General features: G+C 45.9%; 1 long non-coding RNA gene across 1 annotated transcript; it reads right to left on the reverse strand.

Annotated features, from left to right (window-relative positions):
• Nucleotides 1-23,687: 23,687 nt before the first annotated feature.
• On the reverse strand, nucleotides 23,688-47,876 carry LOC309539683. The gene is made up of 3 exons (XR_014222949.1): nucleotides 47,814-47,876; nucleotides 27,673-27,758; nucleotides 23,688-23,722 (listed from the first exon to the last, which is right to left on the reverse strand). It is a non-coding gene; the product is annotated as an uncharacterized lncRNA (long non-coding RNA).
• Between the last annotated feature and the right edge of the window lie 24,213 nt (nucleotides 47,877-72,089).

Here is a 72,089-nt window from a genome sequence, read left to right on the forward strand (position 1 = left end):
ATGTAATGAGTTTGCCTAGACTGAAGATAAATGGTTAGGCAAACATGAAAAGGCCAAAGCAGATGAACTTTCGGGGTTGCACATAGTTTGTTACTACATTCTATTTTATTTTTATTCAAATATTTATAAACCACACTTTCAAAGAAAATATAGCAAGGCAGAATACAACATGAAAGCACAACACTACACGCAATAATAAAAATATCAATGGCATATGAATTTTTTAAAAATGCTTAATTATAACAAAAAATGGCATTTGAAAGGCCTGCCTGAACAATACACTTCTTAAAGAAGATGGTGGAAAGAAAATAGGGATAACTCCTGCCAAACCTCTAGTGGCAAGGAGTTCCACAGGGCATACTAACAGCTCAGTCTAAAGTAAATGTCTGCCAAACCTTAGGGGTGTGGGGAGGGCTACCAGAATTGCCACCTCATAAGATCTCAATAATTGAAGTGGGGCATAAGGAATCAAGGTAGTTTGAGCTCAAGTTGTTTAGGGTTTTGTGAATTAACACAATACCCCGAATCTGGCCCAGTAGCAAGTTGGCAGCCTCTGAAGCTCTCTCAGCAAAGGAGTAACACGTTGCCGGTAACCTGCTCCTGTGATCAGTGTGGCCACCTGCACAAACTGCAGCTTCCGGACCAGGTACAAGGGCAGCCCACCCGAATGGTTGCAGCTGGCACAATGCTATAAGGCAGCTTCCCTATGTTCCCCATTTCCATACATTTTGTTAGCTGCGTTAGAGGTGCAGGATCTACACCCTTGTCGAAATTAATTGAAACAAAGCAGGTTTTCTATCTTACTCGTATTCCTGTACTCAAAACAAACACGAAAAGTCAGTTGATCATTATGGTGTCGGAAGCCTGCAGCCAATAGAAGGAATAATGCGCTCGTCGCAATATACTGAGGTTCTACGAAAGAGAGTTATTCCAGAGCTGGAAAAGAGGTATCCTGACGGTACTGGGATATTGCAGCAGGACCTAGCCCCCTGTCACATATCGAAAGTGATGAAGAAATTCATGACAGAGCAGCAAATACAGGTACTTGATTGGCCAGGGAATTCCCCCGACATAAATCCCACTGAGAATTTGTGGGCTATATGCAAGAGTCTCCTCAATCCTGTAGACTGTAAAACTATGGAGAAGCTCATTCAGGCACTGATTCAAGTGTGGTACAGGGATCCAAAAATCAACAGTGACTGTTCGAAACTGGTAGACTCCATGCCAAACCGTGTTCAAATGCTGCTTAAAAATGGTGGAGGTCATATCTGTTACTAATGTACATATATGTGAGTTTTGTACATGTATATGTGAGTTTTGTACAATAAACTACTAAATTCATTGTTTGTTTCAATTAATTTATACAAGGGTGTACATGCCCTCCAACATTTCTCTGATGAAAATAGGGATGTCCTATATAGCAACAACAACAACTACAACTCTGGGTGGCTTCCAGCATATATAAAACACATAATAAAGCATGGGCTGCCTTCAGATGTCTTCTAAACATTGTACTTATCTCCTTGGCTCAGGGGTCACATAACTCTGTACCCGCTGACATTTTTCTGATGAAAATAGGGACATCCTAAGGAAAAACAAGACATTTTGGCATCAAATCAGAAACCAGGACAGCTTCTGTAAATCTGGGACTATCACTGGAAAATAGAGACACTTGGAGGGTCTGGGTCTAAGCTATACCAGGGTATAGGTATGCAATCTACTGACTAAGGCATGGGAAACTGAACTGCATGATCAAATCCTTTATGTGGATTTTCGCAGATGACTAAACAACACACTGAGAGATGCCATGCAGAGAGCATGGTTGTCCTATTAAAAATTGATCCAGGAGTCATTGTGACGCTGCATGGCTTCTGCCTTATGAAGCGGTAGGCTGGCTTTTTGTTCTGGGAGGCATGGTGTGTCTCCGCGAAGTTCTATAGAGTTGTGAGTTGTGTATTCTGGATTCCCATGGAGCTGGAGCATGGCTGCTTTGTGGAATGTGATCAGCATGTACTCTGCCTGGCTATGTTCACAGCAATAGGGATTTCGTTTCAACAAACCCTCAAAAGCATCCGACTCCCCTTCTCTTACCCCTGGGAAAGGAGGTCAAGTGACGAAGGAGGAATAGATGCCTTTGTTTTCACAAGGGGTGTCTAATGCAAAACCCTCCAGGTGTTGATGGATTACAACTGCCAACCTCCTTGACCAGAGCTGAATGGAGAGATTTGGAGTCCAACCACAACTGGAGGCCAACCAGGTGTCCACCACTGGCAAAAAGCTCAGTCTGGATATTCAAAACAGTGAAGACCCCTTCAGGTATTATAAATGTCTCATGAATTGGCTCCTTCATCCATGACCTTCTAAAATTCAGCAGGAAGATCTACAAGGCAGCTGTAAGTGATTTCAGTTGAGTATTCCTGTAAGCCTCTCTGAAATTGGGATCCCTCTGGGATCAAGATCCCTGATGATGGGAAGGCTTATAAAGGCAATCAGTTAGGATAGGGTTGGGGAACTGCCTGAGGACCAGGTTTACTACAGGGTGAATTCCCGGGGTCCATGAACAAGTAGTGGGAGGGGCCAAAGGCAAAAATGGGTAGAACAATGAATGCAGAATTTACGTTTCTGCAGCAGCATAGTTTCTCCGCACATGTATCCATCCTCCCATCTAGGCAAGCAGGATTAATGAAAAAGGACACACTGTACCACTGTACAGCCCTTCATCCGAAGATCTCAGGGTTGTTCACGAGATAAAATTACAGGATAAGTAAGCATAAATAAACAGAACAAAAGCAAAGCAAGAACTTCCCCTTCCCACAAACACATTTAAGAGAACGCAGAGTATTAATTTAGAATACCCGGAGAAGGTATGACTATAATGGTGGTGGAAGAAGAAGAGTTTGGATTTGATATCCCGCTTTATCACTACCCTAAGGAGTCTCAAAGCGGCTAACATTCTCCTTTCCCTTCCTCCCCCACAACAAACACTCTGTGAGGTGAGTGAGGCTGAGAGACTTCAGAGAAGTGTAGCTAATCCAAGGTCACCCAGCAGCTGCATGTGGAGGAGCGGGGAAGCGAACCCAGTTCACCAGATTACGAGTCTTCCGCTCTTAACCACTACACCACACTGGCAGTGGAGTGTTCTGCAGTGGAGGTTCTGCAGTGACAGTTGTCAAAAAAAGAAGACGAAGGGGGCGTTCCAGGAGTGTAGCGTGGCAGAACCAGTGCCGGATTTACGTATAAGCTAAACAAGTTATAGCTTAGAGGCCCACTCTCTTGGCGGGGCCCCCAAAAAAAGATTAAAGAAAAAAACACTTGGGTGTACATTTCCAAAATAGAAGATAAAAAACAAATAAAATAAAACCTACATACAGCAACAGTGTTTTGTGTTGTGTAGGCTCCTATGATGTAAGTAATGGGCCCCTCCTGCTAGCCTGCTCCCTAAAACAGTGTTTCCCAACCTTTTTTGGGCAAAGGCACACTTGTTTGATGAAAAAAATCTCAAGGCACATCACCATTACAGCCCCGTGACGTCAGCGCGCAGCGTCGCGCCGGGAGGGACGCACGAAAGTGTAAGTTTCAATTATTTTCCCTCCCCTCCTGTGTAAAGGGGAATGCACTCTGCTAAGTAAAGGCACTTGCCACAGCAGCGTCAACGTCACAGCACCCACCGGCACCCAAGAGAGAAGGGGTCTCAGCAGCCCTTTTGCCAGGAAGAGGAGCAAGAACGAGAGGAGGAGGAGGAAGAGGAAGAGAGTCCCCCCCCAAAAAAAACATTCTCCTTTTGATCTTCCTTATTTGCAATTCCTCATTGCAAAACAGCGGTTGATATACAGCTGATTTTTTTGTTATTACAGTCCCCACCCCCTCACCTAGAAAAACACCACCTGTCAATTTTATTTTTATTTTTATTATTATTATTATTATTATTATTATTATTATTATTATTATTATTATTATTCCCCGCCACTCTGGGAGGCTGAAGCCCTTTAAGGCTTCCTTCTGTCCACTCTCTGTGAATTACCTGCCCGGAGCGGGTTTCGGGGGGGGGGCACTGCTGCCGGTGTCCTCCCCGTCGACACCGGCAGCATTTAACAACTTTAAAGATGTGCCCCCCCCCCGTAATTTCCATAACAGTTGGAAGGTCAAAAATATAACCTCCTATGACAACTCCTGCAACCCATGAGCTTTCAGACAAAGATCATGCATGGACAAATGTAAAGATCTTTGGAAAGTATTGGTCGAAACCACAGTAACAAACGAATCAATGTATCTTCAAGGGAAAGAATAAGTAGATCCATTTGCATATATAGCTCTGTAGGCTTAATTATATTCCATTGCTATTTTGTTATTGCTCTTTTCCTCTGCTTCTATTTATTTTTAATGCATGTAACCTTTTTATTCCCCCCCCGCCAATTTAACTCCTTGTAATACTCTCAATAAAATATAAAGAAACAAGAAAGGAGATTCCCACAAAACATTAGGAAGGCCTTTCTGGTGGTGAGAGCAGTCAGACAGGGGAAGGGGCTTTTAGGGAGAGGTGGGGGGGGCATCTGCCAAGGACGCTTTAGCTGTGAGTCCTGAATTGCTGGGGGTTGGACTGGATGACCTTTGGGTTCCTTCCACCTCTATGATTCCATGACCTTTAAGGGAAGTCACCTCCATCTTCCTCTCAGAGCAGATGCCCACAAGCCCTGGGCGGGAAGAGCCAGAGAGAGAGAGAGAGAGAGAGAAAGAGAGGAGGACATTCCTAAGAACAGGCAGCTCAGCTCTCGCCTCCCTCCAGGAACCAGAAAAGCCAGTTTAGGGCTCAGATCTTTCCCACAGGCCTTTCTGAGTTCTCCGGGGACACCCCAGGATGGCCAGAGCGTCACAAGAACCGCACCAGACATTCACCAGACCCCAAATCTTTCCCCCTTCCTGGCCTGAGAGGCTGCAAATTCTACCTGCCTTCCCCCCTCCAATTGATCAACACACAGAGATGCAGGTGGCCAGGGACCCACCTGTGCACACCTGAGCCTGCAAGGGGCAGCCAAGCCCCCTTCACCGCCTGCCCCCCCCGCCAGCCCCCTCTCCCCTCCTCCCTAGGCGGCAGCTCCGCCATGACCACAAACGGCGGCGGCAGCAGCAGCCGCGCGCAGCCCGGGCTCCCCTCGCCGGCCGTGGGAGCCAAGGCGCGCGATAATTTTCTTATCAGCGGCGCCCGGCAGAGCAGCCCTCTCGGCCACGGCAGCCCGGCTCTCCCAGCCCCCGGGGGCCGCCCTCCTCCCTCGCGCACCCGCAGCGTTCCCGCCCGGAGAGGCGGCGGCGGCGGCAGCCGCCGCGCGCAGCCTGGGCTCCCCTCGCCGGCCGCGGGAGCCAAGGCGCGCGATAATTTTCTTAAATTGTCAGTGGCGCCCGGCAGAGCAGCCCTCTCGGCCACGGCAGCCCGGCTCTCCCAGCCCCCGGGTGCCGCCCTCCTCCCTCGCGCACCCGCAGCGTTCCCGCCCGGAGAGGCGGCGGCGGCGGGAGCCGCCGCGCGCAGCCCGGGCTCCCCTCGCCGGCCGCGGGAGCCAAGGCGCGCGATAATTTTCTTAAATTGTCAGTGGCGCCCGGCAGAGCAGCCCTCTCGGCCACGGCAGCCCGGCTCTCCCAGCCCCCGGGGGCCGCCCTCCTCCCTCGCGCACCCGCAGCGTTCCCGCCCGGAGAGGCGGCGGCGGCAGCAGCAGCCGCGCGCGGCCCGGGCTCCCCTCGCCGGCCGCAGGAGCCAAGGCGCGCGACGAGGGAGAGCCGTGAGGCGGGCGCTGTGGACGGAAGCGCTGCCCGCCGAGCTCGCAGGCAGCCAGGCAGGCAGACGGCAAGAGCCCCGCGCTGGGCGGCCTCTCCTCGCCGCCGCCGCCCCGCCTCTCACCGCCCGACTCGCCCGCCTCCACGGAACACAAGGCAAAGTTCCACGGCACACTAGTGTGCCGCGGAACACCGGTTGGGAAACACTGCCCTAAAATATCACTGTTTGCTCATTTCTGTATATAGGGTGCCTACATTCTGCATGGACTGGTTGCACAGCAAGATGTGCAAATGGCTTTAGATACCTATTGGGTCCATAAATTACCATATAGCATATATTCAACACAAAAAACAGTGACAATTTGTTATTGACAAAGGACAGCTGGACATATAAAGGGCCCCATTGCCTTCAGTAGCTTAGGACCTCATCAAAGCTAAATCTGGCCCTGGGCAGAACCAGAGAGGGAGATTTAGGCTGGACCCTAACTCAGTCAGCATTGTTGTGTGACCTGGAAACTCAGTGTAGAACACTATTTTGAAGGCTTGTTTTCCCTCTGCCAGGATTAGGCAGCAGCAGCAGTCCTGCTTCCGAATGGGTTTCGATCTGGTGTAACTTTATGCCAGCTTGATTTACACTGCTTCGTGCCAGCTTCTTGTGCATAGCATTGACCGCTAGTGTTCAGTTACTAAAATCATCATGGAGATGGTGGATGGGTACATCACCATCTCCATATTTTTAAAGAGATTAAACTGTATGGCCATTCTACAGCCCTAATTTACCTAGGTTGTTTAAAAGTTACCAGTTCAAAGCCAGATTCAATTCTTAGAAAGGAAACATTTCCCCTTATGCCCAAGAAGGTCCATTTTCTCAAAAAAGGAAAAACAAAGAGTTCAAACCATCATTTCATCTCTGTGATTTGAGATTCTCAGTGCCAATGCAGAACTTCCCCCTGAAATATTTGCAATGTTTGTTTTGGCAACAACAATGTTGACACACGGCAAAAGTGGCAAGAACAATGGAATTAAGACATCAATAAAGCCATATAGAGTGAAAACATCTCTCCATAGCAACAGACCACATGACTTTCAGTGTAATTGCATCTTGTTTCCTCCTCTGGATGTTATAGGAAATTCACGCTTGTCTCGTGTGTTACATCTTCAACAGCAATGCACAATTTCACATTATTGGATTCAACTTTTTCTCATGCAGAAGATTGATCGGTTGACAAACTGGGATTGCTTAGATGGTAGAATAGGAGACTCTTGATCTCAAGGTTGTAAGTTCAAGCCCCCATATTGGTCAAAATATTCCTGCATTGCAGACGGCTGGACTAGATGACCCCCATGTTCGCTTCCAACTCTACAACTCTACATTTCAATTATTCTGTTCCAGGTTGGGCTAGGAGAGAGCCTGGTGTGAAATCCTGGAGAGCCACTGTGGGTCAATGTGGACCTCTGTTCCTCGAGTAGTGGGCTAGGACCCAACAGTGAGTCTTGGGTCACTTTCATGTGCCACGTCCATGCCACAGTCTGGCCAAGTGACTTTCCATTTGCATAACAAACTCTGGACTGAATAGGAGGGAAAGCTGTTATGGAAGGGAAAGCTGTTTTAGGAGGAAGAAATGAATGTAAAAGGACCAGAAAGGATGGATGGATGGATGGATGAATGCTGGCAATTTAGGTAAGAGAGGATAAGGTATGAGTTGACAGTTAAAGGAGAAAGGGAGAAGAAATTATAGGGGAAAAGTAATAATACTCTGGGGACACATGTAGGAACAGGAAGAGGAAGATATATATTTAAAAAGGACCTTCTTGACTTAGAACCTCTGACATCAGTGAATTCCACCTAAAATGGGGAGGCTGAGTTCACTAATGCCAGAGCACTTAACCTTAAGGAAAGGTGAGCTATTCTCCCTGCTCACTGTTATTGTCTTTGCTTGCACACAGTGATGAGTTTTCCGCATATACAAATTATGGTAATTTGTACAGCGTAATTTGCAATGGAAATGTCTCAGTTTGCATTAGAAAAAGAAATTCTGATGCTTTAGTTAGACAGTGATCCAATTTCGCAACTTTGTTGCACTTGCATTTAGCAAACAAAGCTGGAAACTCTGAAACTGCCAAGCTTGCCTTCTGCTGGCATCCATTCATTGTTAGCAGTGAAGTGGAAAATTTCCCATGGAAAAACAAAGCACAGAGAAATTTCCTGCCCCACATAAATGCCTGGTAGAGAAGGTGTCTGGCAGGGCTTTGGGGTGTGGGGTGAGCTGATAGACATGATGGAAGGGAAGCCAAGAACCTGTTTCTGTCCAGCCCAGGTATTGACTCAAGCCAGAAAAAAATGCTTGATGGTGGGACTTGAAATACATCCTGAATGGAGCTATGAAGTTCTACCAGCAAGTATATTAGGAGCTCTTAAAACAGGCCTGTGGGGATGCCAAGCTACACTCACTTGCCCTAAACCTGGTGCTATATATGACATCAGGTGTGGGGAAAGTAAAAACCTGGTGTGGCAATCACACAGGGTCCCCGGACATTTCACCGTCTATTGATCCCTGTGCCACCACTTTATTTCTCGCTGCCACCACCAAGGCCCTACTTAGTACAATACTGAGTCCAGTCAGGGTTAAATTAAAACATAAACTTATGTTTATTTATTGCAGTTTAACAAGCGTGTGGTTTCATAAACGGTATCGGTCAATTACAATCATGGGGTGCCTATCCAGACCTATAACTTCCGCTACCTGCTCTCACTCACTAACCCACCTCTCAGATATTTCCTTGTCTTCCTAGCTCCTAACTGTTCCTGACTCAGCTTGTTTCGCTACACTAACTCAACCTACCCACAGACTCTACCCCAATTCACTCCCACTCCAGCCAACCAACCAACTCCCAACGAACTCCTCCCTTCACCCCTCCCAGAGCTGGTTTTATAGTCCCTCTGACTCCACCCCCTGGGTTCTGATTGGGTAACCTGTTTAACTATTTCACCTCCAGCACTCTCATATGTTAACGTCACACCTGGCTCAGCTGAAAATGAGTTTGCACGGCTGGGAAGTTAATTTCCTAGGCAGGGTTGGGCAAATGTCACCAGCATCTCTTCTATACATTCCCTAGTGCAGTAGGAGAGAGGCTACCCTGCTGAATCAGGTAAATAGTCTATTTAGTTCAGCATCTTGTTCTCATGGTGGCCACCCAGATCCCTGCAGCAAATCCTCAAGTAGGACCTGAAGGAGTATACCTGAAGGAGCATCTCCACCCCCATCATTCAGCCAGGACACTGAGGTCCAGCTCTGAGGGCCTTCTGGCACTTCCCTCACTGTAAGAAGCAATGTTACAGGGAACCAGGCAGTGGTGCCCTCCCTGTGGAACGCCCTCCCAACAGATGTCAAAGAAATAAACAATTATCTCACTTTTAGAAGACATCTGAAGGCAGCCCTGTTTAGGGAAGTTTTTAGTGTTTGATGTTTTATTATGTTTTTAATATTCTGTTGGGAGCTGCCCAGAGTGGCTGGGAAAACCCAGCCAGATGGGCAGGGTATAAGTAACAAATTATTATTATTATTATTATTATTATTATTATTATTATTATTAGCAATACCCTTCTCCCCTCCAGCTAGCATTCAGAAGCATTATTACCTCCAACAATGGAGGAAGAGCAAAGCCGTCATGCCTGGAGCCACTGATAAGCTCATTTGTTGTTGTTGTTGTTGTTGTTTAGTCGTGTTCGACTCTTCGTGACCCCATGGACCAGAGCACGCCAGGCACTCCTGTCTTCCACTGCCTCCCGCAGTTTGGTCAAACTTAAGCTGGTAGCTTCGAGAACACTGTCCAACCATCTCATCCTCTGTCATCCTCTTCTCCCTGTGTCTTCGATCTTTCCCAACATCAGGGTCTTTTCCAGGGAGTCGTGTCTTCTCATGAGGTGACCTCAGCTTCAGGATCTGTCCTTCCAGTGAGCACTCAAGACTGATTTCCTTAAGAATGGATAGGTTTGATCTTCATGCAGTCCATGGGACTCTCAAGAGTCTCCTCCAGCACCATAATTCAAAAGCATCAATTCTTCGGTAAGCTCATATCGCCATTAACATTCCCCCCACTCATTCTCTCCCTTTCCTCCCACCACCCACCCTTTCCTGCTGACCTGCTATGACAAGCTGGTATCAAGCTGGCATGAGAAAGGGAAAACTAGAGTTCCTAAGTGGTGAGTGGAGCTGTAATTGCCTTGGATGTCAAGGCACATGTCTGGGGAAGCTGTCCATTTGCATCCGTATCTGAAGCACTTCCTTCCCATTTCCGCCTACTTTCAGCCTTTGCTTTTTGTTGGAAGAGAGACAGGAAGGAAGGCATGCACAAGCCCTCTGCCTTACAAACAGTGGGGGCAAGCTTTTGGATTTAATCTCTGTTACCCATACCTCCCCTGTTTCTAATTCAGTTATATGCTTATTAGAAGGGCTGGGTAAGTAAATGGCAGCAGAATATCCTCTCTATGTAATTATATTTGAAAATCCAGAGCTGTAGCAGTTACTTTTATTAGCAATAACAATTATCGGGTCTTTTAGCTTGTAGGCTCAAGATAAAGTAATGGCTTGTAATGATCCCATAATGACAGACTTTACATCCATGTCATAGTGACATGAATAATACTATTTATTGCAGGGGACGCGATTAACTGTTCCTTGATAGGAATGCTAAATGCTGATAGAATGAAATATATATGGCCATTTTGAGTGGTCTTCTCCCTGAAGAGCAGGCATGGCCAAACTTGGTCCTCCTGCTGTTTTGGGACTACAATTCCCATCATCCCTAGTTAACAGGACCAGTGGTCAAGGATGATGGGAGTTGTAGTCCCAAAACAGCGGGAGGGCCAAGTTTGACCAAGACTGCTGTAGAGGAACAAGATCACACTTCTCTGCACTGACCACCAAACACCCACACCCGTGTTTGATGAGGAGATCATCATTGCCTGTAGACCTGAACAGCATGGCCAATATCCCAATGACTTGGGCCTAAGCATATTTTATTGGCTTGTAGATGTCAGCCCGTGCCATCCAAGAGGGAAACTGAGGATGAGGATAATCTATACAAGGCGAAAAAATGCCACAGGCACAGAGAGTCTCAAGCCCAGAGGCCAAATGTGGCTTTCAACATCTCTCTATCTGGGCCTTGAGACTTCCCCCAGGCCACACTGTCTCCCAGTTTATACATCTTCAACCTCTTTGCCACCATATTTTCACCTGCCTGGAAACAACAGTGAACGACTATCATACTCACTGGATTGACATTTCAGACATGGGACAAATAAACCAAAACCAAGAACTTAGAGAGCCAGTGTGGTGTAGTGGTTAAGAGCGGTAGACTCGTAATCTTGTGAACCAGGTTCGTGTCTCCGCTCCTCCACATGCAGCTGCTGGGTGACCTTGGGCTAGTCACACTTCTCTGAAGTCTCTCAGCCCCACTCACCTCACAGAGTGTTTGTTGTGGGGGAGGAAGGGAAAGGAGAATGTTAGCCGCTTTGAGACTCCTTAGGGTAGTGATAAAGTGGGATATCAAATTCAAACTCCTCCTCCTCCTCCTCTCCCATCTCCATCTGAATTCTCCAACATCGCTCAGGGGAGCTAAGGTGGTTCCTTCAAGATATTGTGGATTCTCACTCCATCATGCCAAGCCATGGACCATGTTTGCTGGTGCTGACTGATGTCCACAAGCTCTGGAGGATACCATATGGGGTACTGTTGGGCCTGGGGTCCAAATGAAGCTCTCCAATTCTCTAGGGCTTTTGGGATTCTTACTGGTCCTGCTCCAAAGCATGCTGGAATGTGTCCTCGAACTGTGACAATGCTGGGTGGAAGGTAGAGAGGAATGCGTGAATGTGAAGAAACATAAAATCTACATGTATTGCTCTGCTCTCTGTTGCCTCTGACCTTCCTCTCAACTGGCAAGTGATCCACAGCAATGTTCCCCAAAGACGAACGTTGTCTTCTGTTTGGGAAAAAATGTTCCCTATCTCTGATTTACAAGATGGTTGCATAAAAATGTCATATGTTTACTTCCATAATGGGAGGGTGGGCACACCTGATGAACAGGTTTCGTAAAATATCTCTGGCTATGGATGGTAATTAACCTCCCCCTTGTTGTTCAGCTCTGTTTCAGCAGATCCCACCCCTTCCTGATCTATCTGGCAGCCACAGAACTACTGATCCTCTGAAGCATCGTGCATCTCTGTGGAGATGGGTTCATCTTTGGTTTCCTGACGTGAGAGTTGTCACGACTAATGGCTCCTGAGCTATTATTGACATTGTACTTTGAAAAGAGACAAACTGGAAAAGAAAGTATGTGGCTGGGCTGGTTCAAAAGCCAGGTGAACATAGAATCAGATACAATTCTTCCTGGTGCAGATATTTGCCCTTCCCACAGGCAGTCTGTAAACTCTACCAGCTTTCCCCTGAGGAAATGTGGTCCTTGGGAATACAGAGCTGCCTCGATATACTGTAGAAACACGTAGCTTCTAACTTGGGATGTGTGAATCTGTCAGTGATTTTATATTGAAATGATTTTAGAATGTTGTATCATTTTACTGTTGTTAGCTGCTCTGAGCCCGGCTTCGGCTGGGGAGGGCAGGATATAAATAATTTGTTGTTGTTGTTATTGGTTTCTCAACATTTCTCATTGCCCTGATCCTAAATTCAGTTCTCCAGATTTCCACACAAGGTTGTTGTTGGTGTTTTAAAGGCCTCATGAAAAATCATTGGATTTTGTGTGTGTGAATCTTTCCTCATATACACATATTTTATTTTAATTTTTGCCTAATGGAACACATTTTTGTACATTAAAAAATTACACCTTTTATGTAATAGCATATGTATTTTTTAATACATTGTTTGTCTGAAAAACTGCATTGGAAAAATCTGGAAGAGCATGGATCCCAAAGAATGACTGCGTTGTGGTTTGCATAACGTTTTGTAAAGTGTGAATTATGTAAGTTGACCTTTAAATGTGAACTGAAATGAATTTCTCCCTTATCCCTACATTTGTTGCACACCTGTTCTAAAAGTGAACCTGGATATGTCACCTGATATATAATAGTCTAGCTGGGCAGGAAATATCAGATTATTCCATAAGTGCCTTTCCTTCTTTCTTAGGGTTGGTTCATCTTCAGGCATTTGAATCACTTCTGCCTGAATCAAGAGGGTTTGCATATGCATGAGCAAAACAGAAAAGAGAGGAAGCCACCAGACCAGAAAAGGAAAGCAGTACAGCGAGCTGGTATCCTTCTTGCCTTCCCTGAACCAAATGATTATTTATTGCAACAAAGAAAGATTCCCAGTTCCTTCTGATAAAAAAAGAAAAAGAAGACACCATAAAAACAAATCGTTCCTCATATGCACTGTTGAGCAAGAGCATATTTAAAAATTAGACATTAAGATAAATACAAAATAATGGAAACAATTTAATTCAGCAGCAATTCAGCTATGCTCCTCTTTCTTCCTTTCTTTTCAGTGGGGGACAAAAGAGAAAAGGGTATAGATTAAGAGAAGGAAGGAAGGAAGGAAGGAAGGAAGGAAGGAAGGAAGGAAGGAGTTTCACTAATACAATTATCTGTATGTTAAAGCGCCACCCAGTTGTACTCATAACAGGTCTATCTACCAATCTATGTTAAACAATATGGTCTGAAGCTCAACATCAAAAAAACGAAGATCATGGCCACTGGGCCCATCACCTCCGGGCAAATAGAAGGGGAAGAAATGGAGGCAGTGAGAGATTTAACTTTCTTGGGCTCCATAATCACTGCAGATGGTGACAGCAGTCACAAAATTAAAAGACGCCTGCTCCTTGGGAGAAAGGGGATGGCAAACCTAGACAGCATCTTAAAAAGCAGAGACATCACCTTACCAACAAAGGTCTGTATAGTTAAAGCCATGGTTTTCCCAGTAGTGATGTATGGAAGTGAGAGCTGGACCATAAAGAAGGCTGATCACCGAAGAATTGATACTTTTGAATTATGGTGCTGGAGGAGACTCTTGAGAGTCCCATGGACTGCAAGAAGATCAAGCCTATCCATTCTTAAGGAAATCAGCCCTGAGTGCTCACTGGAAGGACAGATCCTGAAGCTGAGGCTCCAATACTTTGGCCACCTCATAAGAAGAGAAGACTCCCTGGAAAAGACCCTGATGTTGGGAAAGATGGAGGGCACAAGGAGAAGGAGACGACAGAGGATGAGATGGTTGGACAGCGTTCTCGAAGCTACAAACATGAGTCTGACCAAACTGCGGGAGGCAGTGGAAGACAGGAATGCCTGCCGTGCTCTGGTCCATGGGGTCACGAAGAGTCGGTCAAGACTAAACGACTAAACAACAACATGTTAAACAATCTATTTCCTTTTTAAACATGTTTGGGGTTTGTTGTTGTTATATAGTTTGTGTTCTTTACTGTGTAAATTGCCCTGTGTTCTTCGGATGAAGGGTGTTATATAATTTTAATAAATAAAAATAAAAAAGAAGACTAAATGCTGTGATGGCCCCTCTGCTGTGGATACCTACCATAACTAAGCTGTTAATGTTATTCTGAAACCTTGACAGCAATAACCTTCACATTACAGAACATTCTTCCATTTCCCTTTGGGCTTGATGTCGCTCCTCTACGTTCAGCATCACCTTTGCTTCCCACCTGTTGGAACCTATAATATTTTCTTTGTGGGTCATCAGATGATATAAATGCCAACTGTTCATCAAACAAGCTTAATCTTTGGTTGCACTGCAGGAAGATTTGTCTCAATGCCACTCCTGCTTATAGAGCAGGAGCATGTTTTCCCCCCCACCCCCATATAAAACAAAGAAGACTCCATGGGCTGACCAGCTTGCTACACAGAACAAATGAAGGTATCGCGTGACCAAGCCGTGACAGCCCTAGCCCCCAGGGATCATGAGAAAGGAATAAAGGCTCTGACAACGTGGTATGGAATTAAAATTAGGCTACAACTTTATTAAACTTCCGAATGTAGGAAGACCTTGGCTTTGGCCTTGGGCGTGTTTCCCTCCCAGCCCCTCCAGTCAGGGGAACTGGGGCTCATTAGGGTAAATGGGATATAGGGGTGCCCTGCGAGATGCATGTGTATGCAGGCAGCCCAGTCCATATCCCTGCACGCAAGGTAGTTCACTGACAACTTTTCAGTGTATGGCCAGTGACACCCATATTACAACCCCTTTAAGAGGGGACCCTGGAATCGCCGTCACAGGGGGGGTGAATCACCACTTCATCCCCCCCTCCCCAATATAGGGAAGAAAAGACCAAAGGATTCCACCCAAGGCCATAAACTGTCAAAGTTGTGACAAATTGCTATGGGGAAGACAAGACCTGCCAATTCAGGGAATTTTTTTTTCCAGGTCCTTCAACAGCAACCAGTCAAAGGCCATAGCAGCGCCCGCTAAACAGGAAGAAAAAGTTAACCTGCAAACAAGAAAACATTAAACTAAGGGAGGGTGAATCTCCTGAGCTGACTGCCTGGCTGCTGTCAGCTCCAACCCCTATTTATAAATGGGACTGGCCCCACCTCCCAGCAAGAAACTTGATTAGTGAGGCTGGGCGTTCCAATGATAACACTGAGAGGCAGATCTGCCCCTGTTTGCATTAAGTTCCCTGGGAACTGTAGCACAGTGCGCAATCCCACAAAGGGCACCCACAATGTAAAGTGTGAGTGCTCATTGCACTGCTTCCCCATTTGTTAAAATAGGCTCCCTATCACCCAGCTTCTTCTACAAAGTGAAAAATTATTATTATTATTATTATTCCTCCTCCTCCTCCTCCTCCTCCTCCTCCTCCTCCTCCTCTTTCTTCGTGGATTTGTAATAATTGCTCAAAAACCTATTGCTATATTTGGGAAAGCCACAAGTACAAATATGAAATTCCTATCCACCTCCCCCAAAAACAAAACTCATGGATTTTCACTGCATCTCCATATCAGGCTGGAATGACCAACTGTTCATGACAGCAATGACAACATGCATTTTTCTTTGACAGAAATCAATCTCCCCGAACAGGGGCGAAAGCTAGGAGGAATCCTTTTGGGGGGATATCCAGATACCTTGGGAAATCTCCACCCTGGTTTTGAATCTATGGGTAGCTAGCTAGCTAGATAACAGATAGATAATATAGATATAGATAGATAATAGTTATCTTCCTATATACATAAAAATGTAAGGCAGCATCAAGCTCTCCAGTTTGCATGGCCACCAATAGGCAGCTATGCCTGTGCAGGATGACGAGAGGCTGGCAGGCCCGGGTGAGCTGTTTAATGGGGTGGGGGCACTGTGAAACACATTTCCAGTGAAGCTGAAAAAAAGCAGGGCAGGACCTTCACACAGTAGTTTATCAGGTATGGGGAAAGGGCAAAGTGGTAGGCTGGGTTGGTGAATGAAGTGAGCAGGGGCACAACTGTAGAGTTGTATGAGACACTGAAGGTCATCTAATCCAAGCCCCTGCAGTGCAGGAATATAACTATACAGAAATAAATATCTGTATAGATATTCCCTCCAACAGATGTCCATGCAGATTGCTTCCTTGTTGGCTAGGTGCTGCTTAAATTCACCTGTTTGGTTCCCTGCAGTGCTCCACCTGTGATATACACATCTACTTTTTCCTTGAGTAGTGTCAGCCGGAACACTGCCATGCCCTGGTGTGCATGTGAGATTCTTTTTTAGCCCTTTGTTGCAGCTGTTTTTTACTGACCTCTTGAAATCTCTTCATGTAAGGCTGGCCAAGTCCCTCCATCAGTTTCACATGAACAGCTCCGAAGACTTCTGCATATTGAACGGGTCCCCAGTGGCTGGTCGTTCACGTTCCCTTCTGCTGTCATTTATTTTGCATTCCCAGATCTCAGGAGATTGTATTTCCCTCCCTCCAAAGCTTTCCCTTTTTATGAATGCTTCTGGAAACCTCCCTCTTTTGCTGCCCAGGTGTCTCTCCACTTTCCAAAGCACTGACAGTGTTTTCATTAAGTTCTGTCATGCTGCAGGCATCTTCAAAGAAGGAAAGAGATACATATACACGATTGTATGGAACTCTATTCCCCCCCATTTTGCCGGCCACTCTCTTCATTGTAACGGCTTTGGGATTGATTAGCAAAGCAATTTGAAAGAGAAGATGAGGAGAAGTTTTGGCGAATATGACAGCCATTCAGCTCAGTGCAGTTTAAAATTGCTGCAGAACATTAAACTCTGCCAACGTTAAGACGTGTCTTCCATTTCCATCATTCCATGGGATTTGGAGATCAGTTTTCTAAAGAAGATCAGCCTACCACATTTCCTCATGAATATTGCTCAGAATCACAAGAATTGGGAGAATTATTTCCATCGTATACCGAGGGTTGATTTGATATCACTTGGTAATGCAAAACTAATATGAGGAAGAGATGCTATTTTTTAAATGTGGTGTTTGTGGAGGGGGAGAAATGGAGAAGCTGTAATCCATGAACAATTTGTATGGTATTTCTCCTTGAGCTGTGCCACCAGGGATGGGGTATTTGATAGTACTTAGTCGTGCAGAGTTCCATAGCTCAGTGATTAACCATAGGCTTTGCATGCAGAAGGTCCCTGGTTCAATCCCCAGTCTCTCCAGGGAGAACTGGTGGGGCCGGCCCACCTATGAGGCAAGGTAAGGTGACTGCCTCAGGCAGCAGAATCCACAGGGCCAGCAGATCCCAATGTATATCTTTATTCGTGTCTTGTTCCTGATGTAGATCTTCACTCACTCTTCCTCCCTGGTGGGGAGCCAGGACATCATTTTGTGGTTTGCCTCAGGGGCTAAAATGTCTTGGGCCGGTCCTGACATTGGTCAGGGAATAGCATCTGTCTGAAACCCTGGAGAGAGTCTCACTGCCGGTCGGTATAGACAATACTGAGCTAGATAGACCAATGCTCTGATTTGCATGAAGAAGCTAACTGGCTCCGTCTCCAGCATCTACAGGAAGACCTGGGACAGACCCTGGAGAATTGTTGCCAGTCAGTGTTGGCAATACTGAAATGGAGGGACCAATGGTCTGACTGAGTACAAGGCAGCTTCTTATATTCTTATGTCCTAGGCCAGTGGTTCTCAACCTGTGGGTCCCCAGATGTTGTTGGACTACAACTCCCATCATCCCTAGCTAGCCAGGCCAAAGCTCAGGGATGATGAGAGTTGTAGTCCAACATCATCTGGGGACCCACAGGTTCAGAACCGCTGGCCTAGGACCAAGTTTAGTTCTTAAGCCATCTGCCATCAGCATGTCAATATAGTTCCTCCATCCCCCTTAAAAAAACACACACAGAGAAAAGAAGAAAGTGCATCTGTTTTGTTTGGAGGAACACACTCTCACACACTAACTCAGTCTTGGCTTAGCTCTATTTGTAATTGTCAAGCAACAACTGACTGCAGGGATGGGCGGGGAGACCTCTTTAAGATAAGCACAAGGCTGCATTGGCCCCTGCACTAGGAAATGCTCTTTCAAATGCTCCAGGTCTGGTATAAATCAGTGCTAACCATTATGGATAGCTCTGTCACCACTATGAGCAAATGTTTCCCTTGCCAGTCATGCACTATATATTAACATTTAGTACATCAACAGCTTGTTAAGCATTGATGTGCCCTCTCTACTTGCAGCTGGTGATGCAATACTGGAGCATCATGCAGCCAGGACTTTCCATCTCTCGACACATGGCAATGTGTAGCCAGCAAATGGGGAAACTGGTTGTCTGGAACCCTTCTGCATATTTTAAGGGAGTGCAAGATTAATAATATAAGAGCCCAGCTAAGTCAGGCAAAGAATCTGTCCAGTCTTGTATCATTTCCCCCCAGTTATGACTAGTCAGATGGCTTTAGCTCCTATGCATGGTGTTTTGCATGTCCCAACCATCAGCTGTTCATCAAGACCTGCAAAAATGGTGTGATGGTCTTTGTTAGACCTGATGATTGCCTGATCGTCGAAAGCTTTGCAGGTGATGTCAATGAGCTGATCACTTGCATCTGCAACTCCTTTTTTGGCTCCGTTCTGCCTTTGCCTGCCTTGCACCTGGTGTAACATATGTGGGGTTTGGGGCTTGCACAACGTGATCTCAGGGGCCCAATGGGGAGGCCCAATGGGCCTAATTAGAACCATAGAAATTCCCCACTACTTCTCTGAGAAGCCCAGAAGCAGATGGTGAAGCCTGAACCCATTACAGTCATACCTTGGTTTTTGAACAGCATAGTTCTCGAATGTTTTGGCTCCTGAACGCCACAAACTCAGAAGTGAGTGTTCCGGTTTGCGAACTATTTTTGGAAGCCGAACATCCTACGTGGCTTCTGATTGGTTGCAGAAGCTTCCTGCAGCCAATCGGAAACCATGCCTTGGTTTCCGAACATTTGGGAAGTCGAGAACCAAGGTACGACTGTACTTGTTCCCACTGTCTTGCATTCATGGAGGTTCCTACAGTGGTACCTCGCAAGACGAATGCCTCACAAGACGCAAAACTCGCTAGACGAAAGGGTTTTGCGCTTTTTGAGTCGCTTCGCAAGACGAATTTCCCTATGGGCTTGCTCCACAAGACGAAACGTCTTGCGAGTTCTTGCGAGTTTGTTTCCTTTTTCTAAAAGCTGCTAAGCCATTAATAGCCGCTAAGCTGCTAAGCCGTTAATAGCCGCTAAGCCGCTAAGCCACTAATAGCCACTAAGCCGCTAATAGCCACTAAGCCGCTAAGCCGTTAATAGCCACTAAGCCGCTAAGCCGCTAATAGCCGCTAAGCCGCTAATAGCTGTGCTTCGCAAGACGAAAAAACCGCAAGACGAAGAGACTCGCGGAATGGATTAAATTCGTCTTGCGAGGCACCACTGTATTTGCTCTTGTGCGTAATAGATCTTTTTCAGACTATATGTAATCTCAGCATAACTGGGGGAGGGGCAGGAGGAAAGAAGAAGGATCCCTTGTATTCTGACAGATCATCTGTGTGGTTGTGCTACCTCTTAAAAACCCAACCCTTTTAGTTTCAATCCCTGCCCTTGTTGTACTGGCATTTCTCTAAAGAGACAGCTGAAAGAATGTCACCTTTTAAAGTTAATAGATCAGATTCCTTTATGCAAAGCTGGTGATATATGGCTTTGTAGCCGCTCGCCTCCTTTCTGCCCCCCTTTCTTCACCCCCAAAGTGAAATTTCTATCTTTAGTTTTTGTTGCCTGTATTTTAAGCCTGCACGATGTCGCAACAGTGGTGGGAAAGCAGGATCGGATATTCTTTGGAAGCTGGCTTTGTTTTGTGTGTGCTTTAAAACCCCTTGATAATTACCTTAGTGGTTCTCAGAGTCCCTAAGTGAATGACGACTGCGCTGAGAATTTGAGTCACCAGTAGGTGACAAAGCTATATAGATTTAATCCAGAAAGAAGTGGCATCAACTTTTAGACAGGATTTAGAGGTTTCGTAGAGGACACAGTGAATAACTCCACGGGAATCACTGTCTGCACATAGTCATTGGGGAATTAAATGGATTGGTTTTTATTCCATTCCGACAGAAAATCTGGAAGGAGAGTTATGCGAACTATAAGGGAAGCAAGGGGTGATTACAATGAAGTGTACAGAAAGCTCGGCTTAATATACAACCTTCTAGTCTCCTCACACCTCACTTATAACCAAGGTGATAAATGTCCTTTTGATAAGATGTCAAGAAGTACTTCTTGAATCTCATTAGACGGAGGAAGGCCTCGGACTTTGACATTCATTTCCAATGGCAACATACGGCCACAACGTGGAATCTCTAGTGGGTTAGTCCTCTGTTCTTAAATGATCTGACTTTGATTTATTTTTTTCCCTTTCTCTTTGACAGTATGATGTTACGCTGGGAATAACCTGAGAACAATTCAAAGTATTTGGCAGAGATTCCTGGACTGGGGTTATTTCCTTGGAGACCTGCCGTGGCAAAGAGATTCAGGAGCAGAATGGCAGGTGTAAAATGTGAACAGTGGAGAAAGACTCATAAAGACCAAGGGGTGGTGAATAAGTTTGCTCAGCCCATACCTTCAAGTGACTTGGCCTAGTTTTCACCTACCTGACTACTTAGCATTATGGCTATGGTCTACCTCTGCTGTTGAAGGCAGTATGACTTTGAATACAACTTTTCTGGGAATCGTAGGTGGGGAGAACGCTGTTGCATTGAGGTTCTGTTTCCATGCTTCCCACTGGCAGCTTGTTGACCACGGTGAGAACAGAAGACTGGATTGGGTGGTCTTTTGGCCTGATTCTGAAGGCGGCCCTGTTCAGAGAAGTTTCCAGTGTATGAAATTGTATTGTGCTTTAACTATTTTTTGTTGGGATCTGCCCAGAGTGGCTGGGGCAACCCAGTCAGATGGGGGGAATTATTATTATTATTATTATTATTATTATTATTATTATTATTATTATTATTATTAGCAGCACGTTTTTTCTTATGTTCCAGACTATCATACAGATTCAAAACTAATTAATTATCCTTTTTTCCAATGTTGAAACACATTTCTGAGACGTACCAAAACTGGATACATACTGAACATAATGAGTTTTGTGATAAAATGCATATTTTAATGCAAACATATTTGCAATAAATGTGGAAAGGGGGACACAATGGACTTAGGAATGAACACATGTGACATTGACAATAGTAAAATAAATAAATAAATTAGATGCATATATTTTCCCCTTTATATGTATGTACTTTCCAGTTCCCCATTCATCTACTACCAGGAGCCTGAGAGTGGTATCCAGCAAAGTCATATTCAGAGAAGACCCATTGAAATGTTCTTTTTTCTTCCTTTTTAAAAATAAAATAAAATAAGAATAAATTAAAGATTTGTTGATACAAGTACAGCTTTCAACAATAGCAGCAGATTACATTCTTGACGATGGGAATTCCTTGAAGGCTGAGTAATAATTAAATAAAATAAGAAAAGAAAGTCACTTAGTGATAATGGGAGTCCCTGGTAATTACCCTAAGCAAGTAGGAGGGGCAATCACAGCAACCACTTCAATCGCTGAGATATTCTAATAGGACAGTTCTGGTGGTCCACCAGGGACCTGTAGCTGTTGCATAATTTGAGACCTCCCCTGTACAACACTCAGCAAAATGGGCTCTCCTACTTGAGGTTTTGTTGGAACTGTGCATCCAGTTCTAATATTGTTTAATGTTAACTGAATATGGTAGAAGGAAACAATGGACTTGGTCCTTATCGCTTGACGCTTCCTCTCTCTTCGAGTCTTCATCTCTTCACTCCTTGCTTCCTCCATCCACCAGCAGGAGCAACCAATTGAGTTCCATTGTAAGTCATCTAAAGGCTGAAATCCAAACCCTTGCTCTCATCTAATGGGACTCTTCTGTTATTCTCATACATCATCTGAACACTGAAGTGACTAGCCTTTGCAAGACTGGTAAAAAACAGCTGACTTTTTCAAATGTGTCCAGTGTGTGATTCCAAACAAAGCCACACCAGCAGCTTCTGCAGACAAACACAAATCAATCAGGCCTGATGGTTTTCCCCTGTGCCAAGTTTGTGTGCCTTTCCAGCACAATCAACAAAGCTGGCGGGAGTAGAGGAGCATTGCTGAGTTATTTTCAGCCATGCCTTTGTTGTAGGCAGAAAGGCATTCCTCTGGCTTGGCTTCTGCCCAAGACTAAACCACAGTGGTGTTTGCTTAGGAGTAAAGAAGTATTATTATTATTATTATTATTATTATTATTATTATTATTATTACTACTACTACTACTACAGTTGAATGGTGCAAACTCAGTGGCTAGGAATGAACAGAATCCAGTCTAGGTGCTCTTACAAGGAAAAAGTGTAGTAACTATCACATCTGAGACCAAGGGATGAGGTTCAGGAGTTAAGGATGAGTACCAAGAGATCCAAGCCACATGGAAGCTGCAAAGTTGCTCCCACCAGTTTACCCTTCAAGTTTGTAAACAGCAATGGAGAAAACTCAATTACTTGTGAAAAGCCCTCTCTTTGCAAGGATTCTTGGCCTAAAGACTAGTGAAGGACAAGTCTGTTGTTGTGGTACCTCTTCCTGGGAGATGTTGACAGCCACAGCTCATCCTCTAAACTCTCTCATGCTGTCCCATCAGGCTGGAAGCTTGAGCAGCCTTCACCATCCCCTGACAGCTCCTGGATCTCCCACGTCATCAGGCACATCTTGGGGCAGAGGTGGGGGGTGGGAGTCACCAAGCAGGTTCTGCTCCATAGGGTCAGCCCCTTCTTCTTCCAATCTTCATCCTCAGCTGCCTCCAACTCCTGTTCTGAATCAGGCAGCTCAGAGGGGTCTATGACACCATCCCATATTGTTTTGCACTATTGTAACTTCCTGTCTCATTTCTGCACTGTTGAGCTCTGATGCGTTCTTCATGATTCCGCCTGAGAAATGTCTTTGCCCTGTGGAGATGGTAGCACCAAAACAGCGGCACACGTCCTCCTGTCCTGTACTCTCTACAAAGACCTGAAGAACGAGAGCATCACCCCACTCATACTAACCATCCCAGGGTGCTCAAGCACTGCCACAATGTCCTTTCTTCCGTCAGATCAAAATGAGCAGATAACAGCAAAGGTTGCTGGGTTCATAGCAGGGGCAATCAGAATAAGGGCCACTAACTGACTGCTAATTCAGGACTCTAAATTGTGCTTTTATATCAAACTTCCTTTTCTGCGTATACAGTAATGGTTTACTGTTGCTATGGCCATTGGCTAATGCGAATAAAGTTTTATCTCTCTCTGATGCATTCTTGCATTGTAGGATGTTGGACTGGATTACCCTTTCGAGTCTCTTCAAATTCTACAATTCTGTGGCACTATAATGCTTTAGTTTGAGGTTCCCCTTTCTCCTTCTGAAAAGGGCAAATCAGCATTGTGTATTTGCTTTCAGGTTTCTACAACAGCGCTTCACTAAAACTTGCCTTTCTTCTTTCCAGTTTCCCCACTTCTTGTCTCTCACTCCCGCCTTTAAAAATAAATAAATTATTTAAATATTTATTTATTTGTTTATTTATTTATCTGAAAACACGCTATCTCCAATTTTGGTACCTTAGGATACCAAAGATCAAGAGGAGCAATTAACATCGCATAAACTAAAAAAAATAACAAAGGTGGAAGAATGAAAAATGAAAACATGGAGGAGCGCAGCAAAATAATATAAAACAATATATTGCAGCAACCGGATTCAAGCAGCAGGCCGCAGCAGGTAATGACAGGTAAATTGCCACATTGCCAAATGCCATCTGTTCAAAAATAAGGAGGACTTTAGAAACAAACAAACAAACAAACAAAACAACAACAACAGAGGACTAAGCCCCAAAGGAAGGCCTGCAAGGTGACTAGCACCCTGGATAGCTCCAAGTGGCATTTTTGGCTGAAAGCCAGACAATGCAGACTTAACTATTGTTCCAGGAACCAACAAAGACAGCATGTGTGTTAAATAGGAATGCAGCTTCTTCTGGTCAGCTAGCCCACACTCTGCTGAGTAAAGGTAAAGGGACCCCTGACCATTAGGTCCAGTCGTGACCGACCTGGGGTTGCGGCGCTCATCTTGCTTTATTGGCCGAGGGAGCCGGCATACAGCTTCCGAGCCATGTGGCCAGCATGACTAAGCCGCTTCTGGCGAACCAGAGCAGCACATGGAAACGCCATTTACCTTCCCGACAGAGTGGTACCTACCATATTTTTCGCCCTATAGGACACACTTTTTCCCCTCCAAAAATGAAGAGGAAATGTGTGTGCGTCCTATGGTGCGAATACAGGGTTTCGCTGAAGCCTGGAGAGCGAGAGGGGTCGGTGCGCACCTACCCCTGTCGCTATCCAGGCTTCAGGAAAACCCCAGTGCCAGCCCCACAAGGTCGGGGGACAGCGGGGAGGCGGAACGCCGCCATCCCGCTGTCTCCCGATGTGGTTTGGAGGCTGATGGCGGGGAGACATGTGCTTCTCCCCACCACCAGCCCCGCAAGCTACGGGGACAGCTGGGAGGCGCAGCACGTCTTCCCGCTGTCCCCAGACCTGGTCTGAAGGCGGGCGGTGGGGAGAAGTGTGCTTCTCCCCACTGCCTGCCCCGCAAGCTCCGGGGACAGCTGGGAGGCACAGCACGTCTTCCCGCTGTCCCCAGACCTGGTCTGAAGGCGGGCGGCGGGGAGAAGAGTGCTTCTCCCCACTGCCTGCCCCGCAAGCTCCGGGGACAGCTGGGAGGTGCAAAATACGGTATTTATCTACTTGCGCTTTGGTGTGCTTTCGAACTGCTAGGTTGGCAGGAGCAGGGACCGAGCAACGGGAGCTCACCCCGTCGCGGGGATTTGAACTGCCGACATTCTGTTCGGCAAGTCCTAGGCTCAGTGGTTTAACCCACAGCGCCACCCACGTCCCTATACTCTGTTGAGTAGAGCCTCTATTTTCAAAAGTGTCTAGCCTGCTTAGGAACTATAGCACATTGACACCAGTGTACTGGAAGAAGCAAAGATCACCAGTTTTGAAGCAATGATTCTTCAACATCAACTTCATTGGACCGGTCATGTTGTGTGGATGCCTGATGATCGTCTTCCAAAACAACTGCTCTATTCTGAACTTAAAAATGGAAAGCGTAATGCTGGTGGTCAACAAAAGAGGTTTAAAGACTGTCTCAAGGCAAATCTAAAAAAAATGTAGTATAAACACCAACAATTGGGAAACACTTGCCTGAGAGCGCTCCAATTGGAGAACAGCCTTTATCAAAGGCAGCATGGGCTTTGAAGACACTCAAACTCAGGACGCAAGGGAGAAACGTGCTAAGAGGAAGGCACGCTTGGCAAATCCACACCATGATCAACTCCCTCCCAGAAACCAATGTCCCCATTGTGGAAGACCGTATGGATCCAGAATTGGACTCCACAGTCACTTATGGACTCATTGATAAAACCGTGTTTATGGAAGACAATCTTACTCAACCATGAGTGATCGCCATTGAAGAAGACTAGCGTATTAATATAACTTTCCAGCTGAAAACCTTGGATTCTGAAGAATGCAATCTCTTCAGGCTGGATAGGTGCTGGCATCATGGACTCCTCTGGTTCCTGAACTTCTGAGGAGGCAGAGATATCAAAGACTGGTTCAGGGGGCACATTCTTCTCCTGGTCTGAGATGCCCTTTGAGTCTACAGCTTCTTCCCCTGATGAGGAGAGTTGGAGCCTTGGCTCATGACAGCAGCTCTACGGCTGTGCTTCTCCAGGCAGTCTTGGATTTCCTCCCTTAGTTTTTGTCCACGTTCTCTCCTGATTTGCTTTATTTATTGCTGTGATATATATTTGAATTTTAAATTTGTTAGCCACCATGAAAGCACACCCACAAATCCATCCACCCACCCACCCACCTAGCTACAGATCCCAAGAGCTGGGAGCCAAGACCTCTGGCCCATGGCATTAATATCACCAGTGCCAGAAAGAAGCAATCTTTGTCCTTGGTTGTTTAATTAATGTCATCTTAAATGAAGCTGGCAGTGTGAGCTCTGGGGAAATATCCCCTGGTAAGTAAGCTTACAGTGAACAGCTATTGTTTAAGAGCATAAGGGAAATTTAGCCTAATATTGCCGGAGGAGCTGCCTGCTCACACCGCAAGGCATGAGTGAGCATATTTAACAGATATAATTACTTCAGCTACCTTGGCCTGTTCTTTTCTGAGCTTCTTCATTTCTCCTCCCCCAACTTCTTCCTCTTCCTTGTCCTCCTCTCACACTGGTTCAACATTACATTAAAGGTAAAGGTACCCCTGCCCGAACGGGCCAGTCTTGACAGACTGTGGGGTTTGTGCGCCCATCTCACATCTATTGGCCGGGGGCCAGCGCTGTCCGGGGACACTTCCGGGTCACGTGGCCAGCGTGACATCGCTGCTCTGGCGAGCCAGAGCCGCACACGGAACGCCGTTTACCTTCCCGCTGGTAAGCGGTACCTATTTATCTACTTGCCCCCGGGGGTGCTTTCGAACTGCTAGGTGGGCAGGCGCTGGGACCGAGCAGCGGGAGCGCACCCCGCCGCGGGGATTCGAACCGCCGACCTTTCGATCGGCAAGCCCTAGGCGTTGAGGCTTTAGCCCACAGCGCCACCCGCGTCAACATTACATTGCTCTACAATAAATCCTAGATGTAATTCTCCCTGAAGTGTTAAGCCAGTATCTGGTCTAGATCACTTCAGGCTTCATCCATGCAAAAACTTTCTTGCACATGGAAACCTAGACATCAGGAACAAGGCTATGCTTCCTGAAAACCAGTGATACATGGGAAATTAAAACAAAAACAAAAACACCACCCACCAGAGGATACTACAAGGGAGATGTCTTTTACTTTTTAAAATCATCTTTATTAATTTAAACTACACACTTATACAAAGAATTTACAATCTCATACTACAAAAAGAAAATTTAAGAAAAAGCAATTAAGAAAAAAGAAAAGAAGAAAATATAGGAAAAAGAAGAAGAAAAGGCAAATTTACGTAAATAAAAAAACTTAATCTTCCTAATTAATACTAAATTAAACACTTACTTCTGACAAACGAGTCTTGCAATCATTCTCATTGTACTGTTTATACTGTCGTTGTTTCCCCCCCGCACAGTTTTATATTCTTTAATATTGTTCCAGAAGCTTTCAACAAGGGAGCTTTCAATCAGATTCCCCGAAAAACCACACACCCCTGTGGTCCGAAGAGACCAATTTTCTGATCTCAGTAAGAATCATGGCAGGTTCCCTACACATGTCAATGGATCCTGTCAAAAAGTAACTGTAACTTGCTTTTGTTGCTGATTGCAAGGTTTTCCAGGAGTTTTCCAATAAAAAAAGATGAGAAGATACCAGTGGATCAGACCAGTAGCCCATCTTGTCCAGCATCCTAAAATCCTAGAACTGTAGAACAGGAAGCACATGATTTCACATAGTGAGCTAACCTATATAAGTCAAGTGAACCACCCATGTTCCCACCAGTACCTTCTATGGTACCCAACCAAGTCTCCAGAAATATCTCCTCAAAAATCTGCAAAACGTAAGAGACTGATTGTTCTCCCTGACGTGTCCCTGTTTTCACTAGCTCATCCTCCATTACATTGACCATAACCCCTTAAAGCATGCCCATATTCAGTGGGTTTTTTCTTCTTCTTAAAAAAAATGTTTAGGGGTACTCTCATTTTGACTCAAGAAAATCACCATTCCATAGTTCAAATCGGGGGAAATAAATACAGTAAATGGACAAAAGTACAAAGAACATGCATTACACCAGGAAAGGAAAGGAAGCTGCCATCGGAGGTGGTAACAATGAAACTGACCAATCACCGTGCTAGATTCCAACTCCTACTTCACACATTAAACGCTCGCTTCCATCTGAGACTCAGGAAACACCATGACAGGAAATGAGGTCACTATTGGAAGGTAGCAACAGAACTGACGATTCACTGTGCTAGAGAAGAAACTAAAAATTTTAATTTTTAAAGTTTCTTCTTCTGTTAGATTCACAAAATATTTAGGGGTATGTGTACCCCTGTGTACCCCCAGAAAAAAATCTCTGCCCGTATTCCTCTAGATGCCAGGATTGGACACTGACCTTCCTGTTTTGCTGTAAATTTTTCCCATTCATGGTGCATTTGTGTGATCGATGGAGAGCTATGATGCACCCTATCTCTTCCTGCTTCAGATGTGACAGCTATTGTGTGCTATGCCCCTACAGCCAATATTTTGTGTTACGTCACATATCCAACACCCACCATTTTGAGACTGGGGCCCATGATACTTTCTCAAGATTCCAGGTGTGCTCACTGGCTCCAAATGTCATGAGTTGGAGTGGACCTCCATTCTGATTCCTTCACTGGCTTGGACATATTGGATCAGTTGTGTTCACTTCAGAACCACAGCCACCCATGTTCCTCCCTCGTCCCAAGGTACAGTGAACCAAGCAATTGGGACTAGTAGCAAAACAACCCAATCTGTTGTCTAATTAGGGCGAATTATTTTGATTCCAGCCCGCTTGGCTGAAAGAAACCTGTCTAGACGTATCCGCGTAGGAAATTATTTGCTGTTATTACAATTTACTCCACATAACTTTTGACTCGTTTTACTGAAACCAGCGGGGAACCAGGATGTGGGTGAAAGGGGGTGGACTGGGTGGGAGGGAAGGAGCAGTACAAAGCAATCATACAATCAACACACTTTAGTACAAGGACAAATGATCTCATTTGGAAACTGAACAGGCTCTTCTTACCTGCTGAGCTTAATTTCCAAATTCACTGCTGCCATTAGGAACAAATATATTCTCACATTTATTCAGTACATTACACTCCCATCTTCAGTTTGGAAAGGGGGGGGGGGACAAACCATTAGAAGATTGTGCATCTCTTCATATTTCCTGGAAGTGCTTTACATTCAGAAGACCCCAGGTTTAGTTCTGGGCATCTCTAGGGCTGGGAGGGACCCATATTTGCAACCCTGCGTAGCCACTGATACTGAAGTAGATGGACCCAGTATGAGGCAGCTTTCCATGTTCCTATGCCAGTGACAAATCAGTCTATCCCATGAACTGCTTGGCAACTAATCCACCACTGCCAGCCTAAGCAAAGGAGTAGAAATGCTTGTGGAATGTGATATTTGCAAATTCCAGGAAGCATTGAACTCATCTGCACCACTCAGACTAATGTGCAAATTGCAATTTTGTTAGTTTTTCACTTCCAGAACATTCCTAATCAGGTCTCAACTCAGGCAGATATATAGATATAGATAGATAGAGATAGAGATAGAGATAGAGATAGAGATAGAGATAGAGATAGAGATAGAGATAGAGAAAGATGATAGATAGAGGTGTGTTCTAGAAGACCTTTGAGAAACAGTGCCTTCAGAAACACATATTTTGACATAAAATATTATCTAAATGCAATTTTTAAATGTGTGCGGTTGTGTGTATTACACTGGGCAGCTGAGTGAGAGGGATGGATGGATAGAATGCACTCAATTTCTTATTTACCTTTCAGTTCATTTAAACCGATTTCTACAGCAATCTGCACTTTTCTCTCTCTAAGAAAACATTGTTTTTTGCAATGAATTTCCTGCAGTATAATGCAGTTTTCTACCACATTTTCAATAATATCTGCATTTTTCTGAACAATTTTTGAGTTGGGGAACAGTGTCACTTTTTTATGACTCTCTGTAGATTAGATAGATTTGAAATAAAAACAGAGCCAGACAAATTTCTCCCCATCCCTCATACAGAAGTCAATGTGCACAGTTTCACAGCTTTCTCATATATGCACCTGAAATTTGAACATATACTACCAGGATTTGATTTTAAAATGTACCTTTGTATTTGTGCAATTTTTTCCAGTACAGTGGCACCTTGGAAGTCAAATGGAATCCATTCCGGAAGTCCGTTCAACTTCCAAAACGTTCAGAAACCAAAGTGTAGCTTCTGATTGGCTACAGGAAGCTCCTGAAGCCAATCAGAAGCCATGAAAGCCCCATTGGCTTCGAAAAATAGTTTGCAAACCGGAACAGTCACTTCCGAGTTTGCAGCATTCAGGAGCCAAGTCATTCAAGAACTCAGCTGTTCGAAAACTATGGTACGACTATATTTGCATAGATATTGTTAAGTACATATATTAGCAATAATAATTTGCATACCCCTTTTCTCCAAGGACCATTTATATCCCACCTTTTTCTCTAAGTAACTCAGGGCAGCACACATGGCTCTTCCTCTCTCCATTTATCATACTTTTCTGTGTATAAGACTATGTTTTTTTCTTTTAAAATCATCCTAAAAAGTGGGGGTCATCTTATACGTGGATAGTGTATAGGGTGAATGGTTGCTGCCATGGCTGTCAGCGGCTAATTGTGCATGTTATTGGTTGCTGCGTCAATGGGTGGTATTGATTGGCTGACGCTCCAGCAGTTGGGCAGGCGATTGGCAGCTTCTGCAGGTGTTGGGACAGACGGGAGGCGGTGTGGGTGGTGAGCGGTTTTCGGCAATCCCCCCTAAAAAAACCTCAACAACCCTGGGCAATCCTCCGCAGAAAAAGCTCAACAACTCTGTGCTGTCTCCCCCCATTTTCTTAAATTTGAGTCCCCAAAAATAGGGGGCGTCTTATACATGGGGGAAAGTACAGTAGAAGGAAAAGTACAGTAATTCTCATAATAACCCTGGGAGTTACAGCTGAGACACTCGTTCAAGCAGTGGCGTATCGTGGGGGGTGCAGGGGGGCTGGCCGCACCGGGCGCAACATCTGGGGGTTAGGGTTAGGGGGCGCAAATCCACAGGTTAGGGGGCGCAAATCCACGGGTTAGGGGGCGCAAATTACTTGCCTTGCCCCAGGTGCTGACAACCCACGCTACGCCACTGCGTTCAAGGACTATTTGAAAAGTAGTTGTGGTGACCAGATTACATTTGTAGGTTTGCAGGAAGTTTTGTAAGGGGAATATTTGGAACTATTGCATTATTGAATGAAAAGGATGACATTAGTTATGATAATTAAAGGCAATATGAATTTAAGAAATGCAGAAGAAATTATAAAAAAATGGAAGATCACCAGAGGTGCTGATGGAAGTCCAAAAAGATTGTATAAGAGGTGGAATTTTGTGGAATGTATGATAATTATCATGTTTGAAAATTAATAAAAATTATTTTAAAAAGAGAGAGAGAGAGAGAGACTCGTTCAAGGTCAGCCAGCGAACTTCATGGGTGAGTTGGGATTTGAACCCTGATCTTCCAGGTCCTACTCCAACACCCTAACCAATTCACCACATTGGATCAGCAATGTGTGACAGCACCACAGGAATGTTGCTCCCATCTCTGAGATTATTATGGTTGGTATTTGAACAAGTTGCCGTGTAAATGGCTGGTCTGCTCTGTGGTGAAGTGTCATTCAAGAAAAGCCCGTGCTCCCAGAGTTTTCTCACTTCATCCCTTCGATTGCCTCTAACCATGCCTTTAATTGGATCAGATGAACTGGCCTAGGCCTGCAAGCATAGCCTGTCTATTTAGCAATGGGTAACTCTGCCTATAAATTTACTTACACATTCAGGTTACATGGCAGGTCGCAGCTCCGTATTGATTTTGTTCCACTAAAATAGATGGGTTTTGTTTAACGCTGGGGAAAATGTGGGCCATTTCCCTGACACCCAACCACTTCTTTAATAGTCTTGGAATAATCTATATTTCATTAAAATGATGACTTACTGCGCCCCGAATATTCCCCTGTCTTCTTAACTATTGATTTAAGGCAGTTTAACACTTGTATAGCATATAATAAATTGGCTTAGACTGGCAGCCTTTTGTGATGGAATCATTCCTTGGTATATAAATGCTATATACTGGCATATATTAGAGCCACTGTGCAGGTATGTTTTCAACAGAAAAGACCCCCCAAAAAGGCAGAAAAATCTGGTTGATTGTATATAATGTATAACACATGAAACTTTTAGATAAGTGGAAGGTGCAGCTATCCGTATTCAGAGTTTGATTTATGGAGAAAGGAAGCTTTGTACGAAATTCTGACTGTAAACCCATTGCCTATAAAGTATTTAGTAGAATCATCCATCATGGAGATTTTTAAGGGAGTCTTAATGGGGCTGGGAAGTTGAGTGCTTGTGAATCACTTGCATTAGAGGGCAGCTGTTAGGAACTTTATAAGTGCCAATTATTCAAACTTAGCTAAGCCTTTTTGCCCTTTTAATCAGGAATCAGCGACTCCTTCTATCCCAATTATTCCCTGGCAGCACAGCAGAAAACAGTTCCATCAGATGAGGTATAATAGATGCCTATGGACAGATTTGTTAAAAGAAAAGAAAGAGAGTTTATTTTAATTGTTTGTTTATTAGATTTCAGAATGCAGGTGAAGAATTACATGACAATGCTTCTTCCATGTCAAGAGAGTCCCCTGCATTCGAAGCTGGCACATCAAGGAACAGTAACGTAGCATTTTTCCTATTAGGCCTGCTCCGTCAGATTGCTGTTCACATATACAACAGTCTCTCCACACACTCCTGCATTCTGAAGTCGAATATTCCATGCCATGGGAGCTGTGTCATGCACTTTTGCTGAACATGCAGTTTAGCTCTTGTTGTTTAGTCGTGTCCGACTCTTCATGACCCCATGGATCAGAGCACGCCAGGCACTCCGGTCTTCCACTTATTTTTCTAGAAAAGAGGTAGTGGAACTCACCATGAACAGCTCCCTCATTCTCTTAGCATGACAATGGTGCCTGAACTGAGTTTTGGTGAGTTCCAGCTGGGGGGGGGGAGGAACCCCTTGACTCTTACATTCATTTTATGGTAGTGCATAGTTTTAAGCAGACGTGCTTTTTCTTCTCAGTTGTTTCTCCTGAGGCAGAGGCTCATGCTCCCAGTTCAATTTGTATGAGTCCAGTAATCCATTACAGCTGATAGGAGAAGTCTTGCTCACATCCAATGGAGATTTTGTCCCATAGGCATAGTGGCAATGTCTTCTAGGGTCATACTCTACCCAATGGAAAGGCAGTGCCATTGAGAATCAACTCAGTAAAAGGAGGCAGTATTCCATGAATGGGGAGCTAGAGAGATAGTGTGGTGCAGTTGTTATATATATCAAATCCAAACTTCTTCTTCTTCTTCTTCTTCTTCTTCTTCTTCTTCTTCTTCTTCTTCCTCTTCCTCTTCCTCTTCCTCTTCCTCTTCCTGATTTTGGACCCGTGATTGGGAGGGTGGGGGAACTGTGCACAGCCCTGCTTTGTTAATAGTGTTTTACAGATTGTAATTTTTTAATTGATGATTTGTTGATTATTTTATATGATTTATGCTATACTTGTGATGTGCTATTATGCTCTGTTATGTTATTTCATGTTTGTAAGACACTTTGGGATTCATTTGACTGAGAAATGGCTTAGGAAAGAAAGAAAGAAAGAAAGAAAGAAAGAAAGAAAGAAAGAAAGAAAGAAAGAATTAAAAACATCAGCATGCGGAGGAGCTCAGCAGTGCGGGAGAGACATCATTTTACAAGACATATCAACAAATACAAGTAGGCTAAAAACCCAACAATTCAGCAAGTGTAGAATAAATTTAATATCGCAAGAGAAATAAACTAAACTTTGATCCATGAGTAGAAAGGAAAAATAAAATTAATAATAATAATAATAATAATAATAATAATAATAATAATAATAAATTTTATTTATACCCCGCCCTCCCCAGCCAGAGCCTGGCTCAGAGAGGCTAACACCAATAAAATCACAGTAAAAACATAATAGGGGGGAAAGAGGGGGAGAGAATGAAAAAACAAACAAACCCCAATTTAAAATACAGGTTAAAATTCAATTTAAAATGCAGCCTCATTTTAAAATAGCTGATAAATCAAGACCATAAGGTGAGGGAAACATAAGGGTCAGACTGAGTCCAAACCAAAGGCCAGGCGGAACAGCTCTGTCTTGCAGGCCCTGCGGAAAGATCTCAAGTCCCGCAGGACCCTAGTCTCTTGTGATAGAGCATTCCACCAAGTTGGGGCCAATGCTGAAAAGGCCCTGGCCCTAGTTGAAACCAATGTAACCTCCTTGAGGCTCGGGACCTCCAAAGTGTTGTTATTTGTGGACCTTAAGGTCCTCCGCAGGGCATACCAGGAAAAATGATTCCATAGGTACATGGGTCCTAGGCAGCACAGGGCTTTAAAGGTCAAAACCAACACCTTAAACCTGACCCTGTACTCCACCGGGAGCCAGTGCGGTTGGTAAAGCACTGGATGAATGTGATCCCACGACAAGGACCCCATAAGGAGCCTCACAGGGGCGTTCTGCACCCACTGGAGTTTCTGGGTCAGCTTCAAGGGCGGCCCCATGTAGAGTGAGTTACAATAATCAAGCCTGGAGGTGACCGTCGCATGGATCACTGTGGCCAGATCAGGGCAAGAAAGATAAGGGACCACCTGCTTAATACGGTGGAGATGGAAAAATAGAGAATAAAGTTCCAGCTGCTGGTTTTGGGGCACTCCAAGGAACCTAAGCAGTCTGGCTTAAATGCATTTCAGAGGAGATGGGTCTTCATAGCAGGCTGGGCTCCAAAGGGAATTGACAGCAGCAAAAGAGAAATTCTGGGAAGAGCAATGATGTTTAGTCCTCTTCCCCAGCCTCCTGGAAGCTCTGAGTGCTGGACCAAGTTTTATTGCACCGGTGGTGAGATAGTGTCTTCCACCACACTTGAGGGCACCAGGTTGGCTTAGAGGGCCTAGGGCAGGCTGAGCAGCACACACAATCCATCTTCTAACTCCTTGCTGCCAGTTACAGGTAGGTAGCCGTGTTGGTCTGCCATAGTCAAAATAAAAAAATTCCTTCCAGTAGCACCTTAAAGACCAACTAAGTTAGTTCTTGGTATGAGCTTTTGTGTGCATGCACACTTCTTCAGATACACTGAAACAGAAGTTGCCAGATCCTTCTATATAGTGAGAAGGTAGGGAGGGGTATTACTCAGAAGGGTGGTGGGAATGGGAGATTGGCAGATAGCTGAGATGAGCCTGTTGACGACTCTTAACGACTGTAATAGGTCTTACAGGAAAAGGCTACCTGCCAATCTCCCATTCCCACCACCCTTCTGAGTAATACCCCTCCCAACCTTCTCACTATATAGAAGGATCTGGCAACTTCTGTTTCAGTGTATCTGAAGAAGTGTGCATGCACACAAAAGCTCATACCAAGAACTAACTTAGTTGGTCTTTAAGGTGCTACTGGAAGGAATTTTTTTATCCTTGCTGCCAGTTCCTCCCTCTGCCCAATGCTAGGGGTGGTCCTGGAAGTGATACTGCCAGCCAGTAGCCAAGCTTACCATCCCATCAGGTTATCACTGATGGGTGTCTCCTTGTGAAATCGGGAGGTGCACAATCTCTCTTGTTAATGCCATTTGCTGAGAAATGATAATACTGCCCTTCAGGAATTCTGCTGACATTTAAGAAATAATAATGATGATAAAATACCCCCACGCGTCAGCTTATTTAGACTGGCGTTCAATCCAGATGAGAGACATTTGCCTTTCGAAAACTCATCTTCCAGCGTCGTAAGAGTGTGTCTCACTCTGCATATCGGCCTGAATATCTACTCTTAAGATGCCCCCGTCTTTTGACCTCTGCAAGATTGGGAAGAAGCATTAAAAGAGAAAGAGAGGGAGAACCTCAAGAGGCCATTTTCAAGGTCCTCTGCCTTCTCTCTCTCTCTCTCTCTCTCTCTCTCTCTCTCTCTCTCTCTCTCAGCATAATAGAATCCTCCCCCAATATTCATTTTAGCTCATCCCGCACTATAAAAATGATTTTTTTCAAAGCATTGTACTCCTTCCAAAGACATTAAGGCAAATGACAGAACTAGAATGACAAGGACAAGTTTGCTTGGTGTTCTCAAGGAAGCGAGATTTGAAGGATGGGGGTGGCAGCAGAGTGACTGAAAGCAAATAGGTGCCAAGGCTTGTTTCAAGGACTCTCCAATGACTGTCTCCATAAAGACACAGAGGAACAGCTTAAATAAGAGATGGCCACCTAACAACCCGTGGGCAGGATTCTGACTCCTGCAGTGGCCCTAGAGAATTTTAATCTGGTTACGATGAATATAAATGTTGACACCTGTGGGTGAAATGGCATTTTTATTCCTCTCTTAATTCTGGGATTTAGGGCTTTTCAATGGAGCTGAAAGCTGGAAGTTTCAGGACAGACAATCGAAAGCATAAATTATGGAATGTGCACCACAAGAGGCAGTGGTGGCTAGCAGCTTGCATGGCTTCAAGATGTTGTTGTTTAGTCGTTTAGTCTTGTCTGACTCTTCGTTACCCCATGGACCATAGCATGCCAGGCACTCCTGTCTTCTACTGCCTCCCGCAGTTTGGTCAAACTCATGCTGGTAGCTTTGAGAACACTGTCCAACCATCTCGTCCTCCGTCGTCCCCTTCTCCTTGTGCCCTCCATCTTTCCCAACATCAGGGTCTTTTCCAGGGACTCTTCTCTTTTCATGAGGTGGCCAAAGTATTGGAGCCTCAGCTTCACGATCTGTCCTTCCAATGAGCACTCAGGGCTGATTTCCTTAAGAATGGATAGGTTTGATCTTCTTGCAGTCCATGGGACTCTCAAGAGTCTCCTCCAGCGCCAGAATTCAAAAGCATCAATTCTTTGGCGATCAGCCTTCTTTATGGTCCAGCTCTCACTTCCATACATCACTACTGCTTCAAGATAGGATCCAACAAATTCATGGAAGATAGAGCTTTCATTGGCTACAATCTATGATGCTTATGTTCTACATCAAGTGTTGGTGATGGCAGATGTCTGAATATCAGGTGTTGGGAACCACATATTATCAGAATGCTTTTGCACTGGTGACTTGTTTGTGGGCTTCCCATAAGCATCTAGTCGGCCACTATGAGAAAAGGATACATTGACCTGATTTTCAGCGCAGCCTATTGCATTGTTCCCAAATTCATCCTGTGGTGCTGTGGAATATACGTTTAAAAGTTCTGTTGATCTCTGTTTGTAAAAAGAAATGAAGGATATATTCTATTTTCTTTTCTTTTGTCTTGGTGTGATTTTCTGTGTATCTTACCGCTTCCAAGTAGGAATGCATAAGATTGCACTGTAACAAAGCTCTCCATTGGGAATATTATGCAGGTGTTCTAAAAATCAAACCGAGAGCATGTGAGGGATCAATGGGACAAAGGGGCGGGAGCTCACCTCCTTTGTTCATGTAGTTCTGCCATTCATGCTCTCCTAGCATTCAGATTAGCTGTCTCTTTCATGTGGCTGGTTTATCAAGGGGGCGTGTGGCTGCAGCAGAAAAGGGTTACTTCCAAGATTCTTGTGCTGGTCCTGAGGGTTAACCGTGAGGAGAGGTCCGAGTCCAGTCTGAGGTTGAGGGTGCGGTATGGAGGCAGTCTGTCAAAGCTGAAGCTGGGTCCAAGGCAGGGAGTCGGGTGAGGTCAGAAACTCTGGCAGAAGAGCAGGACAGGGTGCAGGCAGGAACAGGCTACCAAAAATGTTGCTCCCGCAACCTGGGACTGGGCTGGCTGGCTTTTATCTGCCCCGAGTCATAGCGCGGCCCTGGTCCACAGGTGACTTGCCTCTCCTGGCCTGGAGGCGAGCACTCCTCCTGCGAGAACTTAGTTCCCTCCGCCGCTCTGCCCTGAGCCTCTGCAGCTCAGGAGAGGCTGGAGGGTTACCGGACCCAGAGGCAACCTCAGCTTCCCCTGACGGGGCTGAGAGTGGAGCACCTGCAGGCAATGGGTCCCCCATCCCCTCAGGAGCCAGAGCAGACTCAGCTGGTGCCTGCACCTGAGGATCCAGCACAGGTGAGGACCCTTCAGGCTCAAGCCCCAGCCCCAGCTCAGCTGGTTCTGGAGGCAGAGACTCCTGTGCAGGCTGGGATTCCTCAGGTTCAGCTTCTGAGTCCAAATCCCAGGCCATCACAATTCTACTGTGATTTTTTGGGTCATACATCTGTCTGCTTGTTTTCCTAGCTGAAGTGATTCTGACAGGTTTATGAGGAGCTGAGGCTGCTTTAGGATTTCCATTGATTGCTTCTGTGCTTGTTTCTGTACCCCAAAACCATGCCTGCTCAACTTGTGTATATGTAAATATATGGCTGAATCCAAAGACACATGTTTTCCACGTTTTGGAGGATCAGGAATGGAGTGTCTTATGTGTGTAATTTCTCCCTGCATATTTGGTCTAAACTTTAACAGAACTTTGAGCAAACCACCATTTGGCATTATGTCTCAAGCAACCAACTGTGGGGGTTTTCCAAACCATGGTTGCAAAAGAAGCTATGTTTTTGAGTCCCGAATAACAGGGACCTTCAAACCATGGTTTGTTGCTTCAGACAAGGAGGGGGTTGATCAAATTAAGTGTCTTGCCGAATGCAAGGTGGTCCTTTTAATGAGATTCAGAAGAAATACAAACTCAAGTGAGTGAGAAGATTAAATATTTTATGCTAAACAGCAAGCATTTTATACATTACCAAGCAAGCACTTTGATCTGCAACTGTGAAGCCCTCAAGAAGTGGTGAAGTGACCCCTAGGTAGCCTTTGTTTACATGGCCCTTCGATCAGTTAATGCATGAGCTTCTCAAACTATGCCCCCAAACCATCTGATTTATAGATAGCTAACCTGTGTGGTTTGCCTGACTGCCTACATGCTACTAGCTACCTGCAGATCATTCACTAGCTAGCCTTCTCTCCCAATGTCTCGCGTCAAAGAAGGAAGGTACCCAGCACTGTTACTTCCTTCCACACATTATTAAAAGGCTGTTCTCAGCCATCAAAGAGCAGAACAAGAGCCAGTAAGGGGTAGTAAACAGAGGCAGGAAGAGATGACCATCTCAGATCACTAAACTCCTCGAAATACAATTGTCTTCTGGATAGATTGCCCCTACATTAAGAAGCGTGCTAGTAAGCCAAACTCATGGTGGAAGGAGAGGCTCATTATCAAGCCTTCAAAACTATGTAGCATAACTACAGCAGTGTTTCATCTACTAAATAAATCTTAGAATCATAGAATTGTAGAGTTGGAAGAGACCCCAAGGGCAACCCAGCCAGATGGGCAGGGTATAAATAACAACATTTATTATTATTATTACTATTATTATTATTATTATTATTATTATTATTATTACTAAAGTCCATACCCCTGCAATGCAGGAATCTCAATGCAGGTATGTCCTAACCTCGAACGCTTGGGGAAGCAGGAGAACAAAAGACTGTGTTCTTTCAAACACATGTTTGGGAGTGATTCTTCTTGCAATATAAACTGAAGAAACCAAGGGAGAACAGCCAAATCAAATCTGTTTACTGACATGATCAACTATGACAGCTCTTTTGGAGCCATTACAAGCTATTGTGCTGGGAAGTGCTTAGGGAATATTTTGTGTGTAACTGACCTGATGGACCATAACAGTTCCGGGAAAGCGCCATTCAGACCATGCAGAGGGAGAATTCTAGCAGAGGGCTTTTGATAAAACATTTCATTTTAAGAGAGAGGAGCGGACGCAGAACAATGAAAAGGGAATTTGAAAACAACGTGTGCCAAGAGAATATCCACTTACTGGCCTTGAAGGACTAGTAAATTGCTCTGTTTACTTTAACTGATATATTTAAAAGTGTAGGATGCTTCTCTAACTTTGCAGTAGGAGACAATGAAGCTGGTGCAACATGCAGGTGCATTTAGACAGGCATAGGCAACCTTCGGCCCTCCAGATGTTTTGGACTACAATTCCCATCATCCCTGACCAGTGGTCCTGTTAGCTAGGGATCATGGGAGTTGTAGGCCAAAACATCTGGAGGGCCTACGCTGGATGAAGATTTTTATTAGGATTGCTTTATAAAATTGATGAATGTTAGAAAAATGTTGGAACGAAAACATTTGGCTTTAGCAAAAATGTTAAAGGAATTATGTAAGAATATTATGGTTATGAGAAATTGGTATAAATAAGATCTAAGTTTCAAGTTTTAGGGTCTTTTATAGTAAGATAAGGTTAAGTTAGACTAAGGTAATGTAATGACAGAATATTATGAAAAATGGAAAGGATTTGCTGTGACAATTAATAACTAGGATACAAAAAAAGGGAGGAGTGAGGAGGTCAAAGAAAGAAGGTAATGACAGTTAAGGTTTTGAGAATATTGGATTTGTTTTTAAATGTTTGTGGCTTTGTCAGGGTTACTTCCAGATCCTAGCTCACAGAGGATCACGCTAGCCAGCGATCGTTAAATAAAAGTCTTTATTGAGTTACAGTCTCCATTCTCGAGCTGCTGCGTGCAACCCTATGTCTTATGCTTAGATCGGCGAAGCTCCGTCTGAGTCTCCGCCCCTTGCGCACCAACTTAATATCCTAGCCCTGCTCCACCTTTTCCGCCTGACAGTTCTCCTCTGGGTCCCTCTGCCCCCCTGGGTCTCTTCCTTCCGGGATTCTTCTGACGCTGACCCCCCTGACTCTCCTGTCTCCTTGCGCCGGGCTTTAGGACCTGGCTCCCTTTCCGGGCTGCCTACTGCGCCACCTTCCTGTGCATTTGAACTTGGCGCGCGCGCCCAACCTTCCACTTTCCGTCTAACCGTCACTTCGCTCCCCGATGAAGGTGTGGCCACTCCTGACTCGTGCCCTCCCTCCTGTTGCGAGCTGCCAGCGCTTGCTCCCTGGCGCTCTTCCTCTTTCCTACTCTCTGGCGGTGACGTTGGTCCCGATCTCCAACTGCTCCCCTCTGAGTCCCCTCTGGCTCTTTCTTCCTGGGGTGTCCCCCTAGTCTCCCCCCTTGCCCTGGCCACTGGTGCTCCTTTTTGTGAATCTTCTGATTCACTGGAAAGACTCGGAGATCTCGGGTCGTCGTCATCACTCATCCTTTCTTCTGCCTCCTCCCCCTCGCTCTCTGTTTCCTCCCTTGCCCTCGCCTCTGCTCCTGAACCCCTGACATCCATCCCCCCCTCGAAGCCCCCTCTTCCCCCCTCCCCTCCTTCCGGTGCGGGAACTGGGTGCTGCAGTGTCAAGGGGACGAATGTCGGGTACAGTTCGCTTCCCGTGGCGGGCCTCCATCCGAAGTCTTCCGGTTCTTCCTCCCTGCTCTCGCCGACGACGGTCACCTCTGCTTCCATCTCTGTGCCGCCGTGCTCGAGACCCTGGTCGTCCCCGAAAACGTCCATGTCCGTCTCTCCCTCGCTTCCTTCTGGAGGCGTTGCTCGTCCTGGACCCTCCAGCCACTTCCTGCACCACTGCTCCTCTGGTCGATCATCCCACCAATACGAGGGTTCTGAAGCAGATCCCGAGGGCGACCCCTCCGGGGAACGGGCGTCTCGTGTCGGTTCCTCATCCGAGTCGAACCCCCGGAACGTGCTGGCTGAAAGCGTGGGCGTGAAAAGCCAGTCGTCGAAAAAGTCCGCTGGCATTGGCCTATGGGGGAAGAGGGCATGAAACTCTTCCTTGAGCAGAGGTTCATCTAAAGCGTAGCCCGGCACCCAGCTGTTGGCACTGGCCGGGGTGCCCTCCTTAGCGAGAAGGTATTCTACCCCCTCTTCCCCCCATCTGGAGTCCAAAATCTCCGTGACTTCGTTGAGGCGCACCTCCTGTGCCACTCCCCGTTGCCTGGTTCCCTCTCGGAGCGGACTCGGCGCCGTTCCGGGTTCCTGAAACCTGTGCGGTGCCTTGTAGGGAGTGAGCACCGATCTGTGGAACACCGGATGCATTCTGGAACCCTCCGGAAGCGCCAGCCTGAAGGCCACCGGGTTGACCTGCTCTTCGACTTGGTAGGGCCCCAGTTGCTTATGCCCTAGTTTCTTCTTGGCCAACGACCTGGCCGGCACTGCGTGGGCTGCTAACCAGACCCAGTCTCCCACATGGATCTCTTCGCCAACCCTTCTGTGTTTGTCTGCCTGCACCTTGTATGCGTGTTTGGCCAACTCCAGGTGCCGCCGCAGCTGATTGTGGACCTCCTGCAACTCCGACGCGAACGCATCTGCTGTCTGCGGCTCCCCCTCCACCAGTCTTTCCAGTCCCGGGAAGGTTCTGGGGTGCCTCCCGTTGTTGGCGAAGAACGGCGCGACCCCCGTGGACACATGCTTCGTGTTGTTGTAGGCGAACTCGGCGAGCGGCAGGTAATCCACCCACGTCGCAGGCTGTTGATTCGCATAGCATCTCAGGTACTGCTGCATGATGGCATTGACCCGCTCCGCTTGCCCGTTAGTCTGCGGGTGTCTCGCCGACGCCAGGTTGATCTTGACGTTTAGGAAGCCCATCAGCTTCTGCCAGAAATTCGAGATGAACTGCCGCCCGCGGTCAGACAGAATAGACCGTGGCAGACCGTGAACCTTGAACACGTGGTCTATGAACAGTTTGGCGGTTTGTTCCGCCGTGGCCACCTTCGCACACGGGATGAAATGTGCCATCTTGGAGAACAAGTCCACCACCACCAGCACGGCCGTCTTGCCCCTCGAGCTGGGCAGATCCGTGACGAAGTCCAGGGCGACTCTCTCCCATGGCTCGACCGGAGTTTGCAGCGGTTCCAACAGTCCGGCCGGCGGTCTGTGCACTGGTTTGGCCCTCTGGCAGGTGTCGCACCTCGCCACGTAGTCCGCGACCTCCCCTCTCATTCTGGGCCACCAGAAATCCCTGGCGACTAATTCCACCGTCTTCTCCTTGCCAAAGTGCCCGGCAGTGGGCGCGTCGTGCAGCTGATGCAGTACCTTGGCGCGAAGTTCGTCTCCCGGCACGTAGATGGCCCCTTTGCGGATGAGCAATCCATCTCTCAGCTGGAACCCGTCGGTCGCTGCCGTGCCCCTTTGCATCTCTGCCATCTTTGCTTGCGCGAAGGAGTCATTCTGCAACGCTCGTCGCACCGCCTCCAGGTCCACTGTCGCCGCAGCGCACGCCCACACTGTTGGTGCGAAGATGTGCATGGCGGCCGCTGGCGTGGCGTCCTCCAGATACTGTGGCTTACGGGAGAGCGCGTCCGCCATGATGTTGGTGTCCCCCGGGACATACTCTATTCGGAAGTCGAAGTTCGCAAAGAACTCAGCCCAACGTATCTGCCTCTGGTTCAGGAACTGTGCCGTGCGCCAGTGCTCCAGATTCTTGTGGTCCGTGCAGACCTGCACCGTGTGCTTGGCTCCAATCAGGAAGTGCCTCCATGCTTTGAACGCTGCATGAATAGCCAGCAACTCCCTGTCCCAGATGGTGTAGTTCTGTTCGGACTTGCTGAGCTTCCTGGAGTAAAACGCTCCGGGCCTCCAAACCCCCTGCGGGTTCTTCTGCAGCAGGACTGCTCCGACGGCCCTGTCCGAGGCGTCTGTTTCAACTCTCATCGGCCTGCTGGGGTCGACATGAAGCAGCTGTTCCTCCGACGCGAAAAGACGCTTGAGTGCCTGAAAGGACTGCTCCGCCTGCGCTGTCCAGATGAACTTCTTTTTCTTGGAACTGAGCGTGTCCGTGATGGCCGCTGTCTGCATAGCGAAGCCTTTGATGAACTTGCAATAGAAGTTCGCGAAGCCGACAAACCGTTGGACCTCCTTCCGGTTGCGTGGGCTTTTCCAATCCAACACCGCTCGAACCTTGGCGCTGTCCATGGCGAGCCCCTTGTCAGACAACTTGTAGCCCAGGAAATCCACCTCCGTCACGTCGAACTGGCACTTCTCCAGCTTGGCGTAAAGCCTATGTTGCTGTAGCCTGCTCAGCACTTCCCTGACGTGTCTGTCATGCTCCTGCTGCGATTCCGAAAAGATCAGGATGTCATCCAAGAAACAGACGCACGTCTTGTAGAGGAGCCCCGCCAACACGTGATGCATGAAAGCTTGAAAAACGTGGGAGCCATTTTGCAATCCAAAAGGCATAACTCTATATTCGTAGGTGCCCAGGGGCGTGAACATGGCTGTCTTCCACTCATCTCCTTCCCGCATGCGAATGAGGTTGTACGCCCCTCGCAGGTCCAACTTGGTGAACACGCTGCCCTTGCGTACTTTTGCGAGGAGGTCGTCGATTCGGGGCATGGGGAAGTCCGATGGCTTGGTGACACTGTTCAAAATGCGGTAGTCCACTACGAGTCTTTTTTGGGGCGTGTCTCGCTTCTTCACAAAGAATACAGGACTGCCCCCCGCTGCCTGGGACTCTCGGATGAAACCGCGCTTCAAATTATGATCTATGAACTCTTTGAGTTCCTGCAGTTCGTCTTCAGACATGGAATACAGCTTCCCTTTGGGCAGCGCCGCCCCCGGCAGCAGGTCAATTTTGCAGTCATATGGTCTGTGGGGGGGTAGCTTGTCTGCCTCCTTCTCGCAGAAAACCTCCAAAAATTCTGCGTACTTGTGGGGAATCGCTTGCAGCGTGCCTAGCAGCAGCTGTGACTCCTCTTGCTCCCCTTCCTGCTGGGGCATGATGCAGTGTTCAGCACAAAAGGAAGGGCCGAAGGTCAGCTGCCGCTGGTACCAAGCCAGCGTCGGGCTGTGCTTGTCCAGCCAACTCATGCCCAATACAATAGGCGTGTCCGAGAGTTGAGTGACGTTGAAGCTGATGATTTCCCTGTGATTTCCAAGCCGCAGCACCATAGGTGGCGTCTGCTTCACCACTTGCCCCCCTAACAGCTCCCTGCCATCCACCGTGACAACCTGCAGGGGCAGCGTGGCAGGCAGCAACTGTATAGCGTGCCGGTCGACAAAGTCCTGCCCTATGAAGTCTGCATTGCTTCCCGAGTCGACGGTGATTGGCACGTCCATGGTGATTCCATTGGGTAGCTGGAGCGATGCGGTGAGCCTCACTACTGGCTTGGGCGGGAGGGGGTCCATGGGCGGTAAAATCTCTGGGGACTGCTTCACTGACACGTCTGGCTGGGCCCCAGTGCCTCTTCCTCCAGCCAGACATCGTCGTTTCCCTGCTGTGGTTCTCCGTGCTGCGTTGCTGCAGTCACCATTGCTGAGGCTGCAGTGTGCTTGTGGAGCCTCCGGGGACACTCTTTCGCCATATGCCCTGGATCCTCGCAGATATAACACTTCCTGTTCCCTCTAGGAGGCTTCGCTTTCACTGCTGCCGGTGCTAGGGCTCTGGCTGCTGACTGAGCCCTTGCACTCCCAACCTCCATCGGTTCCACCCCTCCCCCTGTTGGAGGCGTGGATTGCGCACGCGCTGCTTCTCTGGGAAGGAAGGAGGAGCCCCTGGCTGGTTCGCGCCCGCTGCGCCCTTCGTCCCTGCTCCACGGACGTTCTTCCAGCCGCACCCCCACCGCCAGCGCCCTCTGAACGATCTCCTGCGTGGTCCGGGGTCTCTCCCCCCTCGCAATCTCATCTTTAACCGAGTTGTGCAAGCCCTCCCAAAAAAGGTCTCTGACAGGAGCCGAATCTCTGTCCCATTCCAGGGCACTGACCAAAGCGAAAAAGCGGGCATGATACTGCCTTACGCTGGCCCTCCCTTGCCTTAGTCCATGCACCTCCTTTCGGGCAAGATCCACGTCAATGCTTGATAAAAAACAGCCATCCATCGCTTTAATAAAGGCGTCCGCATTTTGGAGCGCAGGATCCTTATCTCTCCACAAATTGCGCAGCCATGCTTTTGCGTCTCCATGCAAATGGGACATGATGAACCCCACTTTCTCTTGTTCATCTCTAAAGTCTTTGTGCAGTAGTTGCAGTGCACACATTACGTCTGCTCTAAAGTTGGGGTACTGTTGCAAATTCCCATCGAAGTGCGAGACCAGACCGCCTGTGCGTCTCCCCAACCCAATCCCCTCTGATTTGGGTGTCTGTTGCCCTTGCTTCGTAAGCACGTCCAACCTGACCTGGAGATCCCTGTAGGCGGCAGCTGCTTCCTCCTCTCTCTTCCTGGACGCCAGCGTCTCGGCATTCAGTCGTGAAACTGCTTCTCTGAGTTCCGTTATTTGCTGTTCGGCCGTCATATTGTCTGCCGTTCGTGAGCTCTCTTGTAGGCACCCGCTTTCCCTCCTCTCCGCGAGGCCGTGGATGCCCACAAATTAGAGAGACGGAGCTTACTGTCAGGGTTACTTCCAGATCCTAGCTCACAGAGGATCACGCTAGCCAGCGATCGTTAAATAAAAGTCTTTATTGAGTTACAGTCTCCATTCTCGAGCTGCTGCGTGCAACCCTACGTCTTATGCTTAGATCGGCGAAGCTCCGTCTGAGTCTCCGCCCCTTGCGCACCAACTTAATATCCTAGCCCTGCTCCACCTTTTCCGCCTGACAGTTCTCCTCTGGGTCCCTCTGCCCCCCTGGGTCTCTTCCTTCCGGGATTCTTCTGACGCTGACCCCCCTGACTCTCCTGTCTCCTTGCGCCGGGCTTTAGGACCTGGCTCCCTTTCCGGGCTGCCTACTGCGCCACCTTCCTGTGCATTTGAACTTGGCGTGCGCGCCCAACCTTCCACTTTCTGTCTAACCGTCACTTCGCTCCCCGATGAAGGTGTGGCCACTCCTGACTCGTGCCCTCCCTCCTGTTGCGAGCTGCCAGCGCTTGCTCCCTGGCGCTCTTCCTCTTTCCTACTCTCTGGCGGTGACGTTGGTCCCGATCTCCAACTGCTCCCCTCTGAGTCCCCTCTGGCTCTTTCTTCCTGGGGTGTCCCCCTAGTCTCCCCCCTTGCCCTGGCCACTGGTGCTCCTTTTTGTGAATCTTCTGATTCACTGGAAAGACTCGGAGATCTCGGGTCGTCGTCATCACTCATCCTTTCTTCTGCCTCCTCCCCCTCGCTCTCTGTTTCCTCCCTTGCCCTCGCCTCTGCTCCTGAACCCCTGACAGGCTTATTTTTGTCTTTTGATTGTGTTGTGTTATTTTTTGATTTCAATTTTTATCAATTTGTATTGTTTGATTGTGGTTTGTTCTTATTTTGTTTTCTTTCTTTCCTTTCCTTTTTTGTTTTTTTCTGTAATTCTAAAACTCTTAATAAATATCATTTTAAAAAAACAAAACAAAACATCTGGAGGGCCAAAGGCCTACATTAAAAGGAGCAGATCCCCATCTAAACCCTACTGTAACACAAGCTCCTTTAAGAAAGGGCCAAATGCAGCCCTCCAGGCCAGGCAACCCCAAACTCGGCCCTCTGGCTGTTTGGGGACTACAATTCCCATCATCCCTGATCACGGGTCCTGTTAGTCCCAAAACAGCTGGAGGGTCGAGTTTGGGGATGCCTGCTCCAGGCCTTGGAAGTCTCCCCAGCCCCACCCCTTATTGGCTTCAGATCTCTCCCCCCCCCCACAGTGTTTTTGCCTGGTTAGGCTATGTCCTTGCACTCTGGTCATGCCTATGGTTGGCCTGTATGGAGGGTTGAGGGTGTAAATATGCGTAGACCAGCCTTTCTCAACTTGAGGTCCCCAGATGTTGTTGGGCTACAACTCCCATCATTCTCACCTAGCATCGCCAGTGGTCACAGATGATGGGAGTTGTAGTCCAACAACAACTGTGGGTACCTAAGCCTGAGAAAAGGCTGGTGTGGACCCTAGCTTACTGTGCAAAATTAAAATTGGCTCTCCAACATTCCTCAGATTAAAACAGAGGCATTTCCCACTCCCTACCAGCTGGCCTTCCTCGATCCCGCATTTTTTGTCTACCCCCCACTGCACCACAAAGTATCTCCTGTCAGAAGAAGGGAGAGTTGTCACCACTGCTTCACCAAGAGGACACAGCAAACACACCTTCCACCGTCCTGAGCTCCACAGTGGCGGCACAGGAGGGGGAAATAGTGACATTCTGGAATCGAAACAGAAGCCATGATGGCTTTCATAATTCTATGACTGTCCTTGGAAAATAGGAACAATTGGAAGGTATGTTGTTATGCTCACTTTTGCCTCTGGTCTAACCCATCGTTGGTCTGTGGTCCCTGGAAGGTTGTCCAGCAATCGATTTGGCCCTCAGGTTGAACCCCCACCTCCTTAAGCTGAATGCTCTGATGAAGGAAGGGGGATTTGCCCTGCTCTAAGGGATGCGGGTGGCGCTGTGGGTTAAACCACAGAGCCTAGGACTTGCCGATCAGAAGGTTGGCGGTTCGAATCCCTGTGACGGGGTGAGCTGCTGTTGCTCGGTCCCTGCTCCTGCCAACGTAGCAGTTCAAAAGGACATCAAAGTGCAAGTAGATAAATAGGTACTGCTCCAGCGGGAAGGTAAACAGCGTTTCCATGAGCTGCTCTGGTTTGCCAGAAGTGGCTTAGTCATGCTGGCCACATGGCCCAGAAGCTGTACACCTGCTCCCTCGACCAATAAAATGAGATGAGCGCCGCAACCCCAGAGTCGGCCACGACTGGACCTAATGGTCAGGGGTCCCTTTACCTTTTACAGTACAGAAAAGCTCCCTTCTGCCCACCACTCCCTGTCTCCATCTTTCACTTACCTGTGCGAATTAGATGCCCATTCTGTCCCTAATATATTTGTACCCTGCTTTATTCCATACCATTCAAAGGTTCAACATACAAAACAAACCATTCAAACAGCAACATACAAAACAAAAAAAGCAACTACATCTAAAAGGAACAAGCCAACTACAAAAGTCAGGAACAAAACACTTTAAAAGCTACTGCAAGAAGAAGCTTCCTTTTTAAAAAATAATTTTTATTATTTTATTTTTTTATTTTAAAGATTCAAATAACACATCAAGTCACACAAAAAGTAAAAACCCAGTCGTCGTCGCCCCCCCCCCCCCACGACTTCCCTCAACTTCCTCTTCTGGATTCTTTTACATCTTAACTTATCCTGATTACTTTAATATATCTTAATTTAGCAATCTTTAACTTAATTGTCATTATGCTCTTCTTACTGTATATCACATCTTCCTTATGATTCCTGTATTTAATTTTGTTAATTGTAAGTGTTTAGACAAAACCTGCTAGTGAGACCATTTCTTTACATTGTTTCTGTAAATATAACATAAATGGTTCCCAGTCTTTCTTAAAATCTCTGTTGTCCTTATCTCGAAGTCTTTCAGTTAGCTTTGCCATTTCAGCATATTCCATCAATTTTTCTTGTCATTCTTCTTTAGTTGGTATTTCATCACTTTTCCATCTTTGGGCTAGTAATATCTTAGCCGCCGTTGTAGCATACATAAAGAGTTTTTTTTTCCTTTTCTTTTGGCACATCTTGGCCTGAAATGCCTAATAAAAAGGCTTCTGGTCTTTTCACAAAAGTTATCTTAAACATTATTTTCATTTCATTATATATCATTTCCCAATTTTTAAATTTTATTTTACAATTCCACCACATATGAAAGAAAGTGCCTTCTTTTTCTTTACAAATCCAACATTTGTTGGAGCCTATTCTATACATCTCCCCCCCCCCATTTTTACAGGTGTAATATACCATTTTCATATAATTCTCTTTTACAGTATACAGTCGGTAAATTTTAAATTAATTTTCTATATTTTTCCCTGTCTTCCCTTTGTATATTATGTCCTAAGTCTTGTGCCCACTTAATCATTACACTTTTAACTTCACCTTTGATCTCCCATTCTAATAATAAATTATACTCCCCCGCCAAAAAAAAAGCTTAGTGTTATCATCTACAATTTCTCTTTGAAATCTAGATATTGTGAAGCTAAGAAGCTTCCTTTTTAAGAACACTTTAATAAATGCCCAATGAGTAAACCTGGTGCCCTTGTGATGTTGTTTGACTCCAGTTCCCTTTGGATGCAGCCAGCATGACCAAAGTTCAGGGAATTGTAGTCTAGCATCACCTGGAGGGCCCAAGTTTGGCCATTCCTTTTACAGACCTTAAAAGTCTCTGACTCTGCCAGTGGTTTGTTTTGAATTAATTTTATAATGAATGATTTTAGAGTGTTGTGTTGTGTTGTACTGTTGTAATGTTTTATTGTTGTTAGCCACCCTGAGCCCGGTTTCGGCTGGGGAGGGCGGGATAAAAATAAATTATTATTATTATTATTATTATTATTATTATTATTATTATTATTATTATTATTTTATTATTATTATTATTATTATTATTATTATTATTATTATTATTATTAAATGACTAGCTTTTCCTGCTCAGATAGACTGCTCCTGGTGTTCTTAAATGAGAAGGCTCACAAGCTGTTCCTCAAATGGCTCTTCACCACTGGAAAGCTGGAAGATAAATATTTCGGACAAATAAAGAAGGCATGACTGCACGAAAATTGTATTTAAATCCAATTTATTTCAGGGGGGGAGATTTCAGCACCCCCCTTTTTTTTTACTCCATCACAATTCAAGGTACTAAAAAGCACCTAAACCTTGTTAGATCGGGCTCATAATGGAGATGGCTCTAAAAATGTGCCCTAGTGTGCACACTGAAGATGACTGTAAAAATGCAAATTGCACGAGCCATAAATAAATAAATAAATAAATAAATAAATAAATAAATAGCAAACACGCAAGCAGTTGTATAAAGGCTGCCTTACCTTTGACAGGCTTCGGATCCCATGCAATCTCTATGACCGGAGCACCAATCAGGTAGAAAAGAGATTTCCATCAGTGAAGTGCCCACTTAATCAACTCAAATTACTATCATTTATCGCAAGCTCCCTCCCTGAATGGGTGACATTCCACAGGAGAGTCTGGTAGACTCGATTGCCCAGCAATCAAGCAACTGCAGGAATGCCTAGCTGGCTTTGATGCCAATGAAAGTCCAATTTATAAATGGTTCTTAAGGTAAATAAAATGATACACTGCTAAAATGAAATCAATGATCGGCGTATGTGAAAAGCACAGGGAGACTATCCTATAAAGAGTAATGAGCAAATCAGCCGACAACATGATAGACTGGGGTAAGCCACGGATAACAAACAATACATTGACTCGCTGGACTCTATAACCATTGATTAACAATTTATTGCAGTGCCTGTAAAACATGTGTTAACACTGTCGTGAGTGATTTGTATGGTTGCTTACAAAATTTACTTCCTGCCCAGTACACACCACTGCAAGTACTGTGATCTCTCCAGGGGGGCAAACCTGGGCAGTGTTGTATGGAAGTCCTGGGCTGTCCCGATGACAAGACCCCTTTCTCATCGTAACTGATGTGGTCCAAGGGAAAGGAGAGTTTTACATTTGCCACCATCTTGGCTGCAGCTATAAAGCATCAAGGGTTTGCATACAGAATGTATGAAACTTTTTCTGTTTTTATTTTTTTATATAAACTTTATTTGCAATTGGATCGATACAATAAAAAACACATTATTCTTAAAACAACAAAAAAAGAAAAAAAAGAAAGAAGGGGGAAAGAAAAAAAAGAAAAGCTAAATGAAAAGAGAAGAGAAGATAGAAACAAAGAAAAACTTGCAAAAAATCTTGTCCAGTACACACAGCTATTTAAGGAATACAAACCATTATTGATAATATTATAAATACTTATTTCCAGTAAGAACTCACTTTGTCTTCTCCTTGTCTTTTCTCTCTCGCATCTCTCACTTTCTTTTCTGTACCTGATTTCTGGTTTGATACCCTGATTAATTTGATGACTTCTCTCTAACCCGGTGTGGTTCCTAATCTCTATATCTTAATTTATCTGTATCATTTTTAAATCTGTGGAAAACCATCCTATTACCTCTGTGGAATTTAGTCTATGCTCAACCAGGTATAGTGGTTGCAACCATATTTCATCATATATGTTTTAAACGCATCCCATTCTTTTCTGATCTTATCTCCTGAATGATTTCTTATTGATTCTGTTCATTTTGCCAATTCAAGATATTCATATAGTTTTAAGTGGCATTCTTCTTTTGTCAGTATTAAATTGCTTTTCCAATACTTCGCAGTCAGAATCCTGGCTGCCATTGTTGCATAAAAAAAGACCATCTTATTAACCTTTAGGATGTTTACTGTAAAGATACCTAATAAGAATAATTCTGGGTTTTTTTGGAAATGTGTATTTCAACATTTTTTTCCAGCTCTTCATATATCATGTCCCAAAGGTATGAAACTTAATACATGACACCTCCAGTTGAAAAAAATCTGTTGTGAATGTAAACATTCTACAATGCTTGGTCATACAACTAAGGAACTTGTTTATAAATCACTGGGAACACAATGATTTTTATGGGAAAAAATTCTTGTTTTACAGATTCTATTACAGTGGTACATCGGTTTACGAACTTAATCTGTTCCGGAAGTCCGTTCTTATACCAAAACCGTTCTTAAACAAAGGTGCGCTTTCCCTAATGAGGCCTCCTGCCACCAGTGCCCTTCCACCGTTCAGATTCCATTCTTAGACCAAGATAAAGTTCACAAACCAGGACACTACTTCCAGTTTTGCGGAGTTCATAAACCGAATAGTTCGTAAACAGGGCTGTTCTTAAACTGAGGTACCACTGTATGTAACTTCCCCTTTCTCCAGAATTGAAAAATGCACTCACCCTCCAGATTGTTTCGTATGTTATGTTTTGTATCTAGAAAGTATTGGTTTTTGAAGATATCTGGTGTCAGGTTGTTGTTGTTTTGCTGGGGAGGAGAAAACCCCCAAGATGCCATGCTAGTGTAGACAATACCTGAACAACTAGTCAAATGATCTCACCCATTATAAGGCAGTTTCATATGTTCCATTGCCATCACTGGAAAAGTTTTGAGACATCCAGTAGAAATGGAAGCAGTTGCTTTTGGCACAAAAATGAAATAATTTTGTCACCAACGTTTTCCTGTTGTTTGCTCTGGATTAATTAATCTGGATTAACTGCCCACAGTACTGTGAAATTTGTCATTCTGCTGATCCCACATGTCTGATTTTCCAAATATCTTCAAAAAATATTCCTGAATGATGTTGCACTGTACGATTTATTCTTAAGCGATATGCTATAGTTTTTGGATGGTGGCAATTCCCTGTGTCTTCTGTAACAAGCACTTTGTACTTGGCTAGAGGGTGGTTTGTTGCTTTAAAAAAAAGAGAGAGAAAAAAGAATGAATGGATAGATGTAATGAAGGTTAAAGCAGAATTATTAATCTTATGTTCAGCCGATCAAATTTTACAAGCCAAATCGTGACTGCGTCTCGATTGCCTATTACTTTGGCTTTGTAGGAGTTATAATATAAAATGCCAATGGAGTGGAAAGCAAACGCATTTCAGAAATAGATGCCTGTGATGCCCTTTTGCTCAGGCTATGCACTCACAATTAGAGAGCCATTCAGGTATTAACTTTATGCATCAAAGGTATATTTGCGTCATGACCTTGACATCTTTCCTTATGAAGAAAGATGTGAACTAAATGGGGCCTTTTGCTTTTAAGCAAAGTGCTCCTTTGAGATGTGGCAATTGGCTGCTGGGGAGACAGGAAATACAATTAACTTGTGCTTCCTGTTTCTTCCCTGCTTTTCTTCAGCTTGGCCTAAAGAAGGTGGTGGTGCTGATGATGATTATGGTGATGATGAAAAACCCTCCAACATTTCCCCAATTAAATTTATACCCCCATCCACCTAGGCGGCTTCTAACATATATAAAAACATAACAAAACATTAAACATTAAAATACCTCCCCATAAAGGGCTGCCTTCAGATGCCTTCTAAAGGTTGTATCTCCTTGGCTTGGGGGTCACATAACTCCATACCCTCTAGGGACATCCTACCATACCCTCCAATATTTCTCTGAGGAAAATTGGGACTTCCTAAGGAAAAGCAGGACATTCTGGGATTAAAATCAGAAACTGAGATGGCTTCTGTAAATCTGGGACTGTGCCTGGAAAATAGAGACACTTGGAGGGTCTGTGGTGGTGGTTTTGGTGGTGGTGAAAACAGAAACTCCAACTCCTCAAAAGAGGAGAATCATAGAATCATAGAGTTGGAAGAGACCACAAGGGCCATCGAGTCCAACCCCCTGCCAAGCAGGAAACACCATCAGAGCACTCCTGACATATGGTTGTCAAGCCTCTGCTTAAAGACCTCCAAAGTAGGAGACTCCACCACACTCCTTGGCAGCAAATTCCACTGTCGAACAGCTCTTACTGTCAGGAAGTTCTTCCTAATGTTTAGGTGGAATCTTCTTTCTTGTAGTTTGGATCCATTGCTCCGTGTCCGCTTCTCTGGAGCAGCAGAAAACAACCTTTCTCCCTCCTCTATGTGACATCCTTTTATATATTTGAACATGGCTATCATATCACCCCTTAACCTCCTCTTCTCCAGGCTAAACATGCCCAGCCCCCTTAGCCGTTCCTCATAAGGCATCGTTTCCAGGCCTTTGACCATTTTGGTTGCCCTCCTCTGGACACGTTCCAGTTTTTCAGTGTCCTTCTTGAATTGTGGTGCCCAGAACTGGACACAGTACTCCAGGTGAGGTCTGACCAGAGCAGAATACAGTGGCACTATTACTTCCCTTGATCTAGATGCTATACTCCTATTGATGCAGCCCAGAATTGCATTGGCTTTTTTAGCTGCCGCGTCACACTGTTGTCTCCATCAACAGTGTCTCAAAAATTTTTTACACATCACTTGGGAAGACAGGCGAACTAATATCAGTGTACTGGCAGAAGCAAAGATCACCAGTGTTGAAGCGATGATTCTTCAACATCAACTTCGTTGGACTGGTCATGCTGTGCGGATGCCTGATGATCATCTTCCAAAGCAACTACTCTATTCCAAACTTTGAAATGGAAAGCGCAATGCTGGTGGTCAACAAAAGAGGTTTAAAGACTGTCTCAAGACAAATCTTAAAAAATGTAGTATAAACACTGACAACTGGGACACACTGGCCTGCGAGCACTCCAGTTGGAGAACAGCCTTTACCAAAGGTGTCATGGGCTTTGAAGACACTCGAACTCATGATACAAGGGAGAAACTGTTGGAGTCAGAACTTAACAGGTTAAGTTTGTCCCATGATGCCTCAACATTCTGACGTCAACTTTAGAAGCTGGGAGGAGTTTTCTGTTCTCTCTTGGTTGCTGAGAGGAAAGGACGCGTTTTGCCATGTCTGCAAGGAGTCCTGGAGAGTTTTGAGAAATGTCGCAATAAACAACTGTAAATAGACACAAAAGAAGGCTCTGTGTGTCTGTGGGAAGCAACGTGACAGCTTTGACCGCTGTGTTCACTCTGCTAGCCGTGACCAGAGGAAGCAAGAACGCGCAGCTGAAGGAAGCGTGCCGGGCTGTTGTTAAAAGCTAAGTTGGGTCGTAAACCCATTAGCCGGTCACGGTAAATAAAAACATTCACAGGTTATGGGAGCCATAAATCACCGCTTGTAAAGCTGTCGCTGGGGCTGCTGGAATGCTTTGAAGTTCTGCGTTCGGAGGCAGTGGCGCTGACGGAAGCGGGGCCTGTGTCTGAAGCAAGCAAGCAAGCTGCGAGACGCTGTTGCTGGATGCTGTGTTGCCAGGAATCGTTTCTCTATGGACAGAAAGCCTGTTGGAAAAAGGCTGCTTAGAGCTGAGAGCTGTGCCTAGCGTTTGAAGGCAAGCTGATGCCGATGCCTGAGACAGCTTTGAGTCCTGCCTGAAGTGGTGAGGCAGACGATCTCAGCTGGGAGCTAACCTGCTAGACCGGGAGCTGGAGAGCGGCTGTTTGTTTACGTGAGTACGCTGGGCCCCGGGGGAAGATGGCAGAAGGACATGATTCATACTCTGTACCGTTCGAAAAATTGGACGGCAAGAATTGGGAAGAATACAGCAGGAGGCTGAGGGCATGGCTGGTGGCCAAGGGTCTTTGGGAGGCCGTGCAGGGACCCCCATTGCCCACACCAGGGGCTGGAGCTACAGCAGCTGAAATAGCAGATGCCCGGAATTCCCAGAGGAGAAATCAAAGGGCCCTGGGAGCAATCATCCTTAGCCTGGATGGCTCACAGCTACCTTTGGTTGAGGGGCTGGATAATGCTTGTGACGCTTACCAAGCGTTGGAACGGGTGCACCACAGAACCACGGCTGGGGCAAAGATCCACACCACCAGACGCTTGTTTGAGATGAAGTTACGTCCTGGGGATAGCATCAGGAAGCATGTAACTGATATGCTGGCCGTGTTTAACAAGCTGCAACTGTTAAATGTCGTTTTTCCAGAGGAGCAGAAAGTGTACATTTTGCTCAGCTCTCTGGACAAGAGTTATGACAATCTGTGTCTAACTCTGGAGTCTATGGATCCACAACAGCTGACGCTGAATTACGTGTCTGGGCGCTTGCAGGACGAAGAAGAACGACGCCAGAAAGAGGGCAAAGCTGGCACCGGGAGCTCTGGATGTAAGGGCGGAGCCAGGCCAGTGGAATGCACAGTTCAGGCTTTTTCCACTCGTCGTTGCTACGTGTGTAATTCTCCAGAACATCTGCGAAGAAATTGCCCCCACCGGAGCAAGGAGGCAAGGCAGGATGTTGTCAAGGTCAACTCACATGGGAACCAGTCGGGTTACCATGGAAATCAGCCTGGGAAAGGATCCAGGCGAGCAACTGAGTCTGGTGGACGTGACGACCAGGGGAAGATTTATCAAATAACTGCTAGTATGGCATTGTTTGAGAACAGCTGTGAAAAAAGCTCTGAGTTTTGTTTTGTTATAGACTCTGCAGCTAATCATAATTTGATTCCAGAGACACCTGCTGTCGAGAAGTGGGACTGCACGGCAATTCCTGCCGGGAGAACTGTACTGTTTGCAAATGAACAGAGAAATAATGTGACTAATGTTGTAAATTTGCATTTTTGTGTTTTACAGGAAACGTTGGAGTGTTGTACTGTTCCTGGGATGCAACGCTGTCTTTTATCTGTGTCTTATTTACTGAAAAAGGGATTTACGGTTTGTTTTCAGGGTGAAACCTGCACAATCTCCAAAGGAGGGAGGATGCTTGCCAAGGTTAAAAAGGGGCAGAATGATCTTTTCATTCTTAAAACGTCTCTGGAGGGTGAGGGGAAGGTTGGAAAAGCACAAGCCTTATGTGCTGAAATTCCCGCTCATGTGTCATGTGCTCATGTCTGGCATGCTAGAACAGCTCATGGTTCTGTAGAAGAACTACAGATTCTACCCGAGGTCGCTAACGGTTGTCACATTGTCGAATGTGGATGTGTCATAGATTGTGAAGCATGCAGACAGGCAAAGGTGAAAGGGTGCAGTTACCCAGTACACACTGAGAGGGTACACACCAAATCCTTTGAAATGGTTCACATAGATCTGTTGGGTCCTGTAACGGAACCAAGTCTGGGAGGGTCAAGGTTTCTGCTGACAATGCAGGATAGCTTTACGCAGAACACCTGGACTCACGGTCTAAAATCCAGAGAAGAGGCAGCACAACTGATCAAAAGTTGGGTAGAGGAAGTGGAACTAAGGTTTTCCACCAAAGTGCAAGCTGTCACAAGTGACAGAGGAGCTGAGTTTACAGGATCTGCTTTGCAGAGGTTCTTTCACAAGAAAGGGATACGTCACACAGTGACTTCACCCAGTCAGAGGGGGTGGGCTGAGCTAAGATGTGAAGCTCTGGTTAAGACTGCAAAGGTGTTGCTGACAGATTCTGGGTTGCCACCAAAGTTTTGGCTGGAGGCAATCAGGTATGTAAGCTTCACCTGGAATCGTACCTACAATTCAATGGTAGGTGACACACCATTTGGTTTGTTGCATGGCAGGAAACCCCAGATTCATTTTTTGCGCAAGTTTGGTTCGCACGCGTCTGTGCCAGTGCCTGAGGCTTTGCAAGGGCCAGATGGATCCAAGTTCCGGAAAATGATCTTCTGTGGGTATGAGCCAGCAGCACGTGCATGGAGGTTTGCTTTCCCTTCAGGTGATCAGAGTAAGTTGCTGATCAGCAAACACGCTGAGTTCTATGAACAGGATGTAAGGTCAAAGACTCCTGTTGGGCGTGATGTTCTCTCAGAATGTCTTTCAGATTCTGAGGAGGAAGAAGAGGCTGAGTCTGCTGATGACGACCAGGTCACAGACCAAGGTCTGGAGCAGGGTGGGGCATCTCCACAAGTTATTAAAAGGGAGGTCAAGAGTGAGCCTAGTTCTCCGGTAAGTGTAAGGGAGAAGATTCGAAGTCGTTATAAGTCAGAGGGGGAATCCTGGGATGCTGAGGACACACCTGCTGGTGATGTTGTGTCAAGGGAAACATCTGAGTTTGTGCCCAGACGGTCAAGTCGCACAACGAAGGGTATTCCACCTGAAAGATATCAGGCCACTGGTGCGTGGGTTAGTTTCGCACAGTGTGAACCTGAGAGTTATGTGGTAAATCCACATGTTTTGTCAGAATTTGACGCAAGAGGGGGTGTTGGAGTCAGAACTTAACAGGTTAAGTTTGTCCCATGATGCCTCAACATTCTGACGTCAACTTTAGAAGCTGGGAGGAGTTTTCTGTTCTCTCTTGGTTGCTGAGAGGAAAGGACGCGTTTTGCCATGTCTGCAAGGAGTCCTGGAGAGTTTTGAGAAATGTCGCAATAAACAACTGTAAATAGACACAAAAGAAGGCTCTGTGTGTCTGTGGGAAGCAACGTGACAGCTTTGACCGCTGTGTTCACTCTGCTAGCCGTGACCAGAGGAAGCAAGAACGCGCAGCTGAAGGAAGCGTGCCGGGCTGTTGTTAAAAGCTAAGTTGGGTCGTAAACCCATTAGCCGGTCACGGTAAATAAAAACATTCACAGAAACGTGCTAACAGGAAGGCATGCTTGGCAAATCCACACCATGATCAACTCCCACCCAGAAACCAATGTCCCCACTGTGGAAGGACATGTGGATCCAGAATTGGCCTCCACAGTCATTTATGGACTCATTGTTAAGACCGTGTTTATGGAAGACAATCTTACTCGGCTACAAATGATCGCCAAAGAAGAAGAAGATGGTGATGATGATTTGCCTCACTTCAGTTGTGCATCCTCTTCCCAGTCTTTTATGGGTGCAAGAAATAACTTATAAAATAATCAAACATTACTATGGGTAGTCACACTAGAGGTTTACAACTCCAAGGAGGAAAGGAACAAGGAAACGCTATTCTCTTTTTAATGTTATAGTGTTGCCTACTCTCCCCTTGGCTATGTCTCTTCTCACAAGAAAACAATTAAAAGCAGAACTCCAGCCAGCTGTTTGTCCCACAGTATGAGATTGAGAGATATACTAACACTGAACACAGAAGATCCATTTAGGGTCCCTACGGACTAGTCATTTATTGTGGCTGTATTCTGTAGCACTCATTAGTGGTGGATTTATTCTGCTTTGGTTTGTTCTGCAATGCTTCCCTGACGCTGCCACATAATTGCTATCTGGATGGTCTACAGTGCAAAAAAAAAGCAGAACAGTTGTGGTATAAAAAGCTACAGGCTTTCAGCAGGAAGTTACAGAATATGCACTGGTTGGAAATGAAGCAGGGTGACGAGAGCCAGTGTGGTGTAATGGTTAAGAGCGGTGGACTCGTAATCTGGTGAACCAGGTTCGATTCCCCGCTCCTCCACATGCAGCTGCTGGGTGACCTTGGGCCAGTCACACTTCTGTGAAGTCTCTCAGCCCCACTCACCTCACAGAGTGTTTGTTGTGGGGGAGGAAGGGAAAGGAGAATGTTAGCCGCTTTGAGACTCCTGAAGGGGAGTGAAAGGCGGGATATCAAATCCAAACTCTTCTTCTAATAAAAGAAAAAGAAAAAAGCAGAGTGACCACATCAAAACTTTTGCAGGCCCATGAAGGATCGGAAGTGACCACCATGATAGCATTGGGAGCACAAATCATCATGAAGGTGCAATAAAATGTCTAGATTTGTGAATTTATCCATATATTTAATACTCTATTTCTTCCTTCATTTCCATCCCTCCCCCCTATTGGTGCAGGCAAACATTCCACATTCCCTTAAGAAATGGGCATTACACACTTAAAGACATATTACAAGATATTGTTAAGAGGTGCAATGAAGAATGACAGATAAAGACCAACAAATCACTAAAAGCTTCCTTCCCATCCCCCACTTTCCCCTCTTGGTTTAATTTAGCTTTTTTTTCCCCTCTCCCTTTTTCTTTTTCCCAGAACTGCAAGAACGTCATAAGCCTCTAATATCCTTGTTAAATATTTTATAGAAAGACTTCAGCAAAACAGAGCGAAGCTTCAGGCTGCCTGAGTGAACAATGCTTTTTGTAAGGTTTCAATTAATTTTGCAGAAGGATATTTAATGAGACATTTGCTTGGAAAATAGCATTTTGAAAGCCCTGTTGTTGATGGCTGTGATAGTCTGTTTTTTAAAATAAAAAATAAAAAAATGAAAATGAAAATTACCAGTTACTGCATTTTAGTGAAGTATATGCTAGAGAAACCATTAATCAGTTGCCAGATTGCTTCCTTTAGCTTTTTCTGAATAACTGTAGCAACAACAAAACACATATTTAAGAATGTGTGTATGTGCCTTTTGTCATGGGAATATGAGACCTGCTATTACCGTATTTTTCGTCCCATAGGACGCTCCGTCCCATAGGGCGCACCTAGTTTTTTTTTTGGGGGGGGGGAATAAAGGAAAAAATATTCCTTTATTCCCCCCCCCCAAAGCAGGTCGGGGAAACCGAACCAGGTCGAGGAACAGCGGGATGGCGGTGCTACGCCTCCCTGCTGTCCCCCGAGCTTGTGGGGCTGGCCGATGTCTGCCCGGCATGAGGGGCACACTGCTTCAGGGCACCCCGTTCGCCGGGCAGCAGGCTGCTATCCGCAGCGTGGGGAGCCCTGCGGGGAACTCCTACAGGGCTGCCTAGGCTGTGGCTGCGTAGGCTGCAGAGGTGTTCCCAAAGCGCCGGGCACTCTGCTTTCAGGGTGCCCGACACTCTGGGAAGCAGGCTGCTATCCGCAGCCTAGACATCCCTGCGGGACCTCCCGCAGGGCTGCCTAGGCTGCGGATGTGTTCACGAAGTGCCGGAAGCTCTGCTTTCAGCGCACCCGGTGCTCCAGGAAGCAGGCTACTCTCCACAGCCTAGACAGCCCTGCAGGAACTCCCGCAGGGCTGCCTACGGTGCGGATGTCTTCTTGAAGCCTGGAGAGCGAGAGGGATCGGTGCGCACCGACCCCTCTCGCTCTCCAAGTTTCAGCGAAACCTGCATTCGCCCCATAGGACGCACCCAGATTTCCCCTTCATTTTTGGAGGGGGGAAAGTGCATCCTATAGGGCGAAAAATACGGTATTTTTGCATATCCTTGTGAATTGTATCTAATGTATCTACATGCAGAGACCAAAATAGAAACTGACGGATGGTGAGGAGCTTCTGATGCCCATATCCATGCCGAATTCTGGAGATCTTTACCAAAATCTCTGTAATCGGCAAGGTTTGGTGGATTCACACAACTGGGTGGAATGAGATGCTACCATGGAATCACCTTTCTGTATGCTGCTCCTAGCAACTGTTGCATGTCTCTGTGTGTGTGTGTGAGAGAGAGAGAGACAGAGAAGGGGGTCATAATATTGGCTGCTACTTGCTGTCAAAACATGAACAAAACCCAAAACTTTTTTCCAGGTAGGAAACCTGTTCAGTACTCAGCAGGCTGAGCTAGCACCTATGTACAGTATTGCTTTCTTTCTATGGCCGTTAAGAGTTTGCAGAGTATAGTGAGTTATTGGGAGGAGAGAGTTTTGATCGTCCTGTTTTTCTGTGGCTGGAGTAATTTCTCCTTCTGCAACACCTTGGAAGACGAGCCACTTTCTGATTCATTGTGGCTGGGGGGAAGTGTCAGCATAACAAAATAATGACTGCTGCAGTGCTTTTTGTGGCAGTGGTAATTACATGCAAACACATTGTCCAAGGATTTGAACCACCATGGAGGAAGGGATGCTGCCATCATTTGGGGCCAGCAACTTAAGCCCTCCCACCACCTAAGATTATGCTACCCAGTCAGGGATCACACAGCAAACCAGATGTTGGCATAGCCAATCAGATTTTATAATTAAATGATGCGACTGAGGACAAGATAAATGAACCGAAGGAGGGAGCAAGAGCAAGAGACAAATAGACTTTTCGGCCACAACTGCCCCCAACTCCCAAAAATTGGTGAAAGAATTAAGGCACTTGACACTCTGAGAAAACTGATCAGCTTCAGCTTGGCCACAATATGTATGCATTACCTGTGGGTGGTAAAAGTCATCAATGGTGTCTCCAAAATATTTTACACATCACTTGGGAAGACAGGCGAACTAATATCAGTGTACTGGAAGAAGCAAAGTTGATTCTTCAAAATCAACTTCGTTGGAATGGTCATGTTTGCCGATGCCTGATGATTGTCTTCCAAAGCAACTACTCGATTCTGAACTTAAAAATGGAAAGCACAATGCTGGTGGCAAACAAAAGAGGTTTAAAGACTGTCTCAAGGCAAATCTAAAAAAAAAAAAAAGTAGTATAAACACTGACAACTGGGAAACACTTGCCTGCAAGCGCTCCAGTTGGAGAACAGCCTTTACTAAAGGTGTCATGGGCTTTGAAGATACTCAAACTCAGGACGCAAGGGATAAACGTGCTAAGAGGAAGACACATTTGGCAAATCCACACCATGATCAACTCCCGCCCAGAAACCAATGTCCCCTCTGTGGAAGGACATGTGGATCTAGAATTGGCCTCCACAGTCACCTACGGACTCATTGTTAAAACCATATTTATGGAAGACTATCTTACTCGGCCACGAGGGATCACCGAAGAAGAAGAAGGTAAAAGTCCATTTCCCCTGCAGAATATACTTGCTTAACGTGACCCAAATCTGACCCCCCCCCCCGAGAAATAAGCTTCTTAGGCAGCACAGACAAAATGAATAATTAATATAATGCCATGCATGGATGCCAGCTAATAATGTGGAAATGAGGACCAAACACACAACTGTATGCAAAGTCTTGATTTTTGGTTGGGGGGAAAGGAGCTCCCTGCTGTGAATCTAACCTGTCTGCTTGGCTTCATTACTGAAATTATTGTAACTTTCCTCATCAGCGTCTGAGAGCTGAAGGACTTGAAATCAAGACTCCAGAAGATCTGCAAATTCCAAGTGCTGTCAGCCACATCCTGTTTATCTTGTTTCACCTCCATACGAAACATTTTGCTTCCTTCATTAATCCTGGCTCCTTCTCTTCCTTGCTTCCTTCCCCCTTTTTTTTTATAACCCTCCACAACCAGCCTGATGGTATAATCAAGTTGAGCTTCCTTCAGAGGCCACTTAACTTAATTGGCCTAAATGGTCTTTCACAGATGCAGGTGATGTTCCAGGCATCCCAGAAGCAGCTTTATCATATTTAAAGAGATGCTGGTCTGGTGGAGAAAGCGCCTGTGGACATTCCAAAGGGCAGAAGGCAAGGCCTGCATGGCCCATCTAAACTCAATGATGTAGTTAGTAATGGCGCCGGGCCCAACAGGTCTGGGACTCTGAGTACTTATTCATGAATGGCTTTGCAGAGGAAGACGAAAAGTCAGTGTAGAACAGGCAGCAAATGTGTTTACCTAAAACACCAGGATTTCAGCCTCTCTCTGTGTCTCTAGTGGGGAAAATACAAGCTCAGAATGCATACCCTCCAACATTTCTCTTATGAAATTAGGGACGTCCTATTTAATTATTCCCCTTCATGGATCAGTGCCTTGTCGTGGCGAAGGGGCTTGAATAACTCAAGAAGCTATGAGCTATGCCGTGCAGGGCCACTCAAGACGGAGAGGTCATAACCGAGAGTTTAGACTAAATGTGATCCACCTGGAGAAGGAACTGGCAATCCACTCCCGTATTTTGCCAAGACAACACCATGGACATAAAAAAGGAGAAGCTTTGAGAAGAAAGTGAGTGTTTCCAAGGCATGCTCTGGTTCATGGGGTCACGGAGAGTCGAACGACTAAGATGACTAAACAACAACAATTTTATTTTATTTTATTTTATTTTAGCCCTGCCCATCTGACTGGGTTGCTCTAGCCACTCTGTGTGCCTTCCAACAATATACATAAATGTAATAAAACATTGAACATTAAAAACTTCCCTATACAGGGCTGCCTTCAGATGTCTTCTAAAGATTGTACAGTGGTACCTCGGGTTACATTTACATACGCTTCAGGTTACAGATGCTTCATGTTACAGACTCCCCTGACCCAGAAATAGTTCCTCGGGTTAAGAACTTTGCTTCAGGATGAAAACAGAAATCGTGTGGCGGTGGCACGACAGCAGCGGGAGGCCCCATTAGCTAAAGTGGTGCCTCAGGTTAAGAACAGTTTCAGGTTAAGTACGGACCTCTGGAACGAATTAAGTACTTAACCTGAGGTACCACTGTATAGTTATTTACCTCTTTGGCTCGGGGGTTGCATAACTCCATATCCTCCAACATTTCTTGGAGCCCTGAAAGTACAGTCTCTTAATCACTGTCGCCAACATATAGGTACCATCTCTTGGAGGCCCTGGGGGCCAAGACACTCACAAAATTTTCACTGTGGGTGCCCATCTGGACGCCACAACGTCACTGTCATGGGAGGATCTGAGAGGTCCCATAGCACCATGTGGTGACATGCACATGCCAGGCCGTGCTGCATCACACTGTACATGTGTGCTGGGCACCCCCAATATGGGACAGAACATGACACACCTGTAACAAATCTCCAGTAGGCAGTGCTTGTAAATTAAGTTGACTTTCTCCCATCAGACTGAATGGGATGAAACTGGTTACAGTCTCCTGACTCCTTTGAAAATCAGAGGTACTATTTCACTCCTTTCCCCAAGCCACCTACACATTCCCTGCCTTTTATCATATATAAAGTTTTTTTTGTCCCGTTTGCTGGACTAATAGTCTGTGCTATTTGATTTCCATTATTCAGTTTAGATAACCCAGGGAAGTAAAAGAAGAAGAAAATGCTTTTCACAGTTATGACTGCCTTAACCCTCATTTGCTCCCCTATTCACACCCTTATCCCCATAACCAGCAGCTGAATTAAAAGGGTAATTTCAATAATGATTTGGAAAGGTGGAAGAACACATGTTTTAGAATGATTTAACTTAGCACTCTGAAATTCCTTCTCTCCCTAGTGATTTAAATGTTTTATTGCATTTGCCTACTAGAATCTGAAATCCACTATCCACATACCTTCATTCAGCCTTGGATAGTATACCAACTATGACCCTATCTGGACAGAGAAAGATGATCCTCAGTTATCCATCTCGGTTGGTTTACTGCAATGTGTTATTTGTAGGACCACCTTTGTAAATGTTCCAGAAATCCCACCCAGGCCAGAACAGGGTAGCACAGTTATTAATGGACACTGGTAGCTATGAGGATATCATCTCAATGTTTCTGCATCTGTTCTAGCTTTTATTCTATTCCTGGATCCAACTCCAACTGTTGGCATCACCCTATAGATTAGCAGTGTTTATGCAGTTGGGAAGCAACACTCCAATGTTTCATATGTGAGATCTTCCCCAGCCTTACTTCCAGGCAGAGGCTCCATCTTTGCAAGTTGATTCAGGGGCCCTCGATACAAAATCTTGACGTCACACATTCAATGTCGCAAGGAATCAGGGGGCAGAGCCGAATGTCCTCTGGACATTGAAGGGGGCTAGCCCTTCAATAATAATAATAATAATAATAATAATAATAATAATAATAATAATAATACCATCGACCATAACATCCTTCTGGACCGTCTAGAGGGGCTGGGAGCTGGGGGCACTGTCATACAGTGGTTCCGCTCCTTCCTCCTGGGCCGTGTCCAGAAAGTGGTGGTAGGGGATGAGTGTTCAGACCCCTGGGCTCTCACTTGTGGGGTGCCTCAGGGTTCCGTCCTCTCCCCCATGCTTTTCAACATTTACATGCAGCCGCTGGGAGAGATCATCAGGGGGTTTGGACTGGGTGTTCATCAGTATGCAGATGACACCCAGCTCTACCTCTCCTTTAAATCAGAACCAGTGAAGGCGCTGAAGGTCCTGTGTGAGTGCCTGGAGGCGGTTGGAGGATGGATGGCGGCTAACAGATTGAGGTTGAATCCTGACAAGACAGAAGTACTGTTTTTGGGGGACAGGGAGCGGGTTGGTGTGGGGGATTCCCTGGTCTTGAATGGGGTAACTGTGCCCCTGAAGGACCAGGTGCGCAGCCTGGGAGTCATTTTGGACTCACAGCTGTCCATGGAGGCGCAGGTTAACTCTGTGTCCAGGGCAGCTGTCTACCAGCTCCATCTGGTACGCAGGCTAAGACCCTACCTGCCCGCGAACTGTCTCGCCAGAGTGGTGCATGCTCTAGTTATCTCACGCTTGGACTACTGCAATGCGCTCTACGTGGGGCTACCTTTGAAGGTGACCCGGAAACTGCAATTAATCCAGAATGCGGCAGCTAGACTGGTGACTAGGAGTGGCCGCTGGGACCACATAACACCAGTTCTGAGAGATCTGCATTGGCTCCCAGTACGTTTCCGAGCACGATTCAAAGTGTTGGTGCTGACCTTTAAAGCCCTAAACGGCCTCTGTCCTGTATACCTGAAGGAGCGTCTCCACCCTCAGCGCCGAGGGCCTTCTGGCAGTTCCCTCATTGTGAGAAGTGAGGCTACAGGGAACCAGACAGAGGGCCTTCTCGGTAGTGGCGCCCACCCTGTGGAACGCCCTCCCATCAGATGTCAAAGAGATAAATAAATACCTGACATTCAGAAGACATCTTAAGGCAGCCCTGTTCAGGGATGTTTTTAATATGTAACGCTGTAGTGTTTTTAACACTGATTGGGAGCCACCCAGAGTGGCTGGGGAAACTCAACCAGATGGGCGGGGTATAAATAATAAATTATTATTATTATTAATTATTATTATTATTATTATTATTATTATTATTATACGGGGCCCTAAACTGCCTCTGCCCCTAGGAGTTGGCGCTTACACTTCCAGATGTTAGGGATTGAAACATCCCCCCCAAATATTTCAGCCCCTGCCTTTGGTTATAAACTATTGTTAGAGAAGCTGCTCTCCTTGCTAGTAATAATAATAAAACTTCACTCCTAGCCTTTATGTGAGTTTCAAAGCATTTCTATGTCACTGTATTGACTAGAAATGATCTCTTCTTAAGCTAAGCATCTCACTTACAGTGCCAGAGGAGATGAACACATCATATTGTTCCTGTTATGTGTGCTGTTTTTCAAAGCAGATACACGGCTTCAGACCTGCTGCTCAATAAATTTGCTTCTGCACCAGTCACTTGGAAGTTGTAATTCGTTCGGAGGAATAAATATGCATGCGTGCCTGGGTGACACAGAAATGCCATCTGGTACCTGGTAAAGGAGAACTTTCCTTTTAATGCACCTACTGTATAAACATTTGAAAGTTCAGGATTTCAGAATTACTGTAGCCACAGGCAGTCCCAAATACAGTGGTACCTCGGGTTAAGTACTTAATTCGCTGTGGAGGTCCGTTCTTAACCTGAAACAGTTCTTAACCTGAAGCACCACATTAGCTAATGGGGCCTGCTGCTGCTGCCGCGCCGCCAGAGCACGATTTCTGTTCTCATCCTGAAGCAAATTTCTTAACCCGAGGTAATATTTCTGGGTTAGCGGAGTCTGTAACCTGAAGCGTATGTAACCTGAAGCTTCTGTAACCCGAGGTACCACTGTAATGTGTCACCTGCCCTCTTGCTAACTACATGCAGAGCAAATGTCTGTTCCTTTTCTGTGCACATGTTCCTTTTCTGTGTGAAGACGACATTTTTTTTCAGACGAAAGCCAATCATACATGGACCCGCCACCAGTGGGAAAATCCAGGAACAAGCTTTATCTGCTGTTTGCACAGACCGACTCCCCTCCTTTCCCATTTATCTGAGTCGAGACTATCAACACTTGTGCAGTTTTATTATGGGTTTATCTCTCATTTATGTGCCTCAATTGTTAATTTTGACTGCTGAGATGCTCTGCAGCGCTATTCTTTTACCAAAATAATTACTGTTGCCATTGCGCTACTGTTCTCCATTTTCATAATTTGCTTCATGTAATTGCTTATCTCCATTCATTATAATTTTAGTGCTACATATTTAGTTTAACTTGCTTTTCATAAATGTCGTCGGAGAAAGGCCCCTTGCCTCTAAAGGAGAAGAATGGAAACTGGGAGGTGCCCAGTTCAGGAGAACAAAGCATTTTAGGGAGGGCCATGGCGCACTCACAAACACACACACACAGAGAGAGAGAGAGAGAGAGAGAGAGAGAGAGAGAGAGAGAGATATGAAGTCTTGTGCCCTTATTCCAACACAAAAACACGGATGCCCCCCACCTCTATAGAAGCAATAGTATACATTGCTGAAGGGTCCTCTCTACTTACTGTATAATATACTATACAGTGGAACCTCAGGTTGTGGACGTAATCCGTGACAGAGGCACATCTGCAACCCACAGCGTTCGCATCCTGAAGCGCTGCGTCTGCGCCAGCACCAGCGCGATTTGGCGCTTCTGAGCATGCGCGAGCGGCAAAACCCGGAAGTAACCCATTCCAGTACTTCTGGGTTTCCCGCAGTCCGCAACACATAACCTGAAGCGTCCGTAACATGAGGTATGACTGTATTAATCAATGCTACAAAATCCTATCCTGTATAGGCTTCCCAAGTAAGAAATCTTTTCTCTCGCTCTCCAGAACAGTTGACAGTTGTGTATGTAAACTGTTATTACAGTGGTACCTCTGGTCATGTGCTTAATTCGTTCTGGAGGTCCGTTCTTAACCTGAAACTGTTCTTAACCTGAAGCATCACTTTAGCTAATGGGGCCTCCCGCTGTTGCCATGCCACCGCCGTGTGATTTCTGTTCTCATCCTGAAGCAAAGTTCTTAACCCGAGGTACTATTTCTGGGTTAGCAGATACTGTAACCTGAAGCGTCTGTAACCTGAGGTACCACTGTATATCACATCAATAAATTTTGAATCAAGCATATTGGCCCCCAATGCTCTTCTTTCTCTTCTTAAACTTAATATTTTAGAAAGCAATCCTAAGGATTGGAAGCTAAAGGAACCTGCACCCACTTAGATCAAGACAGCATAAATTCCCTCTGTTCCAATCTCCATTCGGGAGCAAGGCTACTGCCAGCAGAATGAGATGAAGCCTTCATAATATGGTTTTACTTACACCACCCATTTCACCATTGTAAGTTCTGCTGGGCTGCTGGCTCATCATGTGCTTGAACTGAATGGAATTAGGATCCAGCATAATTCCCTCCATCCTATTCCCTCCGTTGCCATGCTCATTTTTCAGGGCTTCCACTACCAGAGGTCACTTTCTCAAGTGGGTACATCATTGAGTCTATCCATTTATTTATTTACCCATACATATTTCACTATTTAAGCTATTTCTCTTGTACCTCTTAATCTCAAGGTGCTGAATGATATAAAATCACAGCAAAGCAGTAACAGTTAATACAATGAGAAAGTTGCATCTACCAGCCTACCTACAGAAATATTGCATTTTGCTGTATGCTGTCCACAAACCTTTAGCATGTATTGGTTGACCTGCTCAGGATTAATATCTTGCCTCCCAAAGAATATTGATAAACAGTGCAGCCTCTGTGAGGAAAGTGAAAGGTCAGTTTGAATGAGAGAAAAAATTAAGTCCACACTGGGACCTGGAAGGAATAATGTACCATATAACAAAGATCATAGAATCATAGAATCATAGAGTTGGAAGAGACCACAAGGGCCATCGAGTCCAACCCCCTGCCAAGCAGGAAACACCATCAGAGCACTCCTGACATATGGTTGGCAAGCCTCTGCTTAAAGACCTCCAAAGAAGGAGACTCCACCACACTCCTTGGCAGCAAATTCCACTGTCGAACAACTCTTACTGTCAGGAAGTTCTTCCTAATGTTCACATTGTCGAAAGACGGAATTCTACAGAGCCATCTGGTGTCACAGTGTTATAACATATTTAAAATGCTTTTTATAAAACCCCAGAAAACTAATGTCCCTAGTCATTGGACTGAAGAACTGGAAGACATCTTCATACCAGATATATATTGGAGAGGTCATTTGGCATGAAGGAGGTGGAGCTTTGGGGAGCTTGGGGGGCAGGGAATGAATTTGACACCAAGTTAAATGATGAACTTTACTTTAAGGAGGGGGAAACCTAGGCTTTGCTGAAATGAATATAAGAGCCAGAAGATTGTTTCCCTCTCCCTAACAAAGGCAACACAAAAAAGCAATAGTGAAAGCCTCCAATATTCTCACCCCCATTTCTGATGGGTTACTCAACCAGATAATTGCTATTAAAATTAGGTCAAGCATTTGCTATCCACATTAGTCACATACCGTGACAGTTAGAGGCAGACTGGTAGTCAACAAGAGAGTGCGAAAATATGGATATATCCATAAACTTCACACACAAGCTGGATGGGAAGCTGCCTGGAGCTCCACACGTTTCGTCAGGGAGTTGCCAACACCTTTAGCAGAGGCCAGGTGTAGATATGGCTCTCCCAACTTTCCCAAAGTAAATATTGAATGCGCAAGATCCTGTCAGCAATGTAGTGCTTTGCTGTCTTGAAGAGCTCTGGACCTCCGATAGTTATTGTGAAGAGGAGGCCATCACAGACCACTCTTGGCCTGGCATTATAATTATTGCTAAGTTTATCACCTGCTCATCATGAGCAGGTCCCAGTGTTGGCTGCGGCTAAAACTCAGAATTAAAAACATTTAATTACGGTAACAGGAAGAGGGTGAGTCCCGAAAACAGGTGTCAAAAGCCAGGGTTAAGTGGGGGGGGTGTATCCAGCACTCACTCTAAACCAGGCGTAGGTGTCAGGGAACTGACATCGGAGCTAGAGGCGGAGGGAAGGCTCTCAAATGATGCTGGAGAAGGGCCCAGCAGGGAGAGAGGCAGCTCCGCAGATGGGGAAGCAAATCAGCACAACACCAGGGATATAGAGGGGCTGATGGGGGAATCGGCGAGAGGGCTCCAGGACTCTTCACCGGACACCAGCGGGGAGAGCACGGGTCCTCCGCTACCCACACCCACCCTGCGCAGAAGACTTCCGCGCAGAGAGAGTAGGAGGAGACTGGGTGTCAAACAACTTTTATGTTGGAAAAGATTTAAGAAACGCCCACTGACGGATTCTGCTAGCGACTGAGGCAGCCACGAAGTGAAGGGCTGCCCAGACTGAAAGGTTTAGCAAGGCAACAAAGTCTGGAGAGGCAGCAACTTACGCACAAGCAACTCATACACATTACACGTAGGCAAACTCGGCCCTCCAGATGTTTTGGGACTACAGTTCCCATCATCCCTGACCACTGGTCCTGTTAGCTAGGGATCATGCGAGTTGTACTCCCAAAACATCTGGAGGGCTGAGTTTGCCTACGCCTGCTCTAAACTGTATAGTGAAGGTGTCTGACATACCTCTGTGGGCAGGGAATTCCACAAATTAAGAGCTGCCAGGGAGAATGCCCCCCTCCTGTTTTTTTCTGAGGGTGGTAGAACAACTATGATGACTCCCTCAGCTGATCTTAAGACCAGAGAGGTTCTGCAGGGAAGATATTTAGAGTCTAAGTCATTTAGGACTTTACATACTTGTGTGAGTACTTTCCAATGTAATGCAGAAGTCGGCTTGCAACCAAAGCAGCTGTTTGAGAACTAGGTTTTATATGAGTTATAAAGCCAACCCCAGACAGTAACCCGGCTGCTGCATTTTGGAACAGATGAACTTTCTGAGTCATCTTTGAGGGCACAGAGCACGTTGCAACAATCCATTCTGGAAGTTACCAGAGCATGGAGTACCATGCACATGCCATCTCTATCCAAAAGGGACTGTAAGTGACAAACCAGCCATAGCTAGAAAGAGGCACTGCTGGCCACCAGGGCCTCAAGTGGCAATGCTGGATCAAGGAGTGCCCTCAAGCTGCGTGACTGCTCCTACAAGCACAGATAAAAGAAAGTTCTTCCTAATGCAGCTCATAGTTTAGCTATGGAGCTCACTCTCACAGGAGGCCACTAACCTAGATGCCTTCAAAAGAGGGTTGGACAAATTCATGGAGGTGAAAGCTTGTGATGGCTACTGGCTGTGATGGCTCTGCCCCACCTCCACAGTAAAGGTAAAGCTACCCCTGACCATTAGGTCCAGTCGCGGATGACTCTGGGGTTGCA

Source organism: Podarcis vaucheri, assembly GCF_965113315.1.
Source record: "Podarcis vaucheri genome assembly, chromosome: 8".
Taxonomy (NCBI): domain Eukaryota; kingdom Metazoa; phylum Chordata; class Lepidosauria; order Squamata; family Lacertidae; genus Podarcis; species Podarcis vaucheri.